The 72,089-nt window shown below is 37.4% G+C and overlaps 1 protein-coding gene across 1 annotated transcript; it reads left to right on the top strand.

The window, feature by feature from the left end:
- Positions 1-25,428: 25,428 nt before the first annotated feature.
- On the top strand, positions 25,429-34,743 carry LOC149786977 (toll-like receptor 4). The gene is made up of 2 exons (XM_089977523.1): positions 25,429-25,542; positions 30,690-34,743. Exons 1-2 carry the CDS (start codon positions 25,534-25,536, stop codon positions 33,003-33,005), a joined length of 2,325 nt encoding a protein of 774 aa, XP_089833649.1. The 5' UTR covers positions 25,429-25,533; the 3' UTR covers positions 33,006-34,743.
- The last annotated feature ends 37,346 nt before the right edge of the window (positions 34,744-72,089 follow it).

The following is a 72,089-nucleotide window of genomic DNA, read 5'->3' on the forward strand; positions in this document are numbered from 1 at the left end:
GAATGTTTATGTAAGAACTAAGAAGCACTTGAGACTTAAAATAAAAATATGATACAAGAGGAAAAGTATAGATATGATTTTGCATTTACGCACAAATATTTTTGCGAGGCCGACAGACAAACATTAACGGCATATATATGATTAAAAAGAGACGCCCATGTGCCACGAGTGATCCGTGGCAACTTAAATATCCTGATGATATTTAGAGGCATTGACGCGTATGGCGCTGGAAATATTTATGGCATACGGTGTGACGCCACTACACGGAGAATAATTTTTTTCACATGTCTGAGCGGGTCACGTCGGACCCATATAGTTTTCACAGGATTTATTTCACCGGATCTTGCAGCCGATTGGGTAAATGTCTAGCGGGTTTGGATACGCTAATGTAATAATCAAATCTTAATCGTATCAAAACATATGTGTATAAAAAGCGACACCACGAACCTATCCAGCAATACCTATAATTTCTTCAGAATGTGACAGAAGAAAAAGTCAAAGATATGTTGCAGTAGCAACATGCTACTCGAGAAGATCTCAAAGTTAAGGAACGAACAAACATTTGTGCAATTGATTGTACCAACAAATGAAATTGCTGAACGTGATATGGATATTAAAATGGCAACCATATGCTTACTGAAACAGAGGTTGCAGGTGGCCTAGTTCGTAAGATAGTCAAACCCACCAAAAGATTTAACAAGGTCACAAGAGCAACTGTAAAAATTATCAAGCGTTTGCAAAAGGTATTTGGAGAACTAAATGAAAATGTGCGTGAAATGAAAGAAACCATTAGGAAAGTTGCAAATGTGCCCATGAACGTCTTGAAGACGTTTCAGAGACACTTGAAAAAATATAAGACGTGCCACCTGAGTATAAGCCGCAGTTTAAGGAAGTATTGCGCTAGCTATCCTTACACATCCTCCACTTGTTGCTCTTGAGAGACCGCAGGACTGGAGAGAACATGTGATAAAACTATCATCAAAGACACATGATAAATATAATAACGTTGAAGGGTCTAAAATCTTACTCAAGGACCTTACTGAAAAAAATCAGGCCACATGGGTACATTTTTGAAAAACGTGTAATGCATTTGATAGCAAGACGTTATAACAGGTCAATATTTATGGGATGAATTGAGAACAAAGTACATGCCTCAAAAAAAAAAAAATACTCTAACAGACCAAACTCCTAGGTCTCGAATAACCACAATCAATCACCAAAAACAATGAACACGTAAAACAACAAAAACAAAAACTTAAACCGGAACAACGCGAAATACAAGAATTTATTAGGTAGCTAAACAAACAAACTGTACCTCCATTTCTCTCAGTAGAACACTCACAATCGCTAAAAGGTCAAGTAAACAAGAGGGAAAAATAACATAGTTGAAAGCGGAATATGAACGCCTTAGCCATCGTATAGTGAAACCAGCACATGGACCTGCACCCACAAACACAATAAGAAAACTCAAATGTATTCAAGAGGAATCAAATGAACAATTTAAAATTCTAAGTATACAACATAAACCCGGATTTATCTCGCTGGAAGAATATCGCTGGTGTTTAAATGAGCAAATGAATAGATGGTACCAGTTACACGAAAATAAAAGAGTGGGCTTTGGTGAACTGGGTGACAATACATGACCTTGCTGAACGGTTGGAAATGCTTGTTGGAGGAGTTCGTGTGGGCTCCAGGCATTAATGAAGCTACAACGATTTGTCTGCGGATGCTCACTAATGATCGCTTGAACATAGATACACATTGTACTCTAATACATGAACTTGCTGTGGATATTCATGATGTATACGACGAACAAAATTCGTCCAACGATGACGAATTCTCAAATAATTCTGTACGTTGGGATACACTTGGTGTTTTAGCTGAAATCCATGCTGTTATGCAACACGTGGTTGCAAGTAAACAACAGAGCGTTACCTCGATGATTAATAACTCATCCACAAAACCAGAAATCGATGTGACCTTGTCTGCACCAAGGGACGCTGGCGAATCACGCCAATTTGAGTTCGCACCGGCATCACTGCGAAATTATTACAGTTGGCCTAATATCGGTCCCCACAGTTTGGCGATCTGCCAACAAATAAACTCATTTGTGTTTTCAGCAAACACTGTTATCAACTGGCACACTATCGATCTTGCATCGGGTGTATACAACAAAGAATAGATCACTACAAAAATTTGAAGAACGTCGTTGTGGAATGGCAAAGACTCAAAAATTTCTATACGTGCCTATAAATTCACAATTCACAATTGGTTCTATCATTTCCACATAATCTCAAACGTATACGGCTGATATTGCACGGTCATCTATAAGATCACTCAGTGTATCCTGTGACCCATCTTTAGTAATTATTAAAGAAGGTTTGGAACGTACATTAGTAGTTGTTCAGGGCCATATCTTGTTTGAGTTAGCGCCAACCGTGGAAGCACGTGACTTGATTTTGACTACGCCCACAGCAATACTGTTATTGCGCATGACATAATAATTGGCTGCCCAATATTATTTGTGTTTCCTTTTTGGATGAAGACGGGCACGGGAAACAACTGTGCGTTAGACATCAACCTGACATTCAATAATAATAACAACAACTGTTGCACGTGGACACATAAATCACATTCGCAAACTGTGTACATGATATATTACTTAAATGGGTGTTGTTTGTCGAATATTTGCAGGTGCACCAGAAGCACGCACAGCCTTACCATTGCAGCCATCGCTATAAGTGCCGCAGTGGATTGATTACAACAACTGGGGTCGCAGGCAGCTCCGACAATTCGAGATCGAATACAGTGATTAACACAAGCACCACCAATCAATGTCACAGTTACATTAACATCGACCGGATCAATGCAGCCTACAGTTAGTAAAACCACTAAATAGGCCGTTAAACACCGATTGTCATATTCCCGTTTTGCCTATTTCTCAATGGGGATTTAGATTTAGAGAGAAAGCTGCTACATATAAGATATCTCATACATGCTAAAGAGAACAGATCTCATACATACAATATTTGCTTAAAGATTTCTTATTGCATTGCGATCTTTAGGATTTTCCTTTCCTATAACGATTCAACATAGGGGATTTCGATTTAGAGTGCTAGCTGCCACAAAGTTATATTAAAGAAAATCAAGATCTGTAAGTAGAAACATGAACTTTATGCAATAGCTCAGTTTAAAGAGTCATTTGATTTAGCATTTGACATGGGATACCAGAGGTAGAGGATCGAAGCAAAAAAGATTTTCGGTACTATTCATACGAAACATGGGATCGCAATTCTCTAAAAATACAAAATAAATTTTAGTGCATCATCTACGTTTATTGCTGCGATTCTAAAGAGAACAGATCTCATACATACAACATTTGCTTAAAGATTTATGATTGCATTGCGGTCTTTAGGATTTTCCTTTTTATTTGCTGAATCCTAGCGAATAAACTATTCAACATAGAGTAACATCTAATTTAGTCATAAATAACGACGAAAACAGTATCTTACCTTGAGTAAAATTTCCTGAAAATCATAAATACAACACTGCAGCAATAACGTAATGTTTCGTATAGTTCTTGTTACTATTATTTATAGCGGTACTGATGGATCCAATAAATAATGTCAATAATATCAAAATGACAGCATGAACTAGATTCGGGTGATTGCTATAGAGAAAATAATAGGGAAGGAAGATAGAAGATATACAATGACAACGAGTTTGATATTTCCATGGTATTTGTTTAACATATTCTCACCTTTGTTTTCACATTTCTGGGCTCAGTCAGTAAATGAATCAATAACGAATCTATGAAGTAATCATTTCGGTATTTCTCTGTTTTATGTAGTAATTAGTTAATAATTGATCTTTATTATGAATATCCTAATTTCTTTAAATAAATATATACTGATAAATACAATAACGGCATGCTCAGTTTGTTTATGCACTACATTTTAAAACACAAATGTTATTTGTACTCGGATAGATAGCCGGGTTGTGGATAGATGAATGTGCAGAAAGATTTCCTTCCCTCTACCTGTCCTTTCAAATATCTCCATAAGTTATGGAAATCTAGATATGTGCTATATTAAGCAATTAATTTTAGCTTCATTCATATATGCGTGTGCTGAAATATGGCGTTACAGCCCCAATAACAACAACTATATTGTATTATCTTATGTATTTTACTTTGCCTCCTCATAGTGTTTGTTTATTTACATCCTTGCAAGATAAACCATTTTAGAGTAGCAGTGTGTGTATGTGTCAATACATGGGAAACGTGGTAGCTCAGTTGGCAGAGCATAATCCTAGGGTTGCCTGGTCAACATCTGCACAAGTCAGACTGCGTCTGCTGCTGCGGATTGATTTTAGTAAAGGCACTGAGATCCAATTTCCAGGCCATGATTTAGCCAATAATGTGCTAAAATATCTCCTAAAGAAAAGAACAAACAAATCAATATGGCGACATAACGCTTCATTATCAAAAATATGCATGGTCCTGTTTACGTGTCCTGACATGGAGGTTCCGTACTTTATCAGGTCGGTTGTATTCGCTTAATAGCTGATTCTTATCAAACAGGATACGAAAGTAGATCCCTTATTTCTGACTCGATATGATTACTTGATTATCTTGCAATTCGTGCGATGATAGTAAATAGGTGCCAATTTGAAATATTCCTTTTCCCAATGTATACTTCAAACGCGAGCTGACACAATAAAGATAATACATATGCTAATTAAAGCGGAATTTATAAAAAAATTGTTTTCATGACAAAATATGCAGACTACGTTTACAGTTCAATGCCATATGTGATCGTATTAATCTTTGCATTTGTTAACCTTTCTATTTGTGTATGTATGTCTTTCATTTCTGGCTTGCATTATACTTGATAACAGTGGGCCTTATATACAGCGGCATGACTTTAACAAATTTGGTTTGCACTTCTGCTAGATCTTTTATATCAGCCACGTCTTCTCATGCATATACAGATCGCCTGCATTTCGAAGAAACCCAGAAACATTGATGTAACCATTAAACACCATAGCAATGTCGGAGCTGAAAGGAAAAGAATACAAGCTGGACAGAAATGTACTAGACACGGTTCTTTAAAAGTAAGTTATGACTGTAAAAAGATAAAGAGTCCGCAGAAAGCCTTCCATGGCTCGGTTCAGCTGGCACCATTCTATATGATGGTTAGAAATCACTGATCCAACCTTCCAGCTATACTCATCACTTTCATCCTACTTACCTAACTTTCTTAATGCTTGAACGTTTTTGATTAATTAATGCTTACAATACACTTTCTTCAGAGGACATTTCGTACTAGCGAACAATGAGGACTGTCTCTATTTTGTGTTCTGTTTTGACTTTCTTGGGCAGTGATCTTCGAGTGCATATCCAGCCTGTGTGCACCAAGTTACAGCTGTAGAACTACAGAAAACAATTCCACAGTGTGCCTGTTTGATAAAAATGTTAAACATTAAAGTCGAAGATTTATTAGATTCTCCCATTAAATATATTCCAAATTTAAGACTTAAATTCATCAGTAATGTGAGTGAAAATTTATTCACTATAGTTTCCATATAATTCCTTTTTCCAGTTGGATTTTCGTTTGGTGAGAAACCTTTTCATTACCAGTGATAAACAACTCAACAATGAGGATGCATCATTCCGAATAGACGAACTTGAAGTTTTACCAGAGCTATCAAGTTTCATTCTTCATTGTGGGGCAATAGAATTAGCTCCGATCAATATGTCCTTAATGCTCAACCTTCGATACCAAAATGTTAGTTCATCGACATATTTAAATCTCGATGAATTTTGCAAAATTGCCAATGTCTCAGGGACAGCCCTGAAAGAAGCTTCGCAGACGGTACAAATTATAATATTCCGAGAGGGGAGTTTTTAACGACAACCATTGATGTTACTTTCTTCTCATACTTCAACAATCCAGCTTTCGAGTTTTACATATTTCGGGATCAAACATACAACAAATATCAAGTCCAAATCTGCATCTGTTTGTTCCTTCAACTGAAGTTACTGATGTGTAACATACCGATCCTTCTGTTGACATGCCCACCTATATGGGAATCTTCGAATTGGAAAAAATAAGGAAACTAAATATTTCGGATTCGCTACTTGAAACAAAAATATAGAGAAACGAATTTGGGGACTTATCACGTATAGGCAAACAATACATACGAGCCCCTTTTGCAACACTTCAATTCGTCGTTAAGTACAACTATTCCATAGCCTCGAAGTTTTGAACATGAGTGGAATCAACGACTGTCACAATAGCAACACTTTAGGCTGTGATCATCAAAGTCAAAATATTTTCCCAAACACACTGTTCTTCGAGAATTATGCTTAGGTCATATTTTTATTAATATAATGTAGATGCATATCTGTGGATTAAACAGACTTGAAAAAATTGGATTACTCCTCGAATCAATGTGAATGTATTTAAAGTCTGGCCTTAAAGTCTGGCAACCCTTCTTTTAAATGTGAATTCTCTTTCAGCGATGAAAGAAACTGATCCCAGTAAACTGAGCATTTTGTTCCAGAGTAACAGTAACCTTTGACGTCTAAATCTGTAAGCATATGGGTTTAATCGACTTTACTCAGATGTGTTTAAAACGAATACTAAGCTAGAATATTTGAATCTTTCTGAAAACTTATTGCATCATACTGAGTGGCTATCAAGTATTTTGGTGCACAAGCGTTTATTAGATTTAAAAAGGAAATCGCCTTACGACAATATTTTCTTGAACAATTCACATGAAAGATAACTTTGGATATGGATATAGCTATTCGTTTATTGGCGTAGGTGGAATTCTAATAAACTTAGCTAACAACCCAATAGGTGGTTGTTACGAGGGAGATATGTTGAACTGGCTATCAAAAACATAGCAGTACATTTCCAGTATTAATGAAATAGTCTGCGCCGAGGCTGGGGACTCCCTGGACATATATACGGACGACTTTGAGTCTTACAGGAACAGTTGTTACTTTCAGAGGTACAGGAGTCTCCTTGCAATATGTGGCTATATGTATCGTTCTGTACTTCAGAATACTAAGAATCAGACGGATCCGTAAGCATCTCGACGAGTTTATTCAGGACAATTACGAACGGAAGCCAAACATCTTGGTGACCATAGAAGACACGAAACTCAGATCCCTTTCAGCTTCTTTGAGAAAGGTCTGTTTTAATGGACAAAGCGGGAAAGGTCAGGTGCCAAAAACCAAGATAAATTGAAAGCCATCATTAAATACACAGCTGATGATAAAATCACACCGTCATCATATACACTGGTAACTGAAATGTGACTTGCAATCCATGTGAATTAAATTTTAACATATTTAGAGAGATTTTAAGTTTAGATATATTCCATCTTCTCTGAGAAAAGTATGCTACAAATGGACAAATTTGTAATGGCCAGGCTCAGAAAATGAAGCCAAATTAGAAGATTTCTGGAACGGTTGATGCAAACCATAATTAAGGACACGGAAGCTATTGAATGGAAACCGTTTGGGTGACTTAGACTCATGGATATAAGACTGAAATAATTCCATTTGGATTTTTATTATTGCATGCAAATCAAACAATTTTGCAAAACTTATGCTCTTTACATTTTAACATTAAACTTTATCCTTTTCTACTCGAATAAAGGTATTATTATGTTGTTAAATTCATTAATTAATAATCCTGAATTCTAGCATATTAGCAATAATTTCACTGTGTTTTCTTAAACTTTTTGAGAAAACATGACCATGATCAAAATAGAACACATTAATTTTATACGTGTTTCTGGCATTCTGAATTTTAACTGATATTATTAGCATATTCTTATTTAAGTACACGATCAGAACACATGCATCCTTGGCAATCGATTTGTTCATTTTGTGCGTGATCATTTCCATTTGAGAGCCTTGTTCAAAAGTTAAAACAGATTACAATTTTGAAAAAGAATACAAACCGAAAAAGACCTTCAAGCTGAACAAGATCGCTCTGTAACACTGATATAAAAATAAAAAGATGTGAATAATTGTAAACGACAGGTTGGTCTATGTTATGTTGACCTTCTCAAAGTATTGCAATTGGCCTTTTGGGGGAAATTGTCCGATTTTTGTTGTTTATATCCGATCATCGAGGTTCCGTTAATTTTATTCAGGTGGATGAGTTCAATAGAAACAAGCCTGGAAGAAAACGTTGAAATATGCATGGTTTTCACGGGGAGGATGTCCAATTTCTCGCCAGGTTATACTCGATACCATTACATGAAAACCACCCGAGTTTACGAGAGAGGTGGATGAAGGATTTATGACTAATAAGGATAATGCATACGGATAACGGAAGTGGAAATAAAAGATTAAGCTATAGAATGGTGTACAGTTCACTTTCTTACTGTTTGCCTCCGATAAACGACTACTGCACATTATCATTACATCGTTTAGGAAAGGAGCAACAAAAGAAGTGAACAAGAGTGGCATCCATAAATCTTGTCCAGACAATAGAGAATCAGCATCTTCATCCCGCAAAGATTGTGAGCATATATTTGTGGGAAAGTACTGGGAATAAGCAGAAGAGACAATGACTCATACAACACAATAAATGGTATGTTTGGCAAAAAATGGTAAATGACAGCAAAGAAGGCGAATTTTATTGAGGGTCCAGGCTCCCGTGTACTTGTATGATAGGCACAGGAAAAAGATAAACAACTTATGATATTTAGTGCAAATATGCTTTTCTTCTTTAATCAAAAGTTTCTTTAACCTTTGTTCCCTAAATGGATATGGTTCGTACGTGCTCAAAGTGCACGGCATCCACGAAGACTGGTCATTTTTTCGAATAGAAATTTTCATTTGATCTAAATATATCACTTTAGTTACAAGTGGTATTATCCTTCATTCCTTTAAAACAATAGATGCTGACGCATTGTATTCTGATCTATAAAATCTTCCCGTCTTCAATTTTTTTTATTGTTTTAAAGATTAAAATATTTTCCGCATTAGGAGTTGAATTACTGGATCCAACACTAATTATTTTAGTTTTGTCAAGCTTCGACTTAAGCTCTTTGCACTCATGTGTTGGTACTGGTCCTAGCAAGAAACAATAAATATGCAGTTACTGTCCTAGTAAGTATACGGAAACAAAGCCAGCATTGACCACGAGAAGACATTGGAATCAATTCCGAGTAAACGTGTTGTGATACAAAGTTACCCTAAAAGAGATTCTTGTGAATCTATTATACATATGACAGCTAAGAGACTTTTGAATTTATCCCACGTTTGCTTTTTAAATAGTTGGGTGAATTAAGATAAATTCGTGGCACTAGTAAAAGAGGCAGTGGTCAGCGTCTTTGAGAAAATTATTGCTGAACTTTATACCGTGGACAGTTGCTTAACCATTTTGTCAACGGTTGATCGCATCATCATTAATCTTAAGTAATACATCAGTTGTGAATCCCAATTGGCACTTCACAAAACTAGGCCGCACGTGGTGGTTTCATGCATTCTAAAAATAAGTTTGTAAATAAACTTATTGTTCAAAATATATAGCTTGGTTCTGTATTTATGTTTAAATTGACACTCTCAACAAAATTGTCATTCATGACGCCAAAATATTTTTACAAAATCTGAAACCATATCGATTATGAAATATCAGGCTGAGATTATGTTTCTAATTTTCTATTGCAAGTGAACCTGTCCTATGACTTGTTTGTTTCGTTATATTTTTCAAATATAAAATTGATACTGTAAATGCAGCCAAAGCATTTAACGTAAGGTTTTATACTGATGATCTGTACTAGACATAAAATGAAAGACTCAGATAACAATTTTCCAAATATATAGATTGTAGACAACAGTACAGCGTGGACATCGAGAAAATGTGTGCCTAATTAGAATACAGTAGCGAAAGAATCTAAGGACGCTCATTGGCTAAACTGTAAGGGAGGTATACAATTGTACATCGTGGGTGTCAAGGAATTGTGAATATGTAATGTTTACGTACTTTTGGAATAAAATGTACTCGGGTTTTGTCTCTGTGTACAGCGGTACAGCGAAGGTGTTTATCTATATCGTAGAATAATGTGTGTTTGTATATGCTAATGGTAAATTCCAACTTCAGATGATGAAAAGTCTAGTCAGTATGCGGTACACTTTACGATGAAATATCTCCAGCAGTAGAGGTATGTGACTTGCAAAAATATCTTTTCCTATTTGTATTATTGGACAGAATTGTCTTCTCCTAATATTCATTCTGTATTTTAAGCAGTTCCGACTTACGTCATATAGTGCAAAGCTATTAGAGTTTCAAGTTCACCAGTATGTCACTCAACATGGTGATTGTATTTACATCAATGTTGCCTGTATTAAGGGATAAGAGAATGTTTCTTCAAGTTCTTTAAGGTTCTCATCAGATACAGGTTAACGTATGAACTTGATTATTATCATAAACTTGTAAAGTGGTCTCGATATTTTAAGTTGTATACAATCAACTTCAGTTACGCGGGGGCCCCGAGTGGTCGAATGGTCTAAGGTGCTCTCCGTCACTGATTACTACCATCTCACCTCTGTCTGCGCAAGCTCGAGTTTCGGGCTCGCCCAGTGTGGATACGTCAGAAAGCTTGCCCGTAGCCTTTCTTGGGTCGGTGGTTCTTTCAGGCGTTTTCCCGGGTTCTTCCTCCACCATTAATACTGGCCGCCAGGTACAGCCTATCTTGTGCTGAAAAATGGCATTTAACCCTATAATAACAACAGCAACAACAGTTACGCGCATACGTCAAATACGTCATTCAATTTTATACTTGACCGTGTCACAGTTATTACAGGGATTAGATGTTTTATGTTTAGCTGAAAGGCCTGGAAGGAGAGATGGGTGAATGAGTGCGGAAATGATAGAGCGATGATGACAGAGCTAGGGTGTATCTTGATATTTGCACGTTACGAAATGTGTTGTTTTAGCTGAGATGCTAATTTGGGCTGGTATATACCCGCTGTGCTGCTGTTGGCAGTGATTTTGTCCCGGAGGAAGATATTGGTATTGCGTGGTAAGGGACCAAGGCTCCAGAAAAAATGTTCGATGGATCCTAAGCCAGACTGGATGAGCGGATAATTCGTGGTGGCTCTTCGAGCATCCGGCAGAGCGTTGAGGCTAAAAATACCTTGAGGTTATGAACGGAACACCGGAAGATATGACCCAAGATATATCGTACTTTTTATCTGATTGAAAACTTTTCCCTGTTTATCTGAATAATTTTTCATTCCTTGTGTGAAATCATGTACTATTTCATATCAAATACGGACACTGTGAACAACGTTATATACTGCATAGTTGGGACTCGCAATAACTGCCAATGTTGTGAGCATCAGATGATTTACAGTCATCTTCTCGGACCTTTGGTCTAATATCACCCATTATCCAACTGCCACTATATATATTGCACAAGTTCCAATTGTCACAAAGTAAACAGGTTTCAACCATTTATTCGGTACTATTCAGTAAATAGTAAAATATTTACACTAACTCACACTAGATACGTGTCAACATAAAATACATTGATTTTGTACAATGTGCTAGTAGGGCGTTGTGGTGTCTATCCTGGCAGTTTTGGGTTCATGTTTTAATCATACGTGAATCACTACCCTTTTATGAAAGAACATATAATCGCATTACGATTATGCCTTTCCCATGACATACGTTAAATGTTAACTGATATTTGGTTTCTTACTTTACATATGTATATTTTGCAATATTTGAAGTCTGTTTTATATGCTACTAATATAACAATCCACAAAAATGAAGTAATCTTATTCATAATATCCAAGCTCATGTTCTGTTATGATTGTATTTATTTTTTGATTTTATAATGTTTAATAATATCATATTTAAATTAAGTGTATTGATTCAATTCTCACATGATTACTGAATTCAAAAATTCAAAATGCAATGCAACACATCACATATATTCAGTAATTCTGATACGTTCGTCAAGAAATAAGATAGATGCAGCATCAAAAGCATATCGCCGTAAAGGAAAGACAAATTTCAATATCGTTAATTGCAGCCAAAAATCATAAAATTCATGATTCATGTTTCCGGTAACTTGCAAAAAGCCAGCTTCAAATCGTTGATATAAATATTATTATTTATGGGAACCTCGAGTTACAGAATTTGGAAACCTGTTTCCTATTACATGTATAAATCTCACCAAAATGGCAGCATATGTTAGGGAAATTAATTCTAATTTAACTGACAAAGAAAAGAATAGCAACAAATGAAGAAAACTTTTTGCAGAGAGACTGCGCAATCAGTGTGTATAAATAGATCTAGTGATTTTCAGACGAAATACTTACCACAGACTCTTACGTTGTGTGAGAAACGATGAGAAAAGTCCAATTTCTTTCCTTCTATCAAGCTTTTTCTTTGCTTATTTTGGACAGGAATGGAAAGCTAAATAAGAGCTGTTATCTGGAAAAATGTTCACTTTATATATTCAGAAGTTGTATAGTAAGAGCTGACAGAAGGAGCATTCAAGACATCAAATAAAAATATCTTGCAAAAGGAAACTTAAATTAAAGTTTTGCATTTACACACTGAAATGTTTTCCCGAATGTGACACAAACGCAGACGTTATTTATTTGACCAAATGATCCACCATGTGCCACAAGTGATCCAGACAACTATAAGATGCTGTTAATAGTTCTTGGCACTGACGCGAATGACCTTGGATATATTTCTTACATTTCGTGTGCCACTGGCCACACGAGGAATGAATTTAGTGACATGTTTGCACAAAATACCTCGGACCCCTATAGTATTCTCACTAGTGATTTGACTGGAACTTGCAGTCGAGGGGATAAACTTCGCGCTATTTTGGAAGCGTAAATGTAACAGTCCAACTGCAATATTCAAACCATCTGGCTGTAATGGCATGCAAAAGTATGCAAAGCGACACTGTGAACTTGCTCAACAAGACCTAGAACTGCTTCAAGAAGCGATAAAAGGCTGCTAAAAGTAATAGAAATGTTGCAATCGAGACAGATTGCACGAGATCTCAGTTGGGTTTGAAGAAGTACTTGATCCTTTCCTTAAACCGACAAATGTAATTGCTGAACTTGCTGGGAATATTATGAAGGCAAGCAAAGCAACCGCAAAACAAGTGGCAGCGCTCACTGTTGCAGTTTCTATGATAGTTAAACGGACCAATGTTATAAAAACGATACAAGAACAACCGAAGAAATTATCGCTCGTTTTGCAGAGGTAATTGAGGAATTCAAAGAGGTTGGTGAAATGAGATAAACCATTGGGAAAGTTGAAAAGAATTCACATTCACTTGTTAAAAACGCTACAGAGGCATTTCCCAAAATAACAGACGCGCCACCTGAGTACACGTCGCAGTTGAAAACATGATGTCAATTATTCACGACGTTATGTGCCAGGCAATCCTTGAAAATCCTCCACTCGTTGCTCTTGAGAGACCTCCCGACTGGAGATACCATATGATAAAATACCATGAGAAACGCATAATAAATAGTTCAATGTCGAATGGTCTAACATTATATTCAGGGACCTTTCTGATACAAACAGCTACGAGTGAACAGTGGGTATACTTTCGACACGCGCATGATACATTTTATAGCAAAGACTTTATAACTGGTAAAACTTTATGATAATAATTTAGAGCAAATTACATACCTCAATTAATGATACAAACAGAACAGACTCCTTGGTTGCGAATGCATCAAACAATCATTAAAACACATGAATGTGTGGAGCAACAAAAACAACTATAGCCGGAGCAAGGCGAAAGAGAACAATTTAATAGGTAGCTAGAAAACAAAGTGTACCTCTATTTCAGTCAAAAAGAGCAATTCAAATGGCTCGACGGACATGTCAAAAAAGTGGTAATTGCAAATGATATTGATGATGTATACGTCGAGCAAAGTTTGTTCAACGATTGTGAGTTCTGAAACAATAATGAGAGACACCTTGTGTTTTACGTCAAATATATGCTTCCATGCAACATGTGGTTGTTGATACAGCAAAGAGTTTTACCTGAACGATTACCATCTCATCTACAAAACCAGAATTAAGTGTGACTTTTTCTGCACCCATGGCCGCAGGGGAATCACGCACACTAGAGTTCGCACCGAAATCCGTGCGAGTTTATTACACTTGGTCTAGTATACCCCCCACCACCATTTGGCGGTCTTCCCGCAAAAAAAATAATTTGCCTTTTCAGCAAACATTAACGCTAACTGGCATAATATAGAGATTCCACTGGTGCGTAAAACATAGACTCGATGAATAAAATTATCGACGACGAATGTCGGTGTTGACAGGTAAAGTCTCTAAACTTTCTGTACATGCCCATGAGTCCACACTCAGTTTGGTCATTACCATATGATATTGATATGCCGCGATCATCCGTGAGATCAGTTTTTGGTTGTCCTGGCAAAATTCCAGATGATTGAATGCGATTCTTGCGTGTGGGGTATCATATCACGCTTGACATTGTGAGAATTACCCCAAAAACCCACAATGTAACCTATCAACTCATCACTTGTAGTTATACAAGTACGTCTGAATCGACAGTAGTATTTGTTCAGGGCTATATTCTGTTTGGGTTCTCACCTACCGTGGAACCAGGTGATTTGATATCGATTACGATAACAGCATCTACGATGTCTTTCATGCTATAACAATAGGGTGACCAATATTACTTTTTATCGTTGTGGATAAAGCCAGGCACTTTGTTGATCTGCGCAACAAAATATTCACGATTTAACTGTACATTAGACATCAACGTGACATTTAATAATAATACAAAAATTGACAATCATACTTGGACATGTTTACACAGGTTTACTCACGATAAATACATGAATGAGGTTTACACATCCACCACAGTGACCTTAAAATTTTCCAAGTTATAGGTGGCACAAATGCAAAAGAATGGTGGAATATTTCCAATTCCTGCAGCGATTCCAACTTTATTGGCAAAAGCTGTAGCGTTATTTACTGTCGGAACTGCATTAGGAACAGCTTTGAAAAATGTTGTTGTTGGCTGCATACAAAAAGGAAGATGCCTTCGATTATCAGGCACGAATCATCGAATACCCTCATGCAAAGTTATCCGATTACCAGGTCGCAGAAGTTCGCGCCGTTTAACCGTCCATTGATCAGTCTTGATTTACTCTCGATAGCACTATCAATCGAGCAGTTTCGTAGTATTTTCATGCCACATGACCTTGCATCGATGGTGCTTCCCACACATAAAACTAGCACAATCAATCTGGATTCATCATGAGATTGTGGCACTAACTACGTCGCATAAGTTGGAGTTGATGTTGTTAATTATTTATTTAAAGATAGTAAACAACTGTTCTTTACATAGACTGTCCAGGAACAAGCACGGTTGGATGGCCCAATATACGGTCATCTTGTTGTTGAATCGTTGCGTGCACTAGAGAGTTCACCAACCCACACAGACTTATTGATTGCACATTAAAGTATGTTTGATATTATACGACCAAGTCTTTCAACACCTACGGTCGTTACTCTTTTCAATGTCACGGAGTTGATGTTGATCTCGGCCGACTTACCACTAAAGCGGAAATGACCGAATTTACTAGTTATATTGTTCTTGGTGCTGATCCAGGTGAACTTGTCTATGAAGATCAAACTGGCTAACTGAAAACGTCAAGCGTAGATATTCAATGTATTTTTGTCAAGCTCAAAGGCGCTGATGCTGAAAAAGGAGACACTAGTGTATTGGTTGCGTTTCTGAAAAAATATGTTGATGTAGTTAAGGATGCGGCAAAATAGCTCATGCGTGCAACTATTCTAGAGTTGCCCCGGCCGCCACGCGTAGTAATGACATGAAGCATAATTACATGGATTTTAGTAAATGAAATAGAAAATAAAATGCACCCTTCTGATGACACGATAAAATTAGACAAGTGGGCGGCTTATTTTCAATCCTGAAGAAAATGGTTTTGAATGACCTAAACGTCGTATCTTAAACGCGTGCGAGTTCTGATGATATATGTTTATCATAACCATAGCTAAAGATCTGTAGCGTCGAATGGATATGTTGATAAATAATAAGCGGTATTTGTTTTTATTCACTTTACGAAAAACCAAGCAGTAATCTTATGAAATTTTAGAAAGCTGCAATATCTAAGCCATTAGTTGACGGAGAAGGCATTCAGTTCCATGTATGCAACATTTACTCAGATGGGTTCTTACCCGTCTTCGTTGTTTGTGTTATCATTTGATTTATATCATTGTACATAAGTAATGGAATCAGACGGTGGTTATAAGGCCGAAGAATCTACCGACGGGGTGTTATATGACCTAGGAAAGAATGTGAACATCGATGGCGAATTTGTGCCACTTATAAATAAATATCTGCGCAAAACAGGAGATAGAAAACCGTCCTAGAGACTATACTATAATCTTGCTCATGTCCAAATAGAACATGTTAAATCGAATCACCGTGATCTACTACAACCAACTCTAGGACAGGTTGGATCTTCACCCTGGCAAGCTCCCAAACGTTTTACCAGAGTAGCACATGTAAAAACTCTTTGTGATTGTTTCTAAAATGGCATAGTGGCATTCGGCGATGTATCCACCCAAGTTACATTCGCCGTACAATATTTACACCAACATTGACTGAGCTAGGACAAAAAGATCTCAACCGATATTGAAAAACGTTTTTTTGGGTAATAGTTATTGGGAAATAGATGATCAATGGTTATGAAAGATGCAAGCGTCATCAACGTGTATTTGTATGAGATGGGTGTCAAATCTCTAGAATGCAGTATCCCGAATAAGTAAGTATTCCCGCTACACAGTTTTCTATTAACCCCATAACAATTGTGCCAGTAACAAAGAATAATGTGCAACAGGTGCGCGTGCGTATGGCGCCTGCTTATGATAATGACACCGGACAAGGTTTGCCTGTCATGCAATTGAAACACGTGTTGTTTTTTTTTTTTCATTAATGATGAACTATGAGGGACTCTCACTCTTATAATAATAAACAAATGATCGAAGTGTAACAACAGCTGATACATGAAATTACCAAAACGTGTTGCGGAAGCAACGTTGTCGTGCTCTGACTGGAATCGCAACAACATCAACTATTATAGGTATACAAATCGGTATTATTGTCGGAGCTATATCGACAGCAACCGGTGTCTCTAGTAGGCGAATAAACTGGTAAAAGAGTTACTTCAGAAATAGCTTTAATTCGCAGGAACATATCGAACTATACCTGTCAAACTGGCACAAAAGTCAACTTCATTTCAGCCTAGATAATGCGGTTGTTTTCCTCATTATTCAGCAAAAATCTCGCTCCACCCTCAATCCTAGTGATAAAACCAGTCTCACATTCAAATTTACCTGCATATACCATTGAGATATCCTGCTAACATGACCATAGCATGAAGCACAAATGACAATAAGCTGTTCATTATTATGTATGTGTACTATAACCCGAAACATACGAAACACAGGTATATATCGACTCCGTAGTTAAATATCATATAAGCACACTATCACTCCGGATTCCTGTGACAGAAACCGAACTAACTAGAGGATGCAGGGATAACACTAATCGTATATATATATATATATATATATATATATATATATATATATATATATATATATATATATATATATATTAGTCCCATTGGTCACTGTAATATATATCCAAATTGTCTGTATCACATCTCTGTTTCACATGAGTGGTTATTTCAAAACATGTAACCACCTGACAAAATTAGTATTCTGTGGCTAAAACACTGCAAATAATTAAACTTCGTACTGGACGTATCACAACAAAGGCGTACTGATCAACTAATAATATTTAATAGTACAAGGCACAAGACAAATGGTATGCAGTTATTTAGGTCGTTATTTCTTCTCAGCATACAAAGATGTGTAACTAATAGATATGTAAGATGGGAGAATAAAAGCAAAATATCTACTTGCAAAGCTCATTTTGAAAGTAAAATGTGCGAGCACAATACAACGGCATGACATGTTATACAGAGGTGAGCAGGTAGGGTACGATACATACCACTTGAATTTATAACGGTATCTTGTATTGTAATTAGAAAATATTATTCTTATCGTTATCACGCCACTTTCCAAAGCAAACTATTGGCAGGTATGTAAACTTCAGTTCTGGACGTGTGTCCGTGGCAGAATAATGCCAAAGAAACGGTGAAAAGTGCAACTAGCATGGGAATAACGATTTTATTTCTGCAAATCTCCATTATAAATAGAGATAATCACGATAATAATAACAAGAAGAAGAAGAAGAAGAAAAGAAAGAAAGAAGAAGAAGAAAAGACAAACATGCGTAATAATTCTACTTTGTGACAGTTGTTGCTTTATCCTGGACTATCATGACTCATCTTTTATACAAATTACTAAGCCTTTTCAACCTAAGAAATCACTGCACGATTTTAAAAACAGTGATAACTCACACACCTCTACTTAGTTTGTTGCACAATCAGTTATGAAATGTTTTATTAATCGTATTTGTATCCAAAAATGTTTCATCAACTTAACATCTTTCTCAGAACATTTCATTATGTGAACGTCTAAACAGTTTCAGGTTTGAGATAACAGTGTGAGAAATGTATCGTTATCATTATATTAAAAATGTAATTTGTTGTTTGACTAAGCCCGTTGATTTGAATATATTTTCTGTGAGTATAGTTGGCTTAATTCGCTCATCAGCTATTACTTGGTTAGATATGGTTTCTTTCAATGGCTGCAAGCTCCAATCCGACAAAAAGTCACGTATAACAAATGAAATGTTGTACCGTATTTCTATTTAATGAAATGTTGTACCGTATTTCCATTTAATGAAATTGTTGTACCGTATTTCCATTTAATGAAATGTTGTACCTTATTTCCATTTAATAAAATGCTCAATATACTCCAGAAGTCTATTAGAGTCGATTCAAGATGACGAGTATCGCACACAAGATTTCGCCAAAGGCCCAAATATGTCGCCTTCCACTCGCGGGTTTCTATGATACGGACATAAACGTAATGTTTTCCAACTTGATAAAACGAACAAATTTAGCAGTCGCGTTAAATTGCTGAGGATTTGTGAGCATGTTTTTCAATATATTTTTCTTCGATTGGAAATTTTTTATTCCCATTATGATGTGAACCAGAAACTATTATTATACATGAAGAATAGTCTAAGTGGTTTCTTCCAAAATTTTCCATATAACATAGAAAACCTTGCAAATAATATGACTCTAAAACAAATATACTGTTTTGTAAATTGTACTCTCTCTCTCTCTCTCTCTCTCTCTCTCTCTCTCTCTCTCTCTTAGAAACTTATTAGTTAATGGCTATGTTGTTACAACCATGAATGCAACTGAACGCTTTATCCGGCCGAGTTGAACTGGTTACAATATTTTTGTGCTGATTTATGCTCTGATATGTTTTTGTGACTGTTTTCTCGTTTTGTAAAGTCAAACTTTTCACTAAGAAACTCTTATGGCATTGTATGTCAGGCCATATATGAATGTTTATTGAAAAATCATAACTGTTGATATATATTTTAAATTAGTAATCGGGCATTTATCTACAGATCAGACGTCTGTCTTTACATATGTGTGCTCCTCCATCGCTTTTATCCCGTGACTTATGTGCTGTTGGTTGCACACAAGATTGTCTTGAAAGGGTTTGTTTGTTTGTAACCTACCATATTTGGTGTTTAAAAAAATACTCATAGTTGGCTTTAAAATTCCTCCACACAGTTGGTATTTAAATACTTCTTTGTATTGATATATAAGGCTCTCATATATGTTTTTTTAAAGATCTTCTTACAGTTGGTTTTTAAAGACCTCCTTTGAGTCGGTTTTTATAGACCTCCTTACAGTTGGTTTTTAAAGACCTCCTCATAGCTGGTTCTTTGACTCGCGAAAGAGAATGAATAGTTTGACAGTATGTCATGACATGTTGTTTTTGGTTACCTAAGTGGGATTTTGTTAGCGTGCTATTTTTGGAGACTGCCTCTAGAAATGGTCATGGCTTTCTTTAGGCTTGCCTATTTTTGTCCTTGTATCCGCTTCGTTGAATGTTGTACTTACGTTTTCCGAGTCCGTTGTTGCAACAAAACCGTTAAAACGGAGCAACAATGTACAACGCAAAATAATTCGCATTCTAGATAATGACGCACCGTTAGATCCTACACATTTTTGTTTTCTCTTTGATTCCTTCATTTAATAATAATAATAATTATAATAATAATAATAATAATAATAATAATAATCTTCATTATCAAAACCAGTAAAGATCTATATATATATCTGATGCCAGTAAAACTGTTATAGCAGTCAATCAATCAACTAATTAATTACTCTTATGTATCAAAATAAAGTTCATTTTGTGAGACAGTGTTCTCCAAATTTCGCTGAATTCCCATTATTCTAATGTACCCAAAGCTTTAACGTGGACAAATTAGAATTCATATCGTGCTTTTAATCTTCTTCTCAATGAAATAATAAATAATGCCTACCGACATTGTGCCATCAAACTAAGTAAAACATAAACTTTACCTCCTGACGGTGTGCCATCATACTAAATAAGTAATAAACTTTACCAACCTGCATGTTTGCCATCAAACTAACTAAAGCATAAAAATAAAATTGAAGCTGTTTATTTGTATTACAAAAATATTACTATTACTTTTTCTATCACAATAATATTACTTTTTCTATAAAAATACTATTACTTTTTCTATCAAAATACTATTACATTTTTCTATCAATATGCTTTTACCTTTTCTATAAAAATGCCATTATTTTTCTAACAAAATACTATTACTTTTTCTATCACAATACTATTACTTTAAAAATACTATTACATTTTCAATCAAAATGCCATTATTTTTCTATCACAGTACTATTACTTTTTCTATAAAAATACTATTACTTTTTCTATCAAAATGCTATTACTTTTTTCTATTGAAATGCCATATTTTTCTATCAAAATACTATTACATTTTTCTATCAAAATACTATTACTTTTTCTATCAAAATGATATTACATTTTTGTCAAATATTATCACTTTTTTATCAAAATATTATTACTTTTTCTATCTAAATGCTATTTCTTTTTCCTATCAAAATGTAATTGCCAAATTTAATAAAGCTTAAAAGCATAATTGTTATCAATAATGCTATTTGATGACATCGCTTTGACAGAAGCGTCTATATGATAATATGAAAGTCCGTCGAGGACACAAAACTGTAATGATTTACATCTGGACAATTTACAGGTATTTATTATATCTGTGTGTGCTCTTCAAAAATGGGCCTTTCGGAAAATGTTTATTTGTATATTTTGTAAGAGCATGTTACTTTTGAAACAGTGTAATGAAGCTCACATTCACGGGAATTTTATGTTTATAACATTTCAATGTAACTAAATATAGCAAAGATCGTGTACGAAAACACAAATCTTCCTCTTCTGTTTTCCATAATTGCCTTATACGCTATGGCTAACTAAATAAATCGTTGAATTCAAATTGCTGTAAATTAAACCCACGATTACAAATGATAGCATTAGTGCCAAGAGGTAACAAAATGTTAATGATTGTCGTCACTGCAGCAATCCATGCAAGACCACGACAAGTATAGTTTACCTTGATGTTTCCAAATATAGCATAGATCTTCGACTGTATCCAGAAACATAAATAAGCCCTAGGTTTGTATAGAATATAACCTAAGAAAACTGTAACAAAAAGGTCACATAATATAAAAAGTTGAAAATGGAGAGATTTATGCAATCAGATCTTTTCCTTGTTTGTTGTGTGTTGCCATCCAGAACGTTCGACAACCTATACTTGTTTTCTGCGCAGACGACATAAGTTGATGACGTTAAATAGTATAACTAATGCAAGGAATATTAATACGAACACATTAATGCTACTGTTATCACAATGTTAATGGTATTGCAATCAAAACGCTGACGTTATTACAGTAAAAATTGCTAATGGAATTGCAATCAAAACGGTAAGGTTATTACAATAAAAATTGCTAATGGAATTGCAATCAAAACGCTAACATTATTACAATAAAAATTGCTAATGGAATTGCAATCAAAACGGTAAGGTTATTACAGTAAAAATTGCTAATGGAATTGCAATCAAAACGGTAAGGTTATTACAGTAAAAATGCTAATGGTATCACTGTCACAATATTAGTACCTAAATGGCAATGCTACTGCTATTGGAATGTTACGCTACTACTACCACAATGCTAATAACTTTGCTATCAAAAAGATCTTTCTATTACATTAAAACGCTAAAGATACTGCTCCTCAAAATTTAAGTACCATTAGTTTCAAAACTATAATCACACTGCGATTATATTGCCTTTACCGATCATGGCCATATCACCGGTTTGCGTGGGTTTAAGTCTCCGAGTCAGCCAATTTAAGTACATGTGAAGGCTGCGTGCAATTAGCCTCTCGCGTTTTTGGCGGTTCTTACTGGAGTTTTCCCTGGCTATTCATTCATCATCTTATACTGACAACAATGTATAGCCTATCTGGCGCTGAGAAATGGTTTTGAACGCCACGACCAAAAATAAAAATGATATCAAAATGCTAATACAATGCGTGAAAATGCAGATGTTATTACTTTCATAGTGCTAATATTATTGTTATCAAAATGTTACTACCAAACCAAAGATGGCACGAAAATAGAACTCCTAGTGAAGAAATTATATTGCATGTTGATGAAGATTTTGATGATGTTTCTGAATGTCCCTACCCACTTTCTACCACCTGTATATCGTAGTACACCTAATAACATGTCACCAGGTAATATTGTTAAACAACTTACTGCACAAGCGTGAATATGGTTTTGTTGTATGATATTATAACTCCGGGCACCTATAAATTAGTATGTCAAATAAAGCACAAAGCCGATATTTCTCCAGTTTAGTGACAAAATTTAAGATCAACATCAAAATGTAACAGAAGTAGTAGTTAGATATATTACGGAAGGGACCATAGATAATATATACTGTATGCACGATGTATTTGACAAACTGACCAAACTATTTCAACAGAAATTATATTGTTGCATGCAGACAGAACGGAAAGTTCTATCCCTGGGTTCCTATTGATGAATGATTGATAATAGTAGACAGAATTGATATTTTAATACAAATGATACTATCATACAGTTAGATAATTTTTAATTCGTATGCTCGTACTCTACGGAGGTTCTAACCCAGATCCGAAGGGAAACGGCACCCATCGCCTTGCCTGCACACACGAGCCCATATTCCCTCACGATTAAGCACACATCACCAAAACATGATGTTACTCAATCGGTGATATATGCGCTCGTTTGTAGAAGACACACTCGCATGACGAAATATTAATTAATTATCGCGTATCTACACATTCCTGATTCCTGTAAAAGAAATCAAGGTATATAGAATCAATTATAGGGAATAATAATTTACACCAGACAGAACGGAAAGTGCTATCCTTGGATTCCTATAGAAGATTGCTTGATAATTGTATGCAGAATTAATATTTTCATACAAATAATAGTATCATTCAGTTAGATAATTTTTTAATTCGTACGTTTACCCGTGGACTTGGGTTCGAATCTCCGTAGAGTACGAATTAAATATTCTCTGACTCTAATATACTGTTATTGGTATATATATATATATATATATATATATATATATATATATATATATATATATATATATATATATATATATATATATGTATGTATGTATGTATGTATGTATATATATATATATATATATATATATATATATATATATATATATATATATATATATATATATATATATATATATATATATGTATGTATGTATAAGTAGATATATGTGTCTATATACCTACCAGTTTATCTATATGTTACCCAGCGAGCCACCAATGCATTTCTCGCTGTTGTTGTTGTTGTTGAGTTTAATTTTAGTGGCGTGCGCACAATTGTGCATGTGCCACTTTTTTCTGACTGCACCGCAGCCTGCTAGTTGTTCCTGGGGAAGGGAATGGTGCCACCTCCCCCAGGCTTTTATTTATTCAAGGAACCCTGATAGTTTGGCCTCAATCTGTGGGTCCATAAAGGTCCCTTACAGTTGAATGGTTGGCTGTCATTAGTGGGAAGGAGAGCTCGAGAACGGTCCTGCTTGCTTTACATCGCTGATTTCTTGTTGCATTTGCCTGGTGTTTCTTGCGATTTTATTTATTTTTTTCCATTTTTTTTATTTCTTTCTTCAAACTGTTCTAAAAAGAGGGGGAATGTTCTATGCTGTTTATAGAGGTTCTTTGTAGAAATCATGTAAATAAAAGAGATTTTCGAGGTTATTATTGTATTACTAATCGAGGTGTTTAGGGTGTGTTTCCTACGTTATGTTATTTATAAGTTTTTAGATATTACCTCTTTGAGATATTTATCAATTAATGTTTTTAGAGATTAAATGTTATTTATACTTTATTTAGCAAGAGACCGGAGTCCTAGCCGATTGCACGGTTCGTTAAGGACATCTAGGGCCGAAATCCTAGCTGATTACTCGGTTCGTTAAGAACGTCTAGGACATCCGATTTTTCGGTTTCCTTAGATTTTTATAGGTGCTTCGTAAGTGAATTTTGTATTAATACTTTTATAAAATTCAATGATATGTTATGGGTTTTTATGTGGTGGCTTCTAAATTTATTTAGCTAGTTACTGGGTCTTTTGGTTTTGTGGGGATAGTAATTATATTTTGTTCCTAAGTCCTGCTGTGTCTATGAATTGATTTATATTTTTATATGCTGATTGTTTATTTTTATTAGAGTCCATAAGTAACTCTGGGTATGTGTGTGGTGATCCAATCTCTTTTTGGTTTTTGATGAATATTTTCCGAGCGGGTTTATATTTTGGGCATATATTGAATACGTGGTGTAGATCTTCGGTGGTGTTGCAGTTAAAGCAGTTAATGGTTGCTGGTTTGGGTCCTATAAACCTTCCCAAACTGCTTGCTGGTTTAGTTTTTCCAGTTATTATCCTGTTTATGGCTTTCTGTTCTAAATAGGTACCCTTAGGTAGCTGTATGTTCCTATCTACGTTTTTGGGGGTTTCATGGTGCTTTTTACCTTTTGTGGAGGAGTTCCAAAAATCGATTTCTCGCTGTGTGAAGCTTTCAGTAGCCCATAGATAAAATTAGATGTATTAGAAAGAGCTCAGCTAATCTAATGCACGCTACATCCTTGTTCTTCAGCTTGATTACTCATGTGTGCCGTTTTCAAAAGAATGATTTAACAAGTAGACATCCTTGTGGGTAAATAAAAGAAAAAGGAGACAATAAGGCTGTACGCAAGAAATGGGGTACAAATATAGGTAGTCGGTCACACAGCATTGACAATATCTCTTTACCCACGTCTATTCGAATTGTAGCTTCTGTTTCCTATATACAATAATCAAAGGGTCCTTGCTACCTGGATGCTTAAGGTAAGACCATTTTTCATAATTTTTGATAAGCATAAAAAATAGTCGATATATGTTGAACTATGGTATAAAGAGATCAAATCTAATATATCGTGACAATAATTGTGCAATTAAGTGATATTTGTAACTGTAAGTTTTAACGAGTTCGTCCGTATTTATAAAAGGGGTTTTCTTCATAAAATTTGTCTTGACTATGGCATCTCCTCCATGTTACCGTGTTAGTGTTCATTACCATTTTGAAATGCTTTAATCAGGTAGATTTTTTTTGGATGTAAATAGGGCTCAGAAAGAGTATAAATTACCATAAACACTGCGGTCGTTAGATTGAAAATGATTATCAATATCAAGGCACGGTTGTTGAAACATATATATACCCGAGCACACTCACAGGGTGTTATTTTCCACTGGATGCATGATGAAGTTTCAAAGAAACATTTCGGGGGGGGGGGGAGGTACACACTGGAGTATTATGCAGCAGATCTCTGTGGCATCATGTCTCACCCGTCCACTCTGGTGGCCTGTTGGTTAGAGTGTCCCTTCGGAGGCGAAAGGTCGTGGGTTCGAACCCCGGCTGAGTCATATCAAAGACTTACAAAATTGGTACTAACAGTTGCCTCGTTAGGCGCTGCGCATTAAGAGGTTAGTGTTAGGACTGGTCGGCCTGGTGTCAGGATAATGTGACTGGGTGGGCCATTGTGCTGCGTGTCTGTGGCATGATGCCTCAGTGCTTGACATCACCATAAACTGCCACACTGTAGACTATTCTCACCCAGTCACATTATACTGACACCACGGCGACTAGTATTAGCACAAACCTTTTAATGCTGGGCGCCAAACAATACAGCTGTTACTGCCATCTTTTTTCTTTTGTATGACATGGCTTGTGTGCTAACCCGCGGTCTCCCGCATCCGATGTTGACGGTCTAACTACTTAGGTAACAAGAGCGCTCTGTACCATTTTTTAATAATTTCAATCATCTTGTATCGGCTACTTCCGATTTTAAATTGTTTATTAATTCTTTGCTTAAATATATCTATTAGATGTATATACGATTTATGTCATTCGATTGATGGGGTCACTTTGTTAATAGTTTGTTACTAACCTAACATGCGCTCCAAATTGTCAGTGCATACATTCTGGGAACTATTCAGTGTGTGCAGTTCTGATAAACATGTTGATGACAATATTACGTAGACGCTTTCTTTGACTTGTTTTTTTAATCGTGCTATGTAATGATTTACTCTGTCTTTATTAAAGACAAACCTCAAACGATTTGAATTAGGTTTCCTACGCTATACATTATCTCATACACATTGATATATACTGATGGATAACTTATTTCCGCTTTCTTGGAGCGCTTTATATCGATACACATTTACATGAGTATGTATTATGTACGAAAGAAAGAAATACATTTGTAGTAGCAATAATTGAATGAATCTTACAGAAAATAGGAAATATCTGACACACTGTCTCAGCTTTTTCAGTGGCAAAATGTTATCTTTCTGTCATATTTGCTTCCTTACGTATGTATATGTTTTTATGCCGATGGTTCAAAGCAAAACGTGCATAATCGTGACCAGCTAGCTTGCTAAACTGGATACCTTTCATTCGTTTAGATGAGAACACAACTAATGTAAAATAATTTATCTATCAAACACTATATCCGCATCTATTGAACTGAAGATAAACAAATAAGAGCAAATATTTTCCTGTTACGGAAGCATGTCAAATATTCAATCCAATAGCCCACAGTTCAGCACTTAGCATAGTTTCTTAATGTTGTGATTTCGTTTTCGTTCATAAGGAAACTGGTTTGGTCTTCATGTACGGTTCATAAGGAAACTGGTTTGGTCTTCATGTAAGGTTTTACGTTTTGACCCAAGGTGCATAATCAAGTTGGCAATGTAAATTAACCGACAAATGTTTAGTAGCATTATACATAAATCCCCGTCATTAAACCATCTAGCGTAATCGTTTCTATGAATTCTTATTAATATAGAATAATAAAAAAAGAAACCGCATTGTTTATATTGAATAGTAAAAGTTACATTGATGATAAAATTCATTGTTCTAGACATAGACTGTTACATTAATTATCAAATTTATTGTTCTAGACATAGACTGTTACATTGATGATCAAATTTATTGTTCTAGATATAGATTGTTACATTGATTATCAAATTTATTATTTTAGACATAGACTGACACATTATCACATTCTTTGTTCTAGACATAGACTGTTACATTGATTATCAAATTCATTGTTCTAGACATAGACTGTTACACTGATGATCAAATTTATAGTTCTAGACATATACTGTTACATTGATTATCAAATTCATTGTTCTAGACATAGACTGTTACAGTGATTATCAAATTCATTGTTCTAGACATAGACTATTACATTGATGATCAAATTCATTGTTCTAGACATAGACTATTACACTGATTATCAAATGTATTGTTCTAGACATATACTGTTACATTGATGATCAAATTCATTGTTCTAGACATACTGTTATTGATTATCAAATTCATTGTTCTAGACATACACTATTACATTGATGATCAAATTCATTGTTCTAGACATGTACTGTTACATTGATTATCAAATTCATTGTTATAGACATAGACTGTAAAATTGATGATCAAATTCATTGTTCTAGACATAGACTGTTACATTGATGATCAAATTCATTGTTATAGACATAGACTGTAAAATTGATGATCAAATTCATTGTTCTAGACATAGACTGTTACATTGATTATCAAAGTCATTGTTATAGACATAGACTGTAAAACTGATGATCAAATTCATTGTTCTAGACATAGACTGTTACATTGATTATCAAAGTCATTGTTCTAGACATAGACTGTTACATTGATGATCAAATTCATTGTTCTAGACATAGACTGTTACATTGATTATCAAATTCATTGTTCTAGACATAGACTATTACAGTGATTATCAAATTCATTGTTCTAGACATAGACTATTACATTGATGATCAAATTCATTGTTCTAGACATAGACTATTACATTGATTATCAAATTCATTGTTCTAGACATACACTATTACATTGATGATCAAATTCATTGTTCTAGACATGTACTGTTACATTGATAATCAAATTCATTGTTATAGACATAGACTGTAACATTGATGATCAAATTTATTATTCTAGACATAGACTGTTACATTGATTATCAAATTCATTGTTCTAGACATAGACTGTAACATTGATTATCAAATTTATTATTCTAGACATAGACTGACACATTATCACATTCTTTGTTCTAGACATAGGCTGTTACATTGATGATCAAATTCATTTTTATAGACATAGACTATTACATTGATGATCAAATTCATTGTTCTAGACATAGACTGTTACATTGATGATCAAATTCATTGTTCTAGACATAGACTGTTACATTGATTATCAAATTCATTGTTCTAGACATAGACTATTACAGTGATTATCAAATTCATTGTTCCAGACATAGACTATTACATTGATGATCAAATTTATTGTTCTAGACATAAACTGTTACATTGATGATCAAATTCATTGTTCTAGACATAGACTGTTACATTGATTATCAAATTCATTTTTATAGACATAGACTATTACATTGACTATCAAATTCATTGTTCTAGACATACACTGTTATATTCATTATCAAATTCATTGTTCTAGACATACACTGTTATATTCATTATCAAATTCATTGTTCTAGACATAGACTGTTACATTGATTATCAAATTCATTGTTCTAGACATAGACTGTTACATTGATTATCAAATTCTTTGTTCTAGACATAGACTGTTACATTGATTATCAAATTCATTGTTCTAGACATAGACTGACACATTATCACATTCTTTGTTATAGACATAGACTATTACATTGATTATCAAATTCATTTTTATAGACATAGACTGTTACAATGATTATCAAATTCATTGTTCTAGACATAGACTATTACATTGATGATCAAATTTATAGTTCTAGACATATACTGTTACATTGATTATCAAATTCATTGTTCTAGACATAGACTGTTACATTGATTATCAAATTCATTGTTCTAGACATAGATTATTACATTGTTTTTTAAATTCATTGTTCTAGACATAGACTATTACATTGATGATCAAATTCATTGTTCTAGACATAGACTATTACATTGATGATCAAATTCATTGTTCTAGACATAGGCTGTTACATTGATGATCAAATTCATTGTTCTAGACATAGACTATTACATTGATGATCAAATTCATTGTTCTAGACATAGACTATTACATTGATTATCAAATGTATTGTTCTAGACATAGACTGTTACATTGATTATCAAATGTATTGTTTTAGACAGACTGTTAGATTGGTATTCAAATTCATTGTTCTAGACATAGACTGCTCCATTGATCAAATGCATTGTTCTAGACATAGATTGTTAGACTGGTTATCAAATTCATTGTTCTAGACATAGACTGCTCCATTGATCAAATTCATTGTTCTAGATATTGAATATTCCCTTTGATAATCAATATGAATACAATCATTGCAGCTACCGTAAAAGCTACAAATATATTATTAATGCTATCTCAAACTTGAATTTTGTTAAACAGAACTCCGCTACTACGATTATATGCAATTTGGAAAGTTTTAACATATACGTTTTGTATTAATTGAAAGTTACTATTATCACATACTTTAGAAGTGCAGCGAAACAACAATTTACGTGTACCTGTGGTAACATTACTTTATTATTTCCGAAAGCATCCATTTAATGTATATATGTTTTATGTCAGTAAATATTGGTCATGCGTACTTTCTCCACAACTGTTCTCCTCGCTTTTACATGACGTTCATGCTCAAATAATGTGCACAGGGATACAGTAGTTAACATGTTTCAGATGGAATTGAATCCTTTGCACAGTTTGACATTGACCCGCAATAAAATGATACCAAGGCGGGAACAATCCTTTATTGATTCGGTTAAGTTGCTATTTTACCACACATACTCAGTAATCATTGATCATTTTTCTATCGATTCTGGTCACTGCCGTATTAATTACTTGAATGTTTAACAATATTTGATTAATTTATTACTTCAGTAACTTATATTTTTTTCAGGACACATCTTCTCAGCTAACAATGAGGACTGGCTCTATGTTTTGCTGTGTTTTGACTGTGTTACTAATACTATTCAAAGACATATCCGGCATGAGTGAAACGAATCGCCCGTGTAAGGATACAGGGAACAATAAAACGGTGTGCGAATTTGACAGACATGTCGACGAGAACATTACAGCAGACGTTTTCTTTGAATCTCCGGTTGAATATATTCGAAGTTTAAGGCTTGAATTCAACAGTGGAACTTTTTATTCACTACGGTTTCCGTTTAAAACATTTTTCCAGCTGGGATTTATGTTGTTGAGGGATCTGTGCATTGTCAGTGACAGACGCATCAATGATTTTGCTACATTCCGAATGGACGACCTTGAACATTTATCAAATCTGTCTAATTTCACATTTCAAGTCGAAGAAATGGAAATAGCTCCATTCAATAGTTCATTGCTCCTCAACCTTCGATACCTAGATGTTAGCTTCTCAACATCTTTAAACTTCAATGAACTATGTAATATTATCAAAGTTTCAGGGACAGCTCTAGAAGAAGTTTACGCAGAAGGTATTAACTATGACGTGTCATGGGAGTCATTAACAACAACTGTTGATGATACATTTTTCTCCTGCTTCAGCAAAACTCGTCTTCGAGTCTTACAATTCCCAAAAGCAAACATAAAACAAATATCAAGTCCAAATTTAAGACTTTTTGTTCCGTCTCTTGAAGTTATTGATGTATCACATAACGATGCTTTCATTGACATGAAGACTTATTTAGGGGTCATGCAGTTAGACAAATTAAAAACGATAAATGTTGCGGGTGTCCCATTTTTGAAAAATAGACTGAAGCAAAATTGCGAAGATGACAAAACAAGGCAAACCAGATTTGATAACCCGCTTTGCTACTACTTTTATATGGATCCAATACCACTGTTCCATAGTCTCGAAGTCGTAAATTTCGGTGGAAGCAATGACTGTCAAAAAATGAACAGTTTTTACTGTGAACATCAAAGTAAATGCATTTTCCCCAGAAACACTGTTCGCGAATTATACCTAGATCATATTTGTATTAAGAGAATGGATATACGTGTCAGCGGATTAAACCGACTTGAAAAATTGGATTTTTCGTCAAATCAGTGCGAATACATTTCAAACCTAGCCTTATATGAGATGTCGTCGCTTACAACCCTTCTTTTGAATGGGAATTCTCTTTCCAAAATGGAAGAAACTGATCCAGAAGAACTGAGTATTTTGTTCCGGGAGAACCGTGACCTACGACTTCTTAATCTCTCGGCAAATGGGTTTACCCGACTTCCCTCGGATATATTTGCAACTAATACAAAGCTGGAAAAGTTGGATCTTTCAGAAAACTTCTTACATAACACCGATTGGGTATCAAGTACATTGATGCAGCTTTCTTCATTAAATCTGAAAGGAAATCGTCTTACGACTATAGATTCTCGAACAAGACACGTAATAGATAACTTTGTGCATTTAGATAACTACTCGGTTAGTGACGTTGACAGAATTCACCTAAATTTAGCTAAAAACCCAATAAAATGTGGTTGTGACCAGGAAGGCATGGTACGTTGGCTATCGAATACAAAGCGATACATTTCCGATATTAATGAAATAGTTTGCGCTGAAACCGGGGGTTTGCTCTCGATTTATACGGACGACATCGAATCTTTCAGGCACAATTGTAACTTTCAGATGTACAAGGGTCTCCTTTCATTATGTACCATTCCCATCCTAGTGGCCATATGTGGAATTTTGTACATGCGGCATTATCGGCATATTCTAAGAATCAGACGGATCCGTAAGCATCTCAGTGAGTTTGTTCAGGACAATGTCCACGTGCATAGAAGATTTCTTCTTTACCTTGCATATAGCTTTTCTGATAGTGACACTGTCTTGAATATAATTTTTCCTGAACTGGAAAAGAGACTCCAAAAGGAAGTCGGGGAGAACGAAAATCTTGTTTGTATATCAGATCGAGACTTTGATGTTGGAGTAAGTATCTCAGATGAGATTATAAATGCGGTTACGTCATCGTCTGTTGTGTTATTCATCATCTCTAAAGAGTTTGCACGCAGCCGATGGTGCGAGTTTGAGGCAGAAATTGCATTGTATGAAGGAAAACCAATCATCTTGGTGACGTTGGGAGACGTAAAGGTCAGATCTCTGCCTAGCTCCCTGAGAAAAGTCTGCTTCAAATGGACAAGACTCGAGTGGCCAGGCGCCGGAAACCAAGACAAATTGGAAGACTTCTGGGAGAAGTTGATGAAAGCCGTCATTAAATACACAGATGTTATTAAATATTGAAATACGGGCATTCGTGCTGACTTGGGGGAATTGCTTTCTTGTTTTTAGCCCTTGCCTATCATACACATTATGCACATTAAATTGAAAAATTATGCAATTCTAATTAAATAAATATTCCCGAAGTCAAAAGCAATGCTGTGTAACTGAATTAATACTGAATAATATATATCCTTTAATACCGGGTACATTATTATTAGTAAGAAAGTTTAATATATTAAATAAACACAAACATATCTAGCTTTTAGATACCTTTAAAATGTTAGAAAACACACATAAGCGTGATATTTCCTGAATAATGAAGCTATGGTAAAAATAAAACATGAAAAGTGTGTTACATTATTGATCTGAATAATTTATCTGAATAATTGTTGGTCTGAACAATTATTGTTCTGAATAATTACTGATCTGTATAATTATTGATCTGAATAATTGATCTGAATAATTATTGATCTAAATAATTATTGATCTGAATAATGTGACTGAATAATGTGAACTGGTGAATTGGATTGAGAACTTTATACGAAGAAAAAAATATATTCATATGAAATAAGCTTTCTCCAGATGGAAGTCTATGGCTACAGTTTTGGCAAGTGGATAATCCACCCAGGCCTATACAATTTGTTGTCATGTACTATTGTCATCTACTACAGACATTTTAGATTTCGTTTTTAATGGCAGACTACTGATCGACTATCATAATAATTTAATTTGCTGAAATGATTATCTATTTAAAGTTCTTCAAACATGTTTCCAAAATATATTGTAAAGGCAAGACATGAACCGAATGTTGAATGTTTTCTATCATTCTGCCTTTTCATTATATATCTTCGTTAATATGGCGGAAAGTCTGTACATCAGCTTCCAGTTTGAAATCGAGCATAGGGGACTCCCTTTATTGCATTGTTCTTCGAGTCTCGTGTGTTAGGAGCCTCGATCTTTTCTAATTCCTTCTATATGTATGTCTGCTTTTCTGTGTACATACTTTGTGATAAAAACAATCAACCTTAAAGCTAATAAAATACGATAAGGTGAATTGAATTTCTGCATTGTATATTTAAAATGATCATTGTTATCAAAGTGTTATTTATGTAGATACATTTCATGAAAACTCTATTGCAACGAGACTCCTTAAATTTAAGTTTATATTCGAAAAATATGGTTTGATTTTGTAATTTTTGACGCAGTGTTTCGTTACATGATAGGCTACACACGGCGATCTAAATCATAGAATACCAGCAATCGGATATAACTGCTTTAGCATAAATGTGACCTACAACCTGCACATCGGTTGCATATCTCTTCTACTTCATTATTTTTTGTAAATTGTGAAATTGTCTCTGACAAATATGCTGGCACTTGCCATCAATCTGCAGACCTTAGCTTGACAATAAGGAACCTGAGACATGGTAGGAGAAAGATCATATCGAAAAAGGTCACATTATGTTGTTTCTACACATTATGTTGTTTCTACACATTATGCTGTTCCTACACATTATTTTGTTTCTACACATTATGTTGTTTCTACACATTATGTTGTTTCTACACATTATGATCGATCAGAAGTATTTGTTTTGGCACTTAATATTAGTTTGCCTGGTACTCATCCTGGTTTTCATTGGCTCTTTTAACTACGAAATTTATATACATCAGGTGTAGTATATGTGGTAATCATCCTTACTATACTAGAAGTGAATGGGTCGTTTATTAAATAGCATATTAAATAAATAACTTTGTATAGCGTTTGACTTACATTTATATTATCACCGTGATAGTTTGATCGATGGGTCGATGAATACCATCCCAAAGTCACCTTATCATTAAATATTTCTGTTTTCAGATAGCCTAGAAACAATAAATATAATGCACAGTAAATTAAAAGAAAGCACGCACACAAACACACACACACTCATGCACACATGCATATAGCATGCAGTCTCTTCAGGGACACACAATGTATGGAATAAAACAATTATACAGCGTCTAGACATTGAGATATTACGATATCTGTTCCTACTTACCTAATTGCACAAATTATATGTTCATGATATTGGTTCTCTCTTTACTTGATTGTGCGGTATGTCTTTCACTGTTCTTATGGTTTTCAACTACTTGCTTAAAAGATTCAATATAAGGATTTTGTATATTGAATCTGTAAGCGTCAAAGTGTAACTACATTGTGTTGACAAAAAAGAGAGAGCACAAAATGTACAATTGATCAATTCATACAAAAAACTCGTTTTTGGACAACAGTACAACATTTGAACAAGATGCAATGTGTATTTGCTCTCACTCTTATGGAAAGTGCATTTGTCTTTGTATAATATCTCAGTTGTTTTCCAAAACATTGTTAGTGACTATTATTAGTAGTATAAGGGGTGAGATTAGCGACAATGGGAATTAGCATTAAAAACACCCCCTGGGTAAGATTAGCGACAATGGAAATTTAACATTAACCACCCTGGGTAAGATTAGCGACAATGGAAATTTAACATGGGCAAAAAAACCCTGGGTAGGATTAGCGATAATGGAATTTAACATTGGAGAAAGGAAAAAAAGGAAATATTGAGATTAGCGACAAAGGCATTCGAACAATGGAAAAAAAAATATCGATTCTAGGGACAAAGGCAATTGAACATGGGGAACAGAGTTTGGGTCTGTCTAGGGACAAGGGGAATTGAACATGGGAATAGAGTTTGGGTTTGTCTAGGGACAAAGGGGAATTGAACATGTTAGAAAAAAAGACTACTTTAGGGACAAGGGGAATTGAACGTGGGTAGGCAATTGAAAAGTCATTCTCTTTTCGAGAAATATGGGTGGCCCTGAAAAGGGCCTTTGGTTTTTCTTCTTCTTCTTCTGCTTCTAATTTCTTCTTTTTCTCCACTAACTTCTTATTTTCTCTCCTTCACTCTTTTTCTTCTTTTTTTCTCCTCTTCTTCTTTCTTCTTCTCTTCCTCCTCTTCTTTCTTCCTCTTCTCATTTTCTTCTTCTTTTTCAATTTTTTCATTCCATTTTCGTATTCTTATCCTTTCCTCTTCATCCTCCTTCTCCTCCTTTATCTCTTTCATGACATCACTTATTATGTCCTTTACTTTTCTTAAGTTATTAATTTCCATCTTTAGTCGATGGGGACTATAGGAATAGTGGTCTTCATTGAGTCTCACTAACATCTGCTCCATTATTCCTAAATTGTCTAAAACGTCTTGTAATTTTTGCATTTTGTCAATGTGGTTCAAAGCCATCTTCTTTGTAGAATGGTTTGAACGACGAATACTGTGGGTGCTTATACGAAAAGCGCGGACGTGAAGGAAAACATCCCCCTAAGACATAAAATTGATCTTACCTAGATCATGACCAAACAACGCGCGAACGTGAAGGAAAACATCCCCTACTTTTCTCATTTCATATAATATACTATCCACATAAGTGAAGCAACAATAAACAAACCCCAAATCTACTATTTACACACGCAAATCATTAAAACAAAATCCATAATCTGCTATCCACACAATCGTACGTGAGCGGTTACAAAACTCAAACTATACTCTCCACATACGCTAAGAAACAAATAAACAAAATCCATAATCTACTATTCACACAATCGTACGTGAGCGGTTACAAAACCCAAACTATACTCTCCACATACGCTAAGAAACAATAAACAAAATCCATAATCTACTATCCACACAATCGTACGTGAGCGGTTACAAAACCCAAACTATACTCTCCACATACGCTAAGAAACAATAAACAAAATCCATAATCTACTATCCACACAAACGTACGTGAGCGGTTACAAAACCCAAACTATACTCTTCACATACGCTAAGAAACAATAAAGAAACCCATAATCTACCATTCACGCAAACTTACGTGAGCAGTTACAAACACAAACACACAAACACATACACTTGCACTATGAAAAAAGAGTTAGTGTTTATATTCACACTACTCTACCTACACACACACACACACACACACACACACACATTGGCAAATTGATGGTTATTTCTTTTCTAGAGTATTGGGTAGCCCTGAAAAGGGCTGTTGTTTCTTTGAACTTCATGGACACCTTGTTAATGGTGGCACCTTCCAGGCCTGGCGCCACATACACATCTTGTTCCCCAGTTGCTTTTTACTTTTTTGGGGGAGAGAGCAGAGGCAGGATATGTGGCTTCAGAATCCCAATTTTCGGTTTCTGGGATTCTGAAATTTCTTCTTCTTTTCTCCTTTTCCTCCTCCTCTTCTTTGTATCTTCTCTCCTCCTCTTCTTTGTATCCTCTCTCCTCTTCTTTGTATCTTCTTTCCTCCTCTTCTTTGTATCTTCTCTCCTCCTCTTCTTTATTTCTTCGTTCCTCCTCATCTCTCATCCTTCCTTCTTCCACAATGGCCTCCGCGGCCAGTTCGTTCAACAGGCGCCTGGCATATTCCAGATGCACATGAAGTTCCAACAGTTTCGCCAGTCTCGTGTTCATTCTGGTGTTGATCAATCAACAAGGGTAGCTGGACTGCCGAACGAGTTTCAATTTATACTAAAACTGCGGACGTGAAGGAAAACATCCCCCTAAAAAACATAAAATTGATCTTACCTAGATCATGACCAAAAAACAACGCGCGGACCTAAAAGAAACACTCACTCACTTTTTTATACTACCCATTCCTATTCTAAAACATTTTTCATGAAACACTCCAATATACTATTCACATACGCAAAGCAATCCAATCAAACCCCCCAAATCTACTCTCCCCACACCTCAAACAGCCAAAACAAACATGATCTTAATCTATTATCCACACCAACGTACGTGAGATGTTACAAACACAAACACACAAACACCAACCCTCACACTATAAAAAAGAGTTAGTGTTTATATTCACACTACTCTACCTACACACATTGGCAAATTGATTGTTATTTCTTTTCTAGAGTATTGGGGTAGCCCGAAAAGAGCTGGGTTTTTTTTTTTTTTTTTTTTTTTTTTTTGTGCTATGGCAATCTTTTAGTTTCTAAGAATGCGATGTCCTCTGAGGATAGACTTTCTGACGATAGGTCTGCTTCTTCGGAAAGAGAAGAAGAACTCTTTGGTGTCGATACGACAATCGACAAAGCCTCTCTCAGGTTCAGGTTCCTGCTGCTGTTGCTGCTGCTGTTGCTGTTGTTGCTGCTGCTGTCTCTGAAGTCTGTACTTCTCTGTCCATTCTTCTTTCTCCCTGTTCACTTCTTCTCTGAAGAGCTCTTCTATCAGGTCTTCAGTAACTTTTAACATTCTCACATTCTCTATCTCTTCTGGCTTCGGTATCAGACTGTGTCTGACCCTATGCAAATTCACATAGGCTTCGTTTAGCTTAGCTAGTTTGGAGCACATCTTCGTAGGAGGATGAGTCGACAATGGATGGTTAGACTGGAAACAACCCGGTTCTTAAAGTCAAAGCGCGGACGTGAAGGAAAACATCCCTCCACGGTTTTCGAGCCGCAAGGTTCAATGAGTGTCATGAGAGGGATAGTAAGAAGTCAAAGAGCATAAATCAACATTCTTATAGCCAAACAAACCACAAAGGCATTTTTTTTCAAAACACAACATTTTTTATTCAAAATCACTTAACATTAACCAACAACTCTAACATTTTTTAACAATAATCCAACAATATAACATCAAACATTTTTTTCAAATGACAAACTTTTTTTTCAATTTACACTCTACTTTAAACAGGGTTGGCAACGTTGTGAATGAAATTGTGATTTCCACTGTTGCAAGTCATTGAATCATGGATGGACACTACGTTTCCTAGCTGAAGACAACAAAATAAGCATACTAGTCACAAAATCAACGATTTACTTTCTCATCGTTTCTAGAAAAATCACGATCAAAATAAGTCACTAAATGTTCTTTTGCTGATAATAAGTGATCAATTTCGATCTCGACTTTCTCTTTGAATTTGTCAAAGAGGGTATTGATGTAATGGATGTCTCGAGTCGTTAATGGAGGACAGAAATGTTCACGCAAGTCTCTATACCACCAACGTAACACGTCTTTTTTAAACAGACTCCAAGCTTCGTCCAGATATTCGTTGAATTTTTCTTCTTGACTGATGTTTTGACATCCATAGTAATCATGCTTCATCCATATCGTAATTGTGTCTGCCAGGTATGTAGCACAGTAGGAGACCAATTGCTGTTCTTGTTCTGGACATCTCGACATGATCACGATGTCCTTTTCGTCTTTGTGTTGGGATTCTCCTTCCACGGTCTCCTCACATTCCATCTTCAAAGCTTCTCCACTAGGTAAAGAGGGAGAACAGTCTTCCATAGCTTCTAATAGTCTAGAATGACTTCTCTCAAACTGTTGATTTCTATGGCATTATCGAATTCTGCATACAGGATGACGTTCACTGTCTCGTCCAGTGGCTTTGCAAACTGAAGTTCCACACGAATCTGGCCAGATTTTATAGGGTGGAAATGTCCCTCGTCGCTGCCTTGGTCTGGAGTGAAATCGAAAGCCCACAAAGCATAGCCTCCGTCATAATCGTCGTACGTAATGCCGTGACTGGTGTTGGTTCCTAACTGTCCCGTGGCTTCGTACAAGGACAAGTACGATCTCAAGTAATTCTTCTTCTCAAAGTCAGGTTCGAAAGGTCGGGTACACAAGGTCTTGCCATCGCGACTGACTTCAATCTTGGACACGTTGAAGTGATGAAAGTTGAAAGGATTTTTAGTGATAGCTCCGTTGAAGGCTTCATTCGAGACCATACCAAGGATCAAACGTTTGGTTAGCTGTCCTTGGAACAGATGATCTTCGATCATGGATCGCTGTCCCCTAGGAATGGTGAAAGTTTTCACTTCTACGCGTCGGATCGGATACTTGGCGGTCGTTCTGCTCAACGTCTGACTGATGTCGTTACCTACTTTAGGTAACACTTCCACACGACGTACGTAGAGTCTGGCTTCTTGGATTTTGGTTTTGTACTCGCCAGCATCAGCTAAAAAATGGAAAGCGGTACTGCTCCGATTCAGTCTCAGGCGGACATCCACCCCGTTCAGCAAATATTTTTCTTGCAACTACATGTCCAAATGCAAACGATCCATCAGTTCTAAACTTTGGTTGGGTCCTATGATTCTCTTTCTTCGTTCTACAAATCCCTCATTGGTGGTTGTTTTTGATTTGGGGTCAGATTCAAGACCTGTTTTATCAAATTCGCCCGCTTCGTCAGGTTCCCATAGCACGCAGGCATTGAGATGAGTGTTCTTGGCGTCTATTCCGTACGTCAAGAGATTTTCCAGGTACGCTCGATAAGGGTAAGTATCCATGCTGCTACTGACTAGTTTGTTATTCAAGTACAAGTCCACTCCGCTAAACAAGGAATGCATGAAATTGTTGACGGGAGCTAATGGCTCAGTGTCTATAGCATTTCCATCCTTATGTTGAACTTTGACTTTCAAGTACAAGTAACTGCTATTCAAATCGATGTAATCTTCGGGCTGTCCTTTGATTTCAAACTCGATGGGAGCGGAATCGGTCAATGAGGAGACGGGATGAAATTCCACCCATTGGGATTCTTGCATGGTCATCATGGTGGGTGGCATGGCAAACAGATCCAGTTCCGTCTTGGAACAGGCGCAAGACTCTCGGTGCATCATATTTTTGTTGCTGTGTCTCAATAATCGAAAACGTCTAAGTCTCGAACGGTTCTTCTTTTATTTGCCTTTCTAGCTTGAAGTCTGGTGAAAGGGTGTTTTCTTCGTCGTCTCTTTCTGCCTTGTCCTTGCTGAATGCCTGACTCGGTAGCGTGCAGGGCATTTATAGGTGTTTCGCGTCGGCCCAAAAGGTCTTTGCCTGTTTGCAGCAAGACATTTGTCGATGATTATATTTTGGAGAAATTCTTTGCCTTGCGTCAGTGCCGCATCTTTCAAGGCGTGCAATCCGCGTGTCACCATCGGTTTCAACACCGGGGCCACCGAACGAAAGGCCGATTTTAACATATCTCCTAAACCGTGTCCTCGCTGTCGAGCAACCCCTCGATACACTGGATACATGACTTACGAGTCGTGAGAGAACCGTTTTCGAAAATAGAGTTTCACCGTGACTTTTCCTTTGGTGAATGGAATATTTTGTCCCAAATCTCCTTTTATAGCAATGTTGACCGTGTCCAAATACAACTTGCTGACAGGCAAATAATGAGGATGCACAAATTCCCGGTGGACGTGATAGGTGTTTCCACCTTCCTGGTCACTGGTCGTGGTACTATCCACTTTGAAAGGAATGACACGCAGTAACGGCACAGAGGTGTGTCCCACCACGTTATACTCCACCACATCGGAGTACACGAACATCAAATTCAGTCCATGGTTCAGTTCTACAGGGAATCGAAAAAACTTGTAAAATTCCGTATTGCTGTTGATCTTCGGTTTAAAATTTGGAGCCGTTTTTGTGTCTCCACCTAAAATATCAAACAAGTCAGATTAAAACTGATGGACAACGTTTGGGTATCCTGAAATTTCATCAGTAAGCGACGAGCCACTTTATGTTACTCCAGGGTGACACTTTTTTTGACTCTGTTCAGGGCTTTGCCAAAGGCTAACTCGAACCTGGAAGTAATGGTGTCCACCAAATGGTGACCACTAAAATAAAACCCTGCCGGAATTTTCAAGGTGTAGATATTGAAGGGTGAATTGTTGGATGGTCTTGTGTCCCCTGAAAACCCGATGACATTCATGGCTTCTTGTAAATGTTGGTTCAGGATTTCGACCTCAAAAGTGTTTTGCTTTTCGGTGATGTTTTGGATTTGTGTAGGGTGAATCATTTCTACTAAAGCCACTTCCCAATGGGCTTCGTGATCTAACTGGATGGCTTGAGGTAATTTAGCCGTGTAACAGCACAACGTGTTGTGGGGAAACACCTCCATGGAACTGTCACTGGGTAAGGTTAAGTAAAACTGGTTTTCGTGACTCATAATTCCAGAGTTCTGTGGCTGTCCGAGGGGTTAGTGGATGTCAGAGGCGTGTCTCCGCCCAAAATGGGGTTCTGGTTGTGATTGGAGTGGTGACTGGCACTGGCACTGGACACAAGGTTCCCGTGGTTCCCGTTCGAGGAGAATTTCAGGGAGGGATTGGGAAGCAGGTAACCGATGCAACTGCTCAATAAAATGGTCCACAATTGTTTGTCTCCTTGTTGCAAACTCAAATTGACGATGGCTGCCCCGATGACACAATACACCACGAAGATTTGGCAGAAAAAGACGATTTGCGTTTTAGGCACACGTTCTCCACACCACACCCACAAGGGTTGTTTTTGTAAATCTTGCACAGAAGAATTGGGTGAAGGAGGAGTGGTCGACGTAGCTGCGTCTGTATGAAAGGGCATGATGGTCACTTCTTTTTATAGTCGATGATTTGCGAAGCGTCGATCCAAGAATCAAAACTGGGTGGATATCCTTTCCAACGTACTTTGACTTCTTTGACACGTCGTTTGCCCACTTTACGGGTTCTGCGTTCGAGAATGCTTTCGATGTCGTACACGTCGTCTTCTTTTTTGGTGACACGTTGTAACTCGGGCAAATAAAACGTTCCTTTGAGCACTTATCCGTTCATGTCTTCCAATTTATAGACGGCAGGATGACGACCATGCACTCGTCCAGTGACACGAAACAATTCGGTCGTCCAGTTAGGTAAGTAACCTTTGTCGAAAGTGCGTTTGGTTTTGCCAATGAGCACCCAATCTCTTACGGCCAACTCTCCACTTTTCTTGGGGACAGCCCTCGTCGGGGACGTACCAAACAGACGCTCAAACACCAACACTTCGTTGTCGGGAGTCACGTCTTGCGGGGCACGTCCGATGCTTCGATGGTAAGATTGGTTGTACGCTTGCACCAGGTGCGGTAAGATGTCGATGTACTTCAGAGTGTGGTGATGCGTAAAATATTTCCACATGCGTTCTTTCAATGTGCGTTGAAAACGTTCCACGATGCTGGCTTTGGTTTCGGGATTCTCGGTGGTAAAAAAATGAATGTCACGTTTCTTTAATTCTTTTTGGAAAGCTTGGTTCAGAAATTCGGTGCCTTTGTCCGTTTGCCATCGAAGAGGGTGACGACCACTTTGTTTCAACACCCGTTGCAGGGCTCGCACTAACTCGCTGCTCGATTTGGAAGTCAAGGGCACGACCCAGGCAAATTTGGAAAAGACGTCGATGACACAAAACAAATATTTGTAGCCACGATTGTGGCTGGCCAAATGAGAGACATCGGCTAAATCGGCTTGCCATTGATGATCGATGCCTTCCACTCGGGTGCGACTTCTGGCAAACTTGCGTCGAATGGGTTTGTGTAAAGTGTAGGTAGCTTGTTCTTGTAACCATCGTTGCACTTGAGGTAAACGGAAACTTTTCAGTCGCGTTTTGGCAGCACGATACAATTTTTGAACTCCTGCGTAACCTGCAGGATGGGAGGGATCGTAGTAAACGCTGGCTAAGACTTTTTCCATTTTTTGTGTTGATTGGTGTGTTAATAAGACTCCCACTCTTGGAGGATGCTACTCTTTTTCTCTAGGGGTAATTTCTTGGATTGCAATGCTTTGCGTGTGCGACCGGCAATAGGTGTCGAAGAAGAGGATGTCTGAGCGGGGGATATCGGTTCTTGTTTCACTTCTGTCTTCACTTCTGTCTTCACTTTCTTTTTCTCTTGTGATGAAGAAGGGGTGGCCATCATCTTTTTAATCCACCCAATTCTGGAGGTAGGTGGTGTTGTTAACTTGCGTACTTTTTCTGGTGGTGTTTGAAACCCTTCTTCTTATTCTCCTTTTTCTGTCTTGGTCACTGGTAGTGGTGGTACTGGTACTGGTACTGGTACTGGTTATGGTGCTGGACTTTTCATCAAGGTCTTAAAATCTTTCAGAGTGGGTAGAGCTGTTTCGTCTAAAGAGTTGCAGTCGTTGCAAAAGTTGACCGTACTTTTGCGATTTTTCTGTTTCGGACAAATCTTGGACTGGACTGCAAGTCGTGTTGTAACTGGGACATCTCGCTCAAATGGGGATTGGGAGGTAAATGCGGGGTGCGTTGTTCTTGCCACCGATGGTATTCCATCCATCGTTTCTAAGGCACTAAAGCTAGCTTTCGTCCTTCCATGGGGTTGTCAGGGGTCGATTCTGAAATCTTGGGACTTCCGAGGTCCTTTTTATCTTGCTCCCACCAGTCCTCCCAACATGGTTCCCAAGACTCCTTTCAGTAAGGGGCCTAACAAGAGAGGTAAAATGCCTCCACGTTGGACCAACATCTTTTTTTGACGAATCGGAATTTTCTTTTGAACCATTTGGCGAAGAACGTGACGATGTTTGCTTAAGCATTGTTTCTGGTGTTTGGACAAAGGGATCGTGCCTTTCAAGACGTTCAAACAACATTCGCACACGGTATCAATGACCTCTTTGGAGGCTGATTGAATGAGTTTTTTTCGTAGAGGTGGAGAAGCTTTGGACAGGACAGATAACATGTCCCCATGTTTGATTAAACGTGGTGGTAGTCCTTTTCTTTTCTTTCCTTGGGGTTTTCTGGAGGGTGACATCTTTGAGTCTTCAGGAGCAACAAAAAACACTGATACCCTACTTGGTCACACACCTTTTTTTAGACTGGAACGCGTCGCCACTGATTGTCTTTACATCGTATCAATTTGAGGACAGGCATGACACGTCGTGCAGGGGTACGTAACGGACTAAATCGAGCCAGTTCTTGCTTGCACAAATCCAGTAAACTTTCTAACATGCCCGATCTTTCTTGAACTTTGATTTTGGGAGAAGGTACTTTGTGAGCAGCAGCCACTGCCACTAAATTGGAGGGTCCTGCCACTGGGGAAGTAATTTTTGGGGTCATCAACGGAGAAGTTCTTGGTGTGATCAACGGAGAAGTTCTTGGTGTGATCAACGTCTCCAAGTACTCTTCAGTTCTTGGTGTCATCAACGGAGAAGTGGATGAACGTGAGGCTGCCGGAGATGCGGTCACCGCCGTGGCAGGTCGTGGTTTGCGAGTGTAAAGTTGCGTCCTGGCCGAAGTGCCTCTCTTGCGACTAGTTTTCTTCTGTGGACTTTTCTTTTTCTTGGGACTTTTTCTCTGTTTCTTTTTCTGGGGGCTTCTTTTCTTTTTCTGGGGTGGTGTCTGGTCAGAGGAGGGTCCCGCCACTGGAGAAGTTCTTCTTGGGGACCTGGTCTTTTTCTTCTTCTTGGGGCTTCGTTGGACTTTTTTCTTGGGGAGAAGTTTGGGGGCATTAGGATCCCATCTTAAGAGAGAGCGAATGATGACCCCTCCTAGAGTACCGCTCCCTCCAGGTTTCAAAATGATTTGTTTTTTGGTTTGAGTGTCGATGCGGGGATCGGCCAGTTGGACCAAAGCGACTTTGTTTCGATCGAAAAAGCGTTTGGTTTGATGAGGAATCTGAATGATTCCTTTGAGTAATTGACGTGCCGTCACCGTGAACCATCGTAAGACTTCTTTGAGACTAGCTTCTAAGACACGAGCTCGTATTTGTGGATTTTTTTCTCGACTGATGCCATACAAGGCACGAATCAATTTGACGGGAAGATGCGACTGAAGGGACGTCATGTTGACGCTGTGTGAGACAGACGAAAAGGGCCTGAGGTTTTTATAGATTCTTTTTGTGGAGTGAAATTAAGTCGAGGACGGAGACGTGTACACGACAGGCCCTCCGTCTTGGCACCAGTGGTGAAACAAGTGGGTACGAAATTGCAAATCCTCGGGGGTCGTAGGTTTCAAATCGACGAGTAAATAGGCGTGTGGAGTTTGAGTGGCATCGTCGTACGCCTGAGTCACCCAGGGCGTTCCTAACTGTTTGGCTAAGACTTGCACTTGCGATTTATCTCGAGGGCTTTTAAACAAGACCACGTAATGCGCATTGAGACTGATGGTGCGATGGGCTTTACTTTGTTGAAACAAATTTTGGGTGATGTAAACGACACTGGCATTACGGTGATGCCCTTTGCGCGTGAACCACAGTTTAATTTCTTCTTCGTCTTCTCCGAACATGTCGTCAAAAATGACCAAATGGGTTAGACGGGAGTCAGAGACGATGCCGTCGTGTTCTTTAGGAATGCCTTCACAACCACGATGGAATCGCCTTGACTTTCTCGCAAGAGGCTGTACGCCGATTGCCATTCTTTGTAACACCACACGATCCGTTGAGGTGGCCGATCGATCAAATGATGTTTATGTTCGATCAAACGTTTGACGAATTCGGTTTTGCCTGAACCGCTAGGTCCAGCAATGAGCATGTTAAAGGGATGGCGAAGATACAAAGCCTCCCAACTGGCACGATCTAAGTGTTCGTCGATGACTTTGACAGTAGAGGAAGAGGGAGCAGAGACAGCAGAGGTAGCCATAGTGTGAGAAATGTCACTTGTGACACGAAAACAAACAAGACAAGAGTTTATATACTTTTTTTCAGAACACCTTTATTGAATGTTTCAAACATGAATACGAAAGACAAAAATACATAAAAGCCAAAGGGTTAAGTATAAGGATAAAGGCACATGATAACCATTAACGTGGAATAAACACAAATGTCTGTACAACATGTTTTGGGTAATGTTCTAACCAGTTCTATAGTAGGGGGTAAGGTCACACAAGTGTCCTCCCGAAAGGGTCTTTCAGGCCTGTCCACGACAGTCCCGTCCTGGGTGACGGGTTCTTCTGGCACCGTCACTAACACAGGTTGAAAAGTCGCAAGGCTCACAATCGCATTCCACTTCAGAAGCCCCACACTTGAATTGTGCCTGTCTAAACTTGTTTTGTGTTTCTCTGAAAGTATTCATCTTGTTCGCTCGGTCTTGGTAGTCACAATGAACTATCGATCTTGCCTAGGGTTTCTTTTTATATACAGACCAATACCGACGTGTCCATACGGTAAGGTGAAATGATTGGGAAGTCGCACTCGCTTCTGGTACACGATTTGATAGACTTTTTCCAAGGGTCGACTGACGATGTGGTGAGTGGGTAAACGTACAATTTTGTTCGGTTGATAGGTGGTCACTTTAAAGTTTGCATCCTCTCCCGATTGCAAGGCTTCTTTCAATACACCAAAGTTCACCACACGACTGGTACGATAATTCAGAGTCAATCCTTTCACTTTACACGTCGTGTACAATTCCCCTTGTGGGTCCCGGTATTCGTAGCCGTAATTTTTGGGACCACCACTGACGAAACTTAGAATCTTGTAGTCGGGATGTTCGTCTGTCCAGGCTCCTAAACGGTCTCCTTCGATGTCAGGGTACTGTTGACTCGGGTGATGGATGTAAATGCAACTGTCCGTGTCAAAGTACAGGACACGTTCCCCTAACAGTTCTAAAGCTTCGTACAATTTTAAGCGAGCATGAGCTGTCACGTAAGCCGCAATGATGACATTTCCAAAGGGGTCGTCTTGTACAAAGTCCAGATCTTCTTCGTAATTGACCAAGATCAAATCCTCGCGAACGACGTCCACGTGTTTCATGTATTTGGTTTTGTCGTGAATCATCTGAAAGTAGCGGGAAGGTTCTGTCAAATATTCCGTCTTGGGTAAACACGGTCGTTGTGCCATTTTACCCCACAAGCAATTTAACATCACTTTGGCAAACGACCGCCTGCCTTCGTTTTTCTCGATGTGGTCTAAAGAGATGCCTTCTTGTTCATAGTATTTCTCTTTGAATGTCTTTTCGTCTTCGGAAGTGTGACACCAGGAAGGATAGCCGCTGGCTTCTTGTTTCAGTTTCAAAAAGGCATCCACGTAGTCGGCGAAAATGCATTTCTGACTGGGGTCACCCTTGTGGTATTGTTGTGTCTTGGGAAAGTGGCAAATTTCGTACACTTCTAACAGTTGGTATCCCATGTCCAGAGCTTTGAACAATTCTACGCTGACCCAGGTTCCCGTCAAGGCCCGTTCTTCCTGGGTGTGCTGACAAGGTTGGTCTTGGTTGCACGTTTCGGCACAAGTACGGCACAATGGAAACATCAGTTTGCCTTGACAATGGTGAGGTAAGACGGGATGGTACAAGTTCGTGGGAGGCAAAACTTTGCACTTGATCAAGCCTTCGTATTGTCGAATGTTTTTCAGGTCGATGTGTTCCGTCAACAATTGTGGGTGCCCTGCAGGAAAGGGACAATATTTGCACACGTAAGGATACAGCGAACACACGTCCAAGTATTTAATTTCTTCTCCTTTCTCTTCGTCGGCTTGGTACAGCAAACAGGTGGCATTGGTCCTTCCTCCGTACAAACTATCCCTCGGGTTTAGGGGGTCCATCAGCTTGTAACTTTCCACGGCACGTTTAAACTCGGGATCGGTTTTCATACGGTGATCGTACTCGTGTTCCCACATTTCCACCACTTGGTATCCTTGCTGTTCTAACTTTAGGCGTCGCTGACAAGTGTCCTCGTACAAGTCTTCCATGGTTCGTTGTAAAAACTGATTTTTAGTGCTACTATCAGGGTAACAGACGGGACATCCGTGAAATAAGCAACCGTTAAACTCGTACACGATCTTCGGGTTTTCTAAGTCCCAGCCATCGACCGAATACGTTCCGATGGTCTTTTCGCCTCCTCCGTTGCGGGCATGTTGAATCCATTTGTCTTCCTTGTCGCACAAGTAATGTAACCAACGTAGGGCTTTGACCGAGTATTGACGTTTGACATAGTGGGTCGTTTGAGGACTGATGACAGCCACGGTGTTTTCAGGCATGAATCGTTGTCGATACACTAAGGAACACGCTTTGGCAATGGTGCAAGCTTCTTTCAAAGGATCGACCCCTCCGTGTTCCATGAACAGTTCTCGAAATTTTCCACAGGAACGCCGTAAAATGTCCACGTCAGAACGACAATACTTTAGCATTTCTTCCTGAAAGTCGAAAGGGTCGGAGGCGTGAGTCTGGTAGCAAGCGTAGAAAGCTTCTCGTTGTTCGGAACGCATGTTGTCGGGGGTCGTAACAGTGAGCCTCAGGTAAATGGGGTAGAACGGCGTGTTGATTGGCTTCCGTATTGAAAAAGTGAGGAAAATAACCTTTAGCCATTTCTGTCATTCCAAACGTTTTAGGCATTCGACTCAAAGGCATGGCCAATTAACTCATCGAATCTTTAAACTGCACTTGTCCCACTTGCATGAAAATGATTTTGGCTCCGTTCAAAGTCACTTTAGGACGTTCGGTGCCATGTTCCGTATAGTACCTCAAAAGAAACTGTCCATCGTATCCGGAGAAATTGTGAGCCATCACCGTGGCATGACGATGACAATCTCCGTGACGTTCGATGTCCTCTTGGCTCCACGTCTTGTCGATGGGATCTAAGACCCATTGGGCAAAATCTGCTAACGTGTTCGGTCCTCGAAAGATTTTTTCACGCCCTCCGGGAATCTTGCTGCAGTGAGGGCAATGACTGAAGATAGGTTCTTGAATGCACTTCTCGCACGTTTGATGAGCCACGCAGAAATTAGGAATGTGAATGCCAGTCTCTTGCATGCATTCGAAATCGAAAAAGATGAAATTGCCTTTCTTCTTGTGACCGTCCTCTTTCTCTGGTGGGGGTTGGTATTTTTGCACGTAGCATTGGTGTTCCAAGTCCACGATGTGGTGACAAATGTGACATTTTTTCTTTCCTGAACATACGTGTGCCTTGGAATTATTGGTACGTAGGCCTTTTCGACACGTGGGGTACAATCTCAGCAGTTGACAAGCACATTTCTGCTGTGAACCTTGCGTCTTCAGATGTTGTTGGTAACAGGCAGGGCTGACAAACGTGCGCAGACAAGCAGGACATTGTACTCTTTCTTGTCCTTCGCTCAGACAGGGTGGAGAGGCCAAACATCCTGGGCATTTCCATCCGCAATGTTTGTGTTGCTCTCGATTGTTATAGCCATAGTCACATTTCTCACAGTAATAACTGTATCCCAGGAATCCAGTGATAGTGGTAATGGTATCGAAATGGTCATCGTGATAATAGACATGAATGTATTTTCCGTCCTTAAAGTCTTTCCCTCGAAACAACAGAGGTCCGCGCATTTCTTGAGGGTGCACTTTCAAGGTGTAGAGTGGAGCTAGGACATCTTGCAATTTCTGCATCTCAGGAATGCCACAGGGTGTGTCTTTGGACAGTCCGGCTTGTTGTAACAGGAGTTCTGCTTCGTTTCGTTGTTTGGCTCGGTCGGATCGTTGAATAGTTTTCCAGGCTCTTTTCCATTCTACAGTGTCGTTCTTGTTGGCATAGGTTCGTCCCACCACGATGGCTCGGGCTAAACACATCTGGTCTTGAGAATTGTGAATTTGGACGAGACTCTTTTTGGTGTTGCGAAGGTCGTTCACCAATAACACCTTAATGCGTTGTCCGGTCCCTTGAGGAGGAGAGACGTGGGCCATTTTCAGTGTGGCTTTACCATCGGTGATGTCATACTGGTCATTAGATTGTTGTACGTGTTGTATCTTGTCCATGACTTTGGAAGGGGATAGTTCTGCGGGTCTGCTAAACTCGATCCAAACAGGGGATTTCAAGCTGTCCTGATCTATGGATAGTGTCAAGCGATCGTCTTCTTTGGGTTGACATTGTCGCTTGAGTGCGGTGAGCAAAGAATCCCACATCTCGGTGATAAACCCTTCTGCTTTCTCCAATGGTACGTCGGACTTGAAATCTTTAAACTTCACTGTGTAGGTGTAAGCCGTGGTTCTAAATTTTCTAGAGGAGCGCTTTTCCGTCTCTCGAATGGAATAGTACTTTTCGGGGTTGACTAAGAGTGGTGAACTTTGTTTAGAGGGTTCGGATTCTGGTTCACTCATGTCCTCTTCAAAATCACTGGCATGAATTTGTGCCAAGACTTCAGCTCTGGTACGAGGCGATAGATCACGTTTCTGCCTCTTACTTTCTTCTTCTTCTTTCTTCTCGAATGAATAGGATCGTTTCATCTTGAGTGCAAAACGTCAAATGACTCAAGTTTAAACGCCATAGACTAATTTATAGTCATGGCAAACCAGCGTATATAAAAAGGGTGTGTGTCTTGTCCTTTCACTAATCATTTCACTCTCAAACCGAGCACAACGATGGAAGAGACTACCCAGATGGAACGTTTCATCAGAGCTTTGCGAGGGGTCATTAGAAAATTCTCTTCAGACCAGCCGACGGACTACTCTCCTTCCTTTCGAGATAAAAGTCAAGATACTTGCTATATCTGTCAGAAGAAAGGGCATTGGTCTTCAGAGTGTCCAGACCGTCAAAAAAGAACAAAAACAGGGGCTAGAAAAGACAAAAGTCAAGATACCTGTTATTATTGTCAAGAAAAAGGACATTGGTCTCCAGATTGCCCAAAAAAGAAACAAGAGGAGTCGGAAGAAAAGAGGGATTCTTCAGAAGAAGAGAGAGATTCTTCAGAGGAAGAAAGCAGCCAGGTGAAGAAAAGAAGAAGGGAAGAAAGTGAGGAGGAAGAGGAGGAAAAGACTGTGACGGTGAAGAAATTAAAAAAAAGAGAGAGTAAAAAAAGAAACAGAAGAAGTGAATGTAATTTATAAAGTGTTCTGTTGTGAATTGTGAATTGGATTGTAACTATGGAGAAAAGAATACATTAATTATATAAGGTAAGTGTCTTTGAGTTATGATTTTAAAATAAGAAGCTACACTCACGCACTCATACACAGACATGTACTATAAGGGTAAAATGGTTTTTTTTGTTGATTTTTGAGTTATTGGCAAATTGAAAGGCTATCTCTTTTCGAGAGAAGTGGGTGGCCCTGAAAAGGGCCTTTTTGGTGTAGGGGTGAGTTTAAGCAATCAACTTTAACTGTCTTAAGCCTTTGCCACGGCCGAGGCCTACTTCTGATGATGATGATTGGGTTGAAATCACTAAGGGTGGTACGATAGGCTTAGTCACAGGGTTGGCGTGTTTAGCTCGGGAAGGTCGTATTCTCTTCGGTCGTGATAAAGAAGTCTGATACATTTGTTTCAGACTTCTTAACTCCGCTAAAATGTCCAACAGTACCGTAGCCGTTTGATTTTCACCCTCTTGTTTCTTTGCTGCTACTTCTTCTTGTTGTTGTTTTTTTCTTACCTCTTCTTGTTGCTGTTGCTGTTGCTGTAGGAGAAAAGCTTGTTCCGCTTCCTTTTGTCGTTGTATAAATTTCTCCAATTCTTCTTTCTGTCTCTGTCTAAAATTCTCCACTTGCGGTAATGAAGAATGAGACGAAGGTTCCGGAACAAATTCTTGCGAGGTAAGAAAATCCACAAAATCCCAATGTACCTCTTCTGAAAGTAAGTCCGGGTTCCCTTGGGCGGTCTCCACTGCTGGTGCACCCCAGTGGATCGTCTTCTGAGTTTCAGTCATGTTGAATCACTGTCGCATAGATTGACAGCACACAGGCGCTAGCGAAGCTATATAGACCACATGACGTCACAGACTGCTCTCTTCGGATTGGATGCGGACTGACTGAATTTTGTAACGCGTGTTCGGATTATTGAATGAACTCAATCCGTTTCAATCCTTCCTCTACCTATAAATAAGCGCAGTTCACTGCATTGATTCACCTGTTCTCGTCGCCTCACGATGTGGACCACAGTTGAATCATCCAGCCTTGTGTCTTCAATGATGTTTAGGACGGACATGCTCATGTATCTCTGGTCCAAGTGGACTGTTGTTGATAGGACAGATCCTAGTCTATGGATGAGAAGAGTTTACATAGAAAGACAAGGATGCCTCAAGAGAGTACTTGTGTATGGACCTGCAGTTAGAAGGAGTTTAAGAAGAAGAAGATGTGACAGATGCCGTCTATGTTAATATTAATATTAACATAAATCCAAAGGCCCTTTTCAGGGCCACCCACATTTCTCGAAAAGAGATAGCCTTTCGATTGCCTACCCCTTTATAAAAAATTTTTCAAAAAAACAAAATCCCATGATCAATTCCCCTTGTCCCTAAAGTAGTTTTTTTTCTAACATGTTCAATTCCCCTTTGTCCCTAGACAAACCCAAACTCTATTCCCATGTTCAATTCCCCTTGTCCCTAGACAGACCCAAACTCTATTCCCCATGTTCAATTGCCTTTGTCCCTAGAATCGATATTTTTTTCCATTGTTCAAATGCCTTTGTCGCTAATGTCAATATTTCCTTTTTTTTCCTTTCTCCAATGTTAAATTCCATTGTCGCTAATCTTACCCAGGGTTTTTTGCCCATGTTAAATTTCCATTGTCGCTAATCTTACCCAGGGTGGTTAATGTTAAATTTCCATTGTCGCTAATCTTACCCAGGGGGTGTTTTTAATGCTAATTCCCATTGTCGCTAATCTCACCCCTTATACTACTATTATTCTATGAGTTAATTTTAGTTTTAAGGAGATCAATTTGACATGATAATAAAGTATTTATCCCGCCTTTAAATCTCACACCACTCCTTACTACTTAAAATCCTCCATGTAAAATATCAGGTACGAAAACTAAAATTCATCACAACAACCATCACGAACAAAACTCTAGAATACAACATAAATTAAGTATACATAACCCCTTCCTCATAAGGAAAAAGAAATACTTCAAATTACATTTTATAGATGAGAGTCCACTTCCTTGCACAGTCTAAAAACTAAGCAATATAGTACATTGAGTAATACATTGAGAATTCATCTGGAATTTGATTATATTTCCCCTAATGAGTTTGTTGTCAATGGTGTGTTCTTGCAGCATTAAGCTCTATCTCAACGATCTCTGATTTTCATTTTCATTTTCTTCATGAAAGTGAGCGGATTGTGATCACTGAATACAACAACCGATTAAATAGATGAACTGATATTATCTTCAAAATCTCCAAACGACAATATCGAAGCCAAACATTCCTTCTCAATTGTGAAATAATTGATCTGATCCTTGTTAGCTGTATTATTTAGACAAGTGGCACACCAAATAATCCACACTATCTTTATCAATGTGAATTAATACTATACCAACCGCTACATCACCTGAGTAAATATATATGTTAAAAATTGACTGAAATTTGGTGCTGAAAGAACTAGTACACTCTAAAGTATGGTCTTTAATTTTGTCAAAAATATTCCTTAAATTGTCGGGCTAGTGATAAAAGGATTTTGTGCTCAGCAAATGTGTCAAGAATTAAAGACTATTTCAATAAAATGTCCCATAATATTCAGCCATACCACAACACTGGATCATGTGATTTTCATTACGAGGCACTTGGTCTTCCGAGTAACGCTTGACCTTAATTTAAAAGGCTTAACTTGACCATGTCCCAGAAAATGTCCTAAATCTATAATACATGCAATGGTGATCGTGCTGAGAATAATTTCTGGTTGTTGCATGATGATAAGCAAGGAACAGAGATTTTCCATTTGGTTTTATTTTGAAGAGGTCAGGGTCATGATTTTGTATTGAAAACAATACTTATGTGGAGTCAAACAAACACTAGTCTGATTCTATTTTGGAGATGTATGAAACATTCATATCAAAAGAACCTATAATCATTTTCTGTCAGGACTATTCCTATTAAACTATTAAGAGACACGTGAGTTTTTCGGGGTCCTTTGTTACAAGGTACTTTGTTTTTGTCTGAGCAGTCTTCTAATATAACTATGGATGCACCTCTTTACCACTTCATTAATGTGAGTTGTCTGAGATTATCGTAATCTTTATCAACTTTCCTGGCTGTGAATCACCTATTGAATATTTTGTTTCCCTTTCAAATTCGACATGGAGTAAGCCCAGATCTTTTTCTACCATTGATAAACCTTGGTTAATATGCCTCGGGTGAAAACTCGTGTCCCTACACGATGCCATCAACATCCATATCATTAACAACTTTTTCTACCGACAGTAAAGTGTAGACTTCTTGAGGTTTGCCTATACGTACATATTATAGAGATAAGTCAAATGCACTCTGGGACAAAGGAATTCTTTAGCAAATGTCTTAAAACGAAGAGAGTATCTATCAATTTCTTTATCCTGAAAATTGCTATTAGCATCACAAGTTAACAGTTTGTAAACGGGTACTTATGATCCATCTGCAATTTTTAATTATTTTAGCATCAGTATCATTCCATTATTATATCTGAATTTTCCACCACATTCCCTCTCTTTATGTCTGTCTCTTTGTCCGTAGTTTTTTCCGTTTCCCCTCAAAATCAATTTGGATTTTCATTCTTTTCCTTGTCTGCATATTCATTTACTTCATGTACTTCTTATTCTTTCTTAATTTCCTACCAAAACTATATATATATATATATATATATATATATATATATATATATATATATATATATATATATATATATATATATCATGCTTTGTTAAAAAGCGTTCTCTTCAGAAAGATCATATTGTCGAGAACCCTCAAGCAACACGGTTCTTTTCCAAAGATTTTAATCCTTATTGGGTGGAATTTAAGACAATGTTCACTACCTTAGGAAACATTGTTAATGTTTCTGGTTCCCGCAAATGTTTCAAATGTATTAGCTGAAAGTTTACCATGGACAGTGAAAAGTCTGAAACAATTTCAATTCTAATGTCATTTTTAAAAGCTACATCACCAACCCACAATCATGAACAAAAGTCAAGCAAACAATATAAATTACAGATACATAAAAGCGAGATAGCTCTATAGACAGATACAAAAAATAATCTAGCATGGTGATCTGGACTTTGACAGACTTTTACTGATTACAACTACAGACCAGCTGTATATCCAATAAATATGTTTATTAATGTATAAATGTTATTTTGGACAACAATCATGATCTGAAAATCACTGACATACTTTAACACTGACAATAGCAAGGGAATTATTCACATATCTGGGAAGTGACTGTAACAAGGGGCTTAGTCGCGCGTTTAAGACGTGACTGTAGCAAGGGGCTTATTCATGTGTTTGAGAATTGAAAATAGCAAAGGATTTAATCACTTCTTTGAGAAGTGACACTAGCAAGGTGGTTATTCACATATTTTGAGAAGTGACTGTAGCAAGCGGTTTATTCACGCGTTTGAGAATTGAAAATGGCAAAGGATTTAATCACTTGTTTGAAAAGTGACACTAGCAAGGTGGTTGTTTACATATTTCAGAACATAATGTAGGAAGGGTGTTATTCTCCAACAATCTTGCGTAGAAATGAGGATTGAAATGTAAGTACGGAAAGGATGAAATAATTTGACAAATGTATGATAACATACATTGTTGAAAGTAATGTTGATCCGCCCAGGTTTACGTAACTGAAACACTGAGAATAAAATAATCGAAGATATAAATATATTGTTTATATATAAAACAAAAAATAATAGATTGTCATAATGGTTAGATGATTTGTTTCTCGTTTTGCTTCGTACTCTTCGGATATCGGAACCCGTGTCCGCGGGTACGAACCCCACAATCTGCAATATACTCACCATGATCTACACCATTTCGACCTCACCGACGTCACTAAAATGGATTATACAAAATCGCAAGCATAGAGATTCGTGCGTAGCAACCCCGACTGCATACAGCAGAAGTAATTAATTATCATATAAATACATTTATGCTCTGGATTCCTATTACATAAATCCAGGTGTATATGTAACTTCAAAGTCTAAAAAAACAAGCTAAAATCCCTAAGTAATTTTCCAGACCCAGGAGGTTACAACATATATATATATATATATATATATATATATATATATATATATATATATATATATATATATATATATATATATACACACACACATATTATAGAGAATATGTAGCTTTATCCTATACGTTCCAGGGATATCGCTTTCCGTTGTTTGGTGTCTCTCACTCTATATATATATATATATATATATATATATATATATATTAAAGTCTCGGATTTGGCCAATGTGAGTATGTGAGAAAGCTTGCCAATAGTTTCTCGAGGGTCAGTGGTTCTTTCCGGGGATTTCCCGGGTTCTTCCTCCACCATTAATACAGGCCGTCATGTTTAGTCTATCGTGTGCTGAAAAATGGCGTTAAACCCTACAGCAACAACAACAAATATATATATATACATATATATATATATATATATATATATATATATATATATATATATATATATATACATAGAGAGAGAGAGAGAGAGAGAGAGAGAGAGAGAGAGATATCGTAAACTATCATTAACAAGTTTCAAGCTGTATCCATAATATATTTTGAGAAAGGTAATAGTCAATGTCTACACCACTGCTAGAAAGAAAGTCGGTACCAGGATGTGTCTAAATAGGGGCGTACCGATGTATTGATATTACATAATAAATGCAATGTAATGATTGGGGGGGGGGGCGGACAAATGAAACGACTTTAACTGATAACGGCATATAGAATATTGTTAGAATTATTGTTGTTTATATTGTTTTCACAGCTCTGGGGTACGGGTTATATCGCATGCACTTCTGGACATCCGCCCATATATCAATAATGTCTGAGGAAAGATGAAAAATTAGACTAGCGTGGGAACAATGCTGACTTTTGTCCTTCAAATTTCTAACAACAACAATAATAATAATAATGTAATGATAATAACAACATTAATAATAAAAATAACAATAAGAATAATAATTGATTATAGTAATAATATCAACGTTAATAATAAAAATAATAATAATAATGTAATAATAATAATAATAATAATAATATTTGCAAGCCTCCTTTTCAACAATTATAGCTTTCTCCTGAGTTCTTTTATCAGGTAAACTATCCGGGGTTTTCAAAAGAGATAAATCATTGTGAGTTTTTGGATTGCGTTAAATCACTGAGGCTATTTACATATGTTGTAAAATCATCCCTGAATTATTACATTGTATCCAAATTTATTTCATGAATGTACTGTTTACGGAATGTTATTCCATAACTAATAAAGATTTTAAATTTTTTCAATTTTGAAATCTTTTTTATAAACACCAGCATATGTATTTCAGTATGTGTGTCAAATTCCGGCTAAAATACAAGAGGTCTTTGTTTTTCACTTTTTAAGCTTTATGTTGAAATTTGCTTTTAAACTCGTGCATCCCTATTTCATTATTTTTCTCTTATTTTGCAACTTTCTTTCATGATTCCCGTCCTATGACTGGCAATTAAGCTGGTATGACATGTAAAAAAATAATGCTAAGGATTTGTCGTAATAATTTCATTAACAATACAACTCATTAGGTGTCTATTTCAATATGTAGTTCCTTTTTCTACCTCGACCTATTGACACGGAACATACCTTTTTATAACGTTTGTAAATCACTTAAGTTGCTAATCCAGCATTATCGGAAAAGTCGTATAGCAGATTTGCTTGATTTACGCATTAGGGAATTCATGATTATACACCGTGTCTTTCAATATCGTAAAACAGATTGGCTTAATTTACGCATTAGGAACAGTATGAGTAGACACGGTGTCTTTCAATCTCATAGAACGGATTAGCTTAATTTTACTCGTCAGCCTTTACATAGACACAGTGTCTTTCGATGACATAGAACATGTTGTTGTTGTTATGTGGTTTAACGCCATTTTTCAGCACACGATAGGCTATGCATGGCGGCCTGTTTCAATGGTGGAGGAAGAACCCGGGAAAACCCTGGGAAGAACCACCGACCCACGAGAAGTTACTGGCATGCTTTCTCACATACCCACATTGTCCGAATCCTAAACTCGAACCCACACAGACATAGATGAGATGGCAGTGATCCGTAGAGGAGAGCGCTTTAGACCACTCGGACACTCGGGGCCCCCCTCATACCATGTTAAGAAGCTGATCTATAATGCGTACACATATGGTAGCTTACAGATATGGTTAATATAATTGATATAGCTGTGCGATGCTGTTGTCGGGGAACTAATAATAATCACGATGTGGTATTTATGCATTAAACACAGCATTCACTAAGCATGCTGGCACGGAGCACATGCTTCTACCCACAGCACATGTAATAGGTTTGATTTGTTCGTTCGTCTTTGCATGTTTAGACATGATGTGTTTTAATGGCATTAAGACTGTTAAGAAGTAGATTAATACAGATCGAACTTTTAGGGATTTAAACAATTGGATTAATGTAATTAATATAGCCATGTGTACTGCTTTTGTCGGGAAACCCAATATTGCAGCATTTATGCATTCCACGTGGAATTCATGCTCTTTGAATATCTCGACACTTAGGGAAACATACAATTGAAAGTCTCAGCACAATTAAATGAGAGACCACAGTTAAATGTCTAGCCACATCTCGTGTTTTTTTTGGTTCAAGGTTTTAGCAATCTTGGAAAGTGAGTGTTACTTCCACAAGCGGATATAAAAGAGTAGTCGTTCTTTGCAGTGAAGCTTGTCTTCAACATCTATATCAGTCATTATACCACTCCAAAACGAACGTTATCTATATTATTATCACTTGTATACAAACAGTTACATTGCGAGTAGTATTTACTCTGTAGTTCACAGCATCAGATTATCAGTAGAAGCTCGAGCACCTTGCATAAAAATAATCATACAAATCATATGGCTGTGTGTGTGTGTGTGTGTGTGTGTGTGTGTGTGTGATTTTGATTTTTAACGTAGCTTTAAAAAAAAATCAGTCATATCGAAACGATGTCTGCAGTGTGGCAGTTTACAGTGATGTCTAACACTGGGGTATCATGCCGCAGACATGCAGCACGATGTCTCACTCTGTCACATTCTCCTGACAACCGGCCGACCAGTCCTAGCATTAATCTCTTAAGTCTTTGGTATGACTGAGCCGGGGTTCGAACCTCCCATATCTGAGGCGAACGCTCTAACCACTAGGACAACGAAGCGGCGAAATGAGTCTTGTATCTTGAAGAAATTCTCGTATGGCCAGATATGTTAAAATGTAATCTAAGTATTTCATAGCGATGCAAAAGCATACGTCTTGCTGTCGGTACAAATTAATAGAATACCCATTTTAAATTGAATTCTTGTTATACTGTGATGATAATATAATTCTGTATTCGGACACCAAGGTTAAAAATGCCATTTTGAATAATTCAAACGTTAACTTCGTAACATTACGTACTAATAATATCATCAGTACGTTTGGAAATAATGAACTGATGATTATAATCATAGAAGCATAGCAAAGTTAACATCCGTGTCTTACATGCAAGGTACCGTTTATTGATCTTAAAGCCTATGTCTTATTTTATTCAATAGGTACTGAAAAGCGATATTGTGTCTTAGATTGAACTATTTCGAAAAGAAGAAAGCTGAGAATTTCAGCTGATGTCGAAGAAATGAATAATATATGGAAATAGCTTTATTATGAATTTATTCCTAATTCGAAGTTCATTGCTCCTATCGTCTTGACTGAACTCACAGGCATCCACGCTATCTCGACCATGCATGCAACTTCCAAAAAATAATGTAACCTATTAAAATGAATATAGAACTTTATACACAGCAGAAACGCTCTGTAAGAAGTATATCTGATAATACTAGGTTAGTTTGCATGGAGAAGGAACACTCTCATAAAACTTTGAAACCTATAATTCGTACCAAAAAGGAAATCGAACACTCGTCTCAGATTTATTATCACCTTATCTGCAAGTTACAATCCCAATACCCTATGGAGAAAACACACATCACCGAACACACCAATCTGCCCCCTACCACGATTCCCGGCAACTCCCCAAGTAAGGGACGGAATATGGTCTTGAAGATTTTTATTTTTCATGGGGGACTGAATGAGTTATATCAATACTATTATCAGCGGAAAGACAAATAGACGGCAACGTAGACGGCAACGTAGACGGCAACGTAGACGGCAACGAGCCTTATAGTGAGTTTTCTTCAGTGCTTTTTACAAGTATGTGTCATTCGTAGATACTTTTTACAAAGGCAAGCATCCGAGTGGTTAGAGCGTCCACCTCGGATGCCGGAGGTCATGGGCTCGACTACCGGGTGAGTCATAACAAAGACTTATATAAATGATACTAACAGCTACCTCGATTGGCGCACAGCATTAAGAGGTTAGTGTTAGGACTGGTCGGCCTGGTGTCAGGATAATATGACTGGGTGGGACATCGTGCTATATATATCTGCGGCATGATGTCCCTGTGCTAGACATCACTTTAAACTGCCACACTGCACACATCGTAGCGATATGACTGAATTTCTTTTAAAGCTACGTTAAAACTCCAAGTCACACACACACAAGCAAGCCTTATGTTAGGCATCTTTTGCAAAGTTGTAAGGATATGTTACTTGATAAATAGCACATATAATTTAACAAATGAGAGAATTTCTGTAACAGCATAAAACGTACATAAGCATAAAAATTCAAATTAGATATGTATAGCAAAAAGTCCAGATTCTTGCTTACTCCAGCTTCTTTCTAATCCTTAGTAATAATAAACAGCATGGAACACATGCGTCGAAGCGTGAAACAGACGCTATTCACCTGGATGTTCTTAAATATTGAACCCACATTCTGTTTTATCCTGAAATATGATACACACCGTATGTACAAAGGGTGTGAAAAAAGCCAATGCAAAGAAAATATAGACACTAGGCCGCATAAAAAACGTAGATTAATGGCGACATTTCGTGTGTGAAAAGATCCATCCGTGTTATGTTTTGTTATTTAGTGGCCATTTATTCCTTATTTCATTATTGCAGAAAAGAATGAATTGAATTGCTTGCGTTTATTGTTCAGTGTAGTTTGGAAAAGTATGTCTCCCTTAAGATCAGCAAACCATGTTAGTTCCAGGTCCGCGTAATTAGGTATCTGAACCAGTCTGGACAAATGAAAGTGACAGTGACCCATTTACTGCATACGGGAGGTCATCATAAACCATATTTAAATGAACATATCAGAAAATGACCCGAGTTAATGAAGGTTAGAAACGCTTACATTTTGGTCTATTTTATAATCATATATTTACAATATGATTGCAAGCTAGAACAACATCATCATCCGGGGAAAAAACGCACATTACCCGATCAAACAACTCTAGACCCCATTCTTGGCAACCTCCACACCAAAAGGGATGGAATATTGTCCTGAATATGTTTGAATGTCATGCGTAGTTGACACCTGGTTGGACTGGTGGATGAATTAATGAGTTACTGGATGAAATGGTGATATAAAGACAAATGCGGGATTATAATTGTATATACAAATAATATGTACCAATAGAAAGGCGAATTGACGGTACAAATAATATGTACCAATAGAAAGGGGAATTGACGGTGCAAATAATATGTACCAATAGAAAGGCGAATTGACGGTACAAATAATATGTTCCAATAGAAAGGCGAATTGACGGTACAAATAATATGTACCAATAGAAAGGCGAATTGACGGTACAAATAATATGTACCAATAGAAAGGGGAATTGACGGTACAAATAATATGTACCAATAGAAAGGCGAATTGACGGTACAAATAATATGTACCAATAGAAAGGCGAATTGACGGTACAGATAATATGTACCAATAGAAAGGCGAATTGACGGTACAAATAATATGTACCAATAGAAAGGCGAATTGACGGTACAAATAATATGTACCAATAGAAAGGCGAATTGACGGTACAAATAATATGTACCAATAGAAAGGCGAATTGACGGTACAGATAATATGTACCAATAGAAAGGCGAATTGACGGTACAAATAATATGTACCAATAGAAAGGGGAATTGACGGTACAAATAATATGTACCAATAGAAAGGCGAATTGACGGTACAGATAATATGTACCAATAGAAAGGCGAATTGACGGTACAGATAATATGTACCAATAGAAAGGCGAATTGACGGTACAAATAATATGTACCAATAGAAAGGGGAATTGACGGTACAAATAATATGTACCAACAGAAAGGCGAATTGACGGTACAAATAATATGTACCAATAGAAAGGGGAATTGACGGTAAGGAACCTTACCATAAGTTGTCTTGTGAGATTTTTAAAATTACTTTTCCATACGCAGAAAATTTTAGTTGCAAATAGGACAGCTTTAGGTCAGGTGTCATTGTATAATGAATAATGGTAACACTGTTACAAGTGGCTGTACTCAGTGGATAAGTAAATTAGTAACAATGTACAAGTTGACCTTAATATGTGGCACTAAAGGCTTAGAAATGGCACTTGGGGCTCAAACGAAATTTAACATGGGAAGGATACTTGAGGCTCAAACGGGAGTTAAGCATGGTATTAGCACGTGTATGTCAAAAGTGTTTATGAGGTCAAAAGGAAAGGGTAATTAGTAAAGGTATTAAATTTGAGTTGTCGACATAAACAAGCAATTACATATACAACACGTAGACAGAAACGTTGGCAATCGTGAACGAGTATCTTTCTTAGACAAGTGAGTGGCCCAGGAAAAGGCCGTTGGGTTTGTTAACCAGAATCAGTGAACATACGTCGCATCTCCCTGGTCTTCTTTTTCTCAAATTTCGTCTTACAGAAGGACCGTACAGCAAGAATCTCTCCAGACAGCCTAAATTCTTCTCTTCCAAATAGCCGTGTTTGTCTTTTTGGTGATGGTTCATGGTGATTTCACATACATCATAACATTCGGATTGAGCAGCATCCCCGATTTCAGTGTGGAAGCCTCCACGCTTGCTGGCATGGTATACGGATTGAACTCTCCAATCGTCAACATTCTATGCATCTTGATCGTGAGATAATGTGAAACCACGGGACAAGGTGCTTGTATCTATTGATTAAAAGCTGATCGAAACGAATTTATGTTTCACCAATCCTAAAGGACTCACGGTACTAATTCCACTCCAATGGTAAACATATGGAAACACTATCATATTCAAAATTCAATAACTTAAAATTTATGGGTGCTGATAATGACACCTATAATTTTTCGTGCACATCTAACCTCGGTGCAAGCTTATGTGTGGAGAACACCATATGACCCGCGGCAATTTGTTTACATACATGTGCATGAAACACGTGTTATTGATTCTGCACCAAATGAATCAGGTGCTACTTTCAGTATTGAGTACTCCTGAGTCAAGCCTGTAAGAATGCTAAAATTGCATCAGTAGAAATTTGTCAATATTTTTTTACATTACATATAGGATAAGCTCTCAAAAGATATTTTTCCTAAAATTTTAATTTTCATTATTAACCAATTATGGACCACCAAACCTGTAAATACTCTATTATTTCCTCACCCATTTCTAGACTGGTTCACAGTTCTTCCGTATAATTAGTACCGTGTGTTCTATAACCAGATTTAATTTTTTTTGAAAAAGTTGTATTTTACTCCTTGATATTAGAGCATAATTGTAAGAAAGAATTGGCCATGCTTGTGCATGGATAATAGTGCAATGGCATTTTATGTGATACCAATATCTGTAGTTAAATTGCATCCGCATTACATGTTGCTGTGTTGTATTGTACTTATTAATGACTTATTCTTGTTATTAAAAGAATTGTTTTCTGCCTTTATATCTTCATGTTATCTTTCTATGGCATGCATGCTACACAAAAGAAACACAAGCATGCTGACATCAGCAAGTATGACATCACAGGGTATCAAATTACATGACGCATTGTATTTTCATCTCTCACTGGCTATAAGACAAGTTTTAAATGTTTTAAATTTCAAAATTGCATTTCTTTTCTTGCTGACTCTCACAGAAATAACATACAGTGCATCCCTATTCACATCAATCAAACAAAACAAATAAGTGTGCCACATGACAGGTCAAAATGATACGAGCCATTGCCCTTTTGTGACTAAAACAAATACACACACCCATGAAGCATCAAGAGATGCTGATATTCCAAACTTATTTAAACTATCATCACATGTGATTCATGACCCCCAAATGTTAATAAAAAGGTATAAAAGCCAAGGAAGAGTTCCATAAGCTGTATTATACTGAATAATTAAATAACATAGTGCTACTTTTTAGTATAGAACTATGGGGAAGGGTGAATAAGCAAAGAATAGACAGAGTAATTTCTTCAAGCCTAGTAATGTTCCCCACAACAAAGGGGGTGGGGAGGAATGTGTATCAACCCAAATAACACATCAACATGAGGTATGTTACATAAGGACATCAAGAGACAAATTTGAAAAAGCTATCCAAAGTTCCTATAATGCTGACATTGATGTTGGAGACAGAAAGTGTATGCACAAACTGTTATGACTCAAGCTGTTAAGTATGCTGGAGGTGGAGAAATGTGTGAAAAACTTTGCTATGCCAAGACAAGTTCATGTCTCTATGCAATATGCAGACACTGATAAAAATTGTCACTGAATACACTACTTGTTAAATTTAAGTAATAGAATTGAATTGCATATTGAAGTTGTCTAATACATAAACATATACCTACATTAACCCAAAGCTCATAAAAAGTTAAGAAAAAGTCTAAAAATCATTACTGTGGCTGCTTTCCACTATAAGCAGTGTTAAATTACTTACTTTTTAATATAAAACTGAAAAAATGCATACATTATTGAACAAAAGAGAAACAAAGCAAACACTGCAATCACTCAATTACAGTCAAAGGGGAGGTAATACACCTTGATTTGGCAAACCAAATAGCAAGCTCTAATTTACAGCTAAATGATTCCTTACTATTACTTGATGGTAAGAACAGAGCAATGTAGGTTTTATAAATAGCTTTTGTTTCAAATATGAAACCATATTTCTGACATGAAGCTTGTTTTCATTTATTCACAACAACATATATGGTGAACAAAACACATATCGCTTAGTGCACGCAGTAATCAAATGCTGAGATTTGGAATAATGTGTTCTGAGACCACAAGTTGCAACACCCTGAGTATGAAGGTTTTCTATCATGGGACTTGGTACATGAAGAAAAAAGAGATCTGGTTTGGTGGGAGAGAGCAGTATGTTCACCATGCAGTTATACATCAAAAATGTTTCAACTGTATGAAGAGAGGTTGGGGAAGAAAAACTGCCTGTGTAAAGAATGCAATACAGATAGGACTTTTGCAGAGTTATATTTGGAATGAAGGGTTGAAAACTATTATTTTAAGTGAAAATATCCCTCCCTGCTCCCTCAACAAAAGGAATGCAGAAACGTTCCAATACTGTTTACCCAAAAATGTAATGTACCAATATGAGAAACATGCTGAACATAGAATAGGTGTCAAGGAGTTTAATTCTAGGATAAGAAATAAGACCGGTATAATTGATATTCAATGTGACTCGACATATAATAATTCAATTTACAGGTTGAGGCAATGCAGCATGTGCAGTTTTGTGCACAGTCCTTATTTTTACAATGTTCTCTGCTTTGATCTGCTGAGTGTGTCTCTAAAGTTAAATGATCAGTACTAATACATAAGTGATTGTGACATAAGTGGCTTACATATAAAATCTCCCCCACCCCCACCCCCTTTTGGGGAATTGTTGCATGTGTTAAATGGTATTTAACCATATAGGCCAATCTATGGGTACCATCATATGAAATTCTGCCATCAGGCCATACTATGCTCTTTTCCCTATGGCCTAAGCTATCTACTTCCACTCTCCAGTGTATAAAACCATCCCCATCTGTCTTTTGTATAGAATTTTTCTCCAAAACCACATTCAAACCATGATAAAAAGACTCCATTATGATTGTCATATGTAAAAACCACCAAATTGATACCCTGTATGCACGTGGTAACCATGGAAACAACAAACTCTTATTATGGTATAGGTCGCATATAGGACTCACGGTACTAATTCCACTCCAATGGTAAACATATGGCAACACTATCATATTCAAAATTCAATAACTTAAAATTTATGGGTGCTGATAATGACACCTATAATTTTTCGTGCACATCTAACCTCGGTGCAAGCTTATGTGTGGAGAACACCATATGACCGGCGGCAATTTGTTTACATACATGTGCATGAAACACGTGTTATTGATTCTGCACCAAATGAATCAGGTGCTACTTTCAGTATTGAGTACTCCTGAGTCAAGCCTGTAAGAATGCTAAAATTGCATCAGTAGAAATTTGTCAATATTTTTTTTACATTACATATAGGATAAGCTCTCAAAAGATATTTTTCCTAAAATTTTAATTTTCATTATTAACCAATTATGGACCACCAAACCTGTAAATACTCTATTATTTCCTCACCCATTTCTAGACTGGTTCACAGTTCTTCCGTATAATTAGTACCGTGTGTCCTATAGTCACGTTCAAAAATTCATCAGAGCGCTCGGTCGCTGTTTCAGTCAGAAGAAAGCGGCGCGATACGTCAAAATGAAGTATATCGGCGCGCTGGTAGTCACACACAGTGAATCGATGCAACATAGTTTGAGCATGGCGCATGCTAAGAAAACGATATATTAGGGGCGCCTGGGGGGGACACGAGGAGTGATGGCATGGTAGCTACTACAACAGCCACAGTTTCGCTTCCAAAACAGAATGTTTTTAATTTGCATTTAGCCTATTTTCATTCCTCTTCGCACGAATTTATACCGGCACCAGTACCTTTACTGCCTTCCCCCTCGTTTTCTTTGATTGGGGCTTTAAGACAGAGACAGAAGGAAGATACAGAACAATTATTTTCAACAGCGGAATGTAGCAGAACAAGTCTTTGTCATTCAACAACACCAATAAGAGGGAAGAACAAAACGAGAAGAGGAAAAAAGAAAACGAGAAGAGGGAAGAAAAAAACAAGAAGAAAAGAGAAGAGAAAAGATAAAAACAAGAAGAAGACGAGAAGAGAAAAGAAGTAAACGAAAAGAAAAGAGAAGAGAAAGAAGAAAACGAGAAGAAAAGAGAAGAGAAAAGAAGAAAACGAGAAGAAAAGAGAAGAGAAAAGAAGAAAACAAGAAGAAGAGAAAAGATGAAAACGAGAAGGAAAGAAGAGGAAAGAAGAAAACGAGAAGAAAAGAGAAGAGAAAAGAAGAAAACGAGAAGAAAAGAGAAGAGAAAAGAAGAAAACAAGAAGAAGAGAAAAGATGAAAACGAGAAGGAAAGAAGAGGAAAGAAGAAAACGAGAAGAAAAGAGAAGAGAAAAGAAGAAAACGAGAAGAGAAGAGGAAAGAAGAAAACGAGAAGAGAAGAGAAGAGAAAAGAAGAAAACGAGAAGAGAAAAGAAAAGAAGAAAACGAGGAGAAGAGAAGAGAAAAGAAGAAAACGAGAAGAGAAGAGAAAGAGAACAGAACAGAACAGAACAAAAAAGAATAATGACAGTGAAAGTCAAACATTGACTGCACTATTAGACGTTTTGGCAGAGTAAATGTATCTGAGTCAAATGTATCACACATATTTAACTCGGCGCAAGAGAAAGAGGCCTTACCGTGCCAAGCATTCCATCCCAGCCATCACTACCTGTACGCTCACTACCACTGAGGGCAAAGCAACAGTGCCTGTTAACAAATAATCCACAGTTGCAGTAAAGGCAGTTAAGCACATCGTCCACTGGTTTGTAAAAGAAAAACAAAGACACTAACTTATGTATGGGGTCGCAGTGTGTAGACCATATCAAAATGCAATTTTAAAACAAGACGAAACGATTGCACAACCTCAGTGAGAAAGGCGACGAAATATAGAAGCAATCTCGTGACATATCGCCTCACACACGAGAAGTGTTGGCTCAAATGCATGCCAACGATTTTGAAGTCGACATGAGTGAACCTGAATCAACTAAACGCATCGACTACCTCCAGAAAGGTATTCACTAATTCGAGAGACGCGAAAACACTCCTCTATAAAATTTGAGAACCAACGCTTACATTTATACGATCACATTTAAAGAGTTCAAGTCTACACTGCCACCCCTGAAAGTAGAAGGTTGCATCATCCATGTCTGAGATTCCTTGTTATCGACACTGAAACACCAAAGCCAAATCGTTTGAGACTCCCCATGTTTCACAACAGTCTGAAGTCACTCGTCTGGATCGAGTTTAGTACCCAAGCAGTACTGACGCCTTCCAATGCCATCAACAAGATTCAAACGTTCAGCAATCGAACGACGAATTTCACGTCACCAATTGAAAAGCTACACTTTACACTACCCAAGTTACCTCTCCAAAAGGAAGCGGAAGCAGAAACGTGTTACTGGTGGACAAAATTCTTGGCACCAAACACTTCATCGTCCAAATTAACAACACACAAGACCGCATGTGTTTAGTCCTACAAGAACGACATTGTAAAAAAAGAAAAGAGGCTGGTACAGCATTCGACAATCAAACGTAGCTAAGCAGTGAAGACAGGCAGAACGTATGCTACAACAGGCAGGCATATTGAAAGAGGCCGCACGTGTTACTGCTGATACTAACAAACTTCCCTTCACTACAACCTTTACCCTCAAGTGGACGTCTGATGTTTCTATAACCCAATTTACAGACGGGAAATCAAGATAAAGAACATTTCGATGTCATTACCATTATCAACGAATTTTTCTGATAGGCATATTATTTTTGGAAACGCGTCCAAGGGTTTACCAATCGGGAGCAACGAATTTATTGTGGAGAGATATGTCAGGGTTGCTTAGCTTCTAAACTGTTTTCCTGAAGGTAAAGAACGATACCACGACTTCTCTTGCCAGCGAAATGTTTCAATCCTACCTGTTACAAACATTAGCAGTGTTTGCAAACTACTGCAATTTTGTACTCTTTGTGCGCGTCTCATGAGCAACAACAATGTCAAGGCCTACGTGTGGCGAGGAAAGACACAATGTCATATTTCTCACTAAATCTTAGACTTAGAACATCGATGTTACATCAAAAAATACAAAACTGCAAGAAGAAAAGGATACAAGTAGATATATTTCTTTATAATTCAGAATATATGCAAGAGACCGGTATTTTCAGTATTACTCATACCCAGCCAGACGTCCCAATCATTTTAAAAATAAAATTGCAAGTACAAGACACATCTATTTTTTCCATACATTTAAGGTCTTTTTTGGAAATTGATTGAAAACTGGTGAGCGTGAACAATGCCAATTATGATGCCAATACCCTTGTGTGATTCGTTAACATTGCATGCAAGCAGTGTTTAACAGTATACATTATTTTATCGATAGAAAGGAAATTTAATCAATTCTGGCTGCAACGTGTCTCAGACGTGCCAGATATGACGATGATAACACAAGAACAGCTGGCCCAACAATAATGTTTGTCAAAGATGAAACTGATAATGAAGAACACAGGCTGAATATAACTCGATGGTTATAAAATAATGCCTTCAGTGCTTCAACAGATCTGGCAACCTTATCGTTTCAGAACCTAATTTTAACTTTGGATCTGCACAGCGTTGATTAAGAATCATTAGGACCTCGTTAAAATATTCGTGCATAATTTCCTTCGGTCTCATTTCTGGGTTTCGCAGTTTGATGTTCGCAGGGTGATAATTGTTTTCAAACACACAGTTACTTTGTTTTATGCAAAAATCCTAAGGATGTCATTTGGCGTAATGCTGGTGTTGTTGATGGTAAAGTTGTATTAGAAGCCTGTGTTATCTCCTTCACAGAGTACAAAATCACCCTTGTTATCGTTTATGCAACATTGTAAATTTTCTCACATACCACATAAACACACTAAAACTGCTATTGCGAGACAGTTTACGTGGCGAATAAGTACTCAGCAAGTCTTTACTGCACGAAAACACGTGTTTTTAGCGTTTCAAGGTTCAGCGCAAGATAATGGCCTGGCACAGAGTAAAATTATACTTGATAACTTTGAAGTGGCTGAGGTAGCTTTGTGGTTAGCAATCCATATAGAACCTTCCGAAAAAAATTCTGCTTAGCGATGCAGAAGCCACTCATCATCTTTCACGCGCATATCACAATATGTGATCGTACATGGACCGGCATCAAAACGTGGACACAGGTCTGGATATTTCTCAGCAAGATGATTGCATACGTTGTACCAGATTTATTTATTCCTAACTATAAAAAAAGGAGTGGTTCAGGTAGTCCATCGATGCTATGCTATTATACTTTCTGACAAGACACCATTGATGGCGTATGCTGGAGGACAATGAGAGTGATCAATACACCTGTGGAAAATTCATTATTAAATCAGCTACGTATTTTATTTACCATGTCATATCATGATATGTGTATCGGTCGTATTACCTTGCGGAAAAAAAAATATTTATGGGGTCACACTAAAACTTTCTCCAGTAAACTTGATTACAAATATCCCAGCTTGGTTAACCAAAACAGAGCTCGCTCACAATAACGAAGCCAAACATAAAAATACCTCAGTGAATTTTAAATTATCCAAGTCAGAGGTGGCACAAATGCTCAATACTGGTAGAATATTTCCATTCCTTGCAGAGATTCCAACATTGTTTGGTAGGATCGTCTCCGAGGGATGCAAAAACTTGCAGCGTTAGGGACTGTCGGACCTGCAGCAGGAATGACTTTGTAAAAGACAGTTGGTGCCTCTATAGCAAAAAGGAAAGAGGCTTTCAATTACCAGGTACCAGTCGTCGAATATTCATAAAGGTCTTCGATTACAAAGTCATAAAAGGTCGCGCCGTCGACCCGTCCGTTGATCAAGCTTGATTTACTATTGATGGCAAGCCGAATCAAGCATTTCGTGGTGGTTTCCCGCAAGATTACCTTGCTTGTATCAATGGTACGAAACATACAAGAATCTGGTATCGTCAATCTGGATTCATAACCAGGCCATGTCACTCACTGGTTCGCATACGTAGTAACACCGTAACATTGTTTGTTTTTGGATGTGGATGAATTTGCGATGCCAATTGAAGAATTGAAGTTGTTAAGTATTTATCTAAGAAGGTAAACAACCGCTATTACATTCGAATATACAAATACAATCATGGTTGGATGGCCCCATTCGCTATTATTTCTTTTATTGAAGCGCTGCGTGCACAGAAATGTTCACCAACCCAGCAAACACTTACTATTTCATATTAAAGTACGTGTAATATTAAATAACAATGTCTATTAACATTTACGGACGTTACTCAGCTCGTCGACAATGTGCTGGTGTAGTTCTGATCGGATGTGACACAAATCAGATTGAATTCAGTTTACTAGTCGCGTTGGTGGTGGTGGTGTCAATCTATATGTGAACTTGTGATGTTTGAAGATCAAACTGGCAAACTGAAAATGACAAACGTAGACATTCAAGATATTACTGTCAAGTTCAAAGGCAATGTAGCAAAGAATCA

The sequence above is a fragment of the Sinohyriopsis cumingii genome, chromosome 12 (genome assembly GCF_028554795.1).
Source record: "Sinohyriopsis cumingii isolate HCF-2022 chromosome 12, ASM2855479v2, whole genome shotgun sequence".
In the NCBI taxonomy this organism is placed as follows: Eukaryota; Metazoa; Mollusca; class Bivalvia; order Unionida; family Unionidae; genus Sinohyriopsis; species Sinohyriopsis cumingii.